General features: G+C 41.2%; 3 protein-coding genes across 7 annotated transcripts in view; 2 read left to right on the forward strand and 1 right to left on the reverse strand.

Moving 5' to 3' along the window:
- Positions 1-1543: 1543 nt before the first annotated feature.
- Positions 1544-30818, forward strand: ube3c (ubiquitin protein ligase E3C). Of its 4 annotated transcripts, none has more exons than XM_068582198.1 (25): positions 1544-1733; positions 2109-2340; positions 2965-3075; positions 3213-3266; positions 3460-3534; positions 4891-5037; positions 5158-5273; positions 5392-5549; positions 6065-6218; positions 7294-7514; positions 7909-8060; positions 8572-8759; positions 11720-11806; positions 11889-12046; positions 12672-12898; positions 15696-15800; positions 16120-16207; positions 18439-18536; positions 19501-19633; positions 20914-21161; positions 24070-24282; positions 26657-26845; positions 26947-27013; positions 27374-27504; positions 29172-30817. In XM_068582198.1, the coding sequence occupies exons 3-25, from the start codon at positions 3010-3012 to the stop codon at positions 29340-29342; spliced, it is 3246 nt and encodes a 1081-aa protein (XP_068438299.1). In that variant the 5' UTR covers positions 1544-1733; positions 2109-2340; positions 2965-3009; the 3' UTR covers positions 29343-30817. The 4 variants fall into 4 exon arrangements, with proteins under 4 accessions (XP_068438299.1, XP_068438300.1, XP_068438301.1 ...); XM_068582199.1 differs by having other exon boundaries at positions 2244-2340; XM_068582200.1 differs by lacking the exon at positions 2109-2340 and having other exon boundaries at positions 29172-30818.
- A 2974-nt stretch (positions 30819-33792) lies between these two features.
- Positions 33793-48044, forward strand: LOC137788701 (dnaJ homolog subfamily B member 6-like). 2 transcript variants are annotated; one of them, XM_068581719.1, is made up of 9 exons: positions 33793-33949; positions 39767-39892; positions 41854-41963; positions 42832-42894; positions 43215-43319; positions 46589-46726; positions 46813-46981; positions 47102-47172; positions 47330-48044. In XM_068581719.1, the coding sequence occupies exons 2-9, from the start codon at positions 39828-39830 to the stop codon at positions 47350-47352; spliced, it is 744 nt and encodes a 247-aa protein (XP_068437820.1). In that variant the 5' UTR covers positions 33793-33949; positions 39767-39827; the 3' UTR covers positions 47353-48044. The 2 variants fall into 2 exon arrangements, with proteins under 2 accessions (XP_068437820.1, XP_068437819.1); XM_068581718.1 differs by having other exon boundaries at positions 47102-48044.
- Positions 48045-66973: 18929 nt separating this feature from the next.
- Positions 66974-72089, reverse strand: part of ptprn2 (protein tyrosine phosphatase receptor type N2) — a 113306-nt gene continuing 108190 nt past the window's right edge. The window contains exons 21-22 of the mRNA XM_068581535.1: positions 70742-70815; positions 66974-68520 (exon numbers count right to left, since the gene is read on the reverse strand). Coding sequence (XP_068437636.1) covers positions 68449-68520; positions 70742-70815 — 146 coding nt within the window. The 3' untranslated portion in view covers positions 66974-68448. The remainder of the gene's footprint in view (positions 68521-70741; positions 70816-72089) is intronic.

Raw genomic sequence — 72089 nt, forward strand, 5'->3', positions numbered from 1 at the left:
GGGCCTTGTCCCAATCAGATCCTATTGATGAGATAATTTGCCTGTTTCTCGTGCTCATTCCTTTAAAACCTGTATTCGTTTAGCCAATAAAAAGCCCGATGATATAAAGCATCAGTTGGTTGACAAAAAGATTAAAGACTGCAATTTTACAACTATAAATACTTGCACTACTAATAATGATAATACTATTTGTATCCCATAAATACTTATATATGTCTACACAATGTGCACCATTATCAAACCTATTTTAAAGCACATAATATAGAGTAAATATAAAAAAAATGTAATGTATTGAAACACATTAATCTTGTTATATTGCAATTTTCTTTGAGATGTAGAAGCTTGTGGTTGACTTGTCCATTATATCCCAAAAATAATTAAGAATCGTTGATCCGTCTGCAGCTTACTTATCAAAAATCTCAACATGAAGGCAGGCATTATTGCACTTATTTTTGATTCTGCAGACGCTAATGCTGCAACATGGTAAAGTAACACTGTTAAGCATTTGTTAAACTTCAAGGGCATATTTAAGTTTTTACATTTCTTTGACTTGGTAGAAAGTTATTGATCCATGTTGGTGTTGGAATGTCCTGTTTGGAAGAATTTTGTTTTTAAATATTAGCCCATTTCATATGCATCAAGTTTTAAGCTTGCTTGTTGTGCAATTGTATTAGATTCAATTTTATTATGTGTAAACATATGTGTATATTTATATATATATGATACACAATTTAAAAAACATTGTCTCTGTTTTGAAGACTGACTTATGCATGATATCAGAAATAGATCTTCTACTACCGTTAATAAAAATCATCATGTATACCTTTTATCATCTTCCTGTGTAATATATTATGTTGATATGTGACAGAGTCTCCCAAAAAAATCATAAAAAGCATAGATTACCATCACAGATTACAACGTTATAATGTTAATTGTCATATGCACAAAACATAACATTACAAAAAAGGCCTTATAATAATGATACTGACTCTGCAGGATCCTTCCAAGACCTCCAGCTGTGTGCAGACTCTTAAGAGGTCAAAGGTTTATAAAAATAACATAATCAAGATGAACATATAACTAAGAAATGTAAAACAAGGGGTCCTTGCGGTAGAATTATATTGTCCGTATCAGTTTAAATATTCTAAATATAACTAAATGTAACTGTGATCAGTGTGCGTTGGCAGGAGATGTCTTCCCTCTCGTAGACTGTATTGGTTCAAGGGCTGACCCTTGTGGTATACCACATGTTGATGAACACATCCACATGAGGAATTTTATTAGTTAAATAAAACAACAAGTCCAGTACATTGAAAAAAATGCTAAAACTCATATAAACCATATGTGAATAAGGTCAGCAAACAGTAAAAAATAAATAAATAAATAAATTCAGTTAAACCCTGTAAACCATTGTTTACGTAAGATCACCTTTATTAGATTTTTCTTAGTTGTTTTTGCTGGCATGGCCACTGATGTTTGGGTTTGATTTGACTGGTTTAGTTATCACATTTCAAAAGGTAAATCAACACATCAGTGACCAAATCAAGGAATGGAACATTGATATTTTTTATGAGCACTAATAAGTAGTTTTTGTCCACATTGGCTATAGTTTAATAAGACATTTAAAAATGAAATGTTAGTAAGTCAACATGGAGAAGTCCTTGAAGTTCTCAAAGAAGTGGGAATGTGAACATTCAATTCTATGACAACCAAGCAAACCCCCTCTAGCCCTGGTAAGATTATTTTGTTCACTTCTTTTTATTTTTGTATTTAATTATGTTTTTTTTTTCCAGCTGTGTAACAATGGTCCTATGAAACAATGGATTGTGTCGTTAAACGATGATGGTGTCACAATTACTTCTGTGTAAAGAAGTAATTACCTACCTTTCGTCAAATATACCGGATTTGACCCCAGAATAGAAATGTCCAGGTTCACTAGTAAGCATCCGTCCACTCATGCTCTATAAAATATTACACCAACAAGCATCTATATGCTTATGTATACAATGGAAAAATATAATAAAATTGTAATTATGAAACCAGTGTAAGTATTTTAACGTGGTGTATCTCTTTAATCTTAAAAATGAGGCCGACGTTACCACTTACAGAACATTCTCCATGCATCTCGGTGAGAGGCGGGTTTATGTGGTATATTGGCATGAGTTTCGTCCAATCAAGTCCTCGGAATGGCCGGAACCGGAAACAGTTAAGTTATCTGTTCCCTGTGTTGTGTTGATTTCTAGAGAGAGAGCAGGAAAAGAAGACTTGACGTTTGGATTAACCTAAACTGCCTTTTCAGTGTTACTGTCCCCGTCTCACTCCATAAATCAAAAGTCAAAGGTAAACGCTTCTAATTCTCAGATGAGTCACCTGTAATATGACCCGATGTCAGAAAGAAAAGGGAGAGGAATACACCCCCGTAAAGTTAGCCTCTCCTCAGTGCTTAGCTCCTCTGGTAGCTAGCCGTAACGGCAACTAAATCAAGTTTTTCACAAATATATGAATCGGCACTACGACACATCATCAATAAATGGTTTGTTACGTGCTGTCCCCGTAGCTGCTTGGTGTCAGATCACATAAACGGCTGCGTTTAGCTCCTGACAGCTGCTGAGTCATTAGCTAGCTAGCTAAGTGAACCGGTTAGCTAACTATTGTTGCAACCAAACTGAAGCTGTCAGCCGGATAACGAGCTGAAGTTAACCTCCCGTCTTGTGGTTTTAACGTGGCCCATGTTTTCTCGTTCACGACTGTTTTTTATTTGTCATATAATTTACAAACAGCAAACGCAGGGCACTTTGCTCTCATGGTGGAAGAATCGATTAGCGTTAGCCCAATTTAATTGCTATTAAAATTGGAGCCAGATCACGAGTCGTCGGTTCATTTTTGTGTCATTTAATTTCAGTGTTTGCGTTGCCCTCAAGCATCAACGTTATATAATCACTGCCATTTCATTTTCTCTTTCAGCAATTCGTGGAAACCTCTGAATCAGTCAATGGGAAAAATCTAACAATGTTTAGCTTTGAGGGAGATTTCAAGACAAGACCCAAGGTGTCACTTGGAGGAGCAAGTAAAAAGGTAAACTGGAGTGAAATGAATCGGGGACAAAAGTGTCAAGACACGTGCTGTTCTCTCACAGACCTGTGCTTAAGTGACACTCATAGCGCATGCTATTGTTTTATAGTGTTTTAAGGTTTTCTTGTCTTGTTTTTCAGGAGGAGAAAGCTTCTCTGCTGCACCGCACTCAAGAAGAAAGACGAAAAAGAGAGGTGACTAACAAGCTGTTCTTTTGAAAGATGCCTTAATGCTGTGTGCACAATAACAAATCAGTTTTGCTACCATTTTGCAATATCAATTTAAAATAGTAATATTTAGTTAGGTTTCAAAATTGTCTGGTCTTAGTCTATTTTGGTTTCATGGTCAAAGATTGTGCATTCTAAGGTTTGTACTTTTATTACTTAGGATGAAAGAAAACGACTGAAGAATTCCATTATCATTCAGTCCTACATACGTGGCTACCAAGACTTGAAACGACAGGTAAGTCTGCAAGCACGAGACATACCTCTTTTATGAGGTTTATTTTATTACTGCAAGAATCAAATATTCAGTTTGGGAATCAGAAATTGTATCCGTATCATCAGAGAAAATGAAGGAACAAGGAATTTAGAACCGGTACAACAAATGATGTAGGTACTGGTTAGTGTAAGTAACTAACATAAGGGGTTTGGCTGTTAAACATTAAGTATTGTGAGCCTAATTTTACTTAACATGTCCTTACTGGATTCCAATGACATGTCCCTGCTTTCCAAATTGCAATCTTTATTTGTCTACTTTTAGTACATACTGCAGCTGCCCCTTCAAAGTGCGTGCTGTTGGATGCAGTATGCGGTCAATTGGGCCATACTACTTTGTCGTAACAGTGCACCTTGCACTTTGATCTCCCTGCACATACTGTATATGTGCTGTGAAGATGTTTGTGTGTCAAAATAGTCAGAAAAGCATGCTGGCTTACAAACTGTAAATTGTGACCAGATGCAGAAGGACAACCTGCTTTTTTTGCATTTGACATTTTTGGACATACTAAATCTTTTTCAAGCACACTAAATAGTTTGGTAGAATGGGTATTGAAACGCACAGTGTTTGTGTCAGCTCTCGCACATGAAACCCTTAAAATGCAGGTGGCTTGTGAAAGGTGCGCTGCCTGTCTCATGATCTTGAAGATGCTTTGGAGCCTGTGGTTGGGTCAGTGGGTCAGTCTATCTTTCTTCTATCTTTCGTTTTAATGCACATCTGTCAACCTGGCGCAGCTTGCCCAAACATCAAATCAGGAAGTCTGATGATAAACCATTACTTTGCCATGTGGTTGATTCTCTTTTTTTTGTATTGTCCATCAACAGTAAGGTTTTGCCAAATGTGTGTGCAACTAGTCATTTGCAGTCAGTGGCAAAAAGAAAAGAAGAGGTTGTCTTACTTTTAAAAAAAAAATAATTTGTTTTTCCTCAGTTCTTGCTTATTCATGGTCATATTACCCAAAGTTAAGTATTTAATTAGTTTATCGGAACTCCGATAGTTACCATAAACATAAATTCAATGCTCAAACCAAGACCGATTGCTGTCTTAGCTTAATAGATAAACATGGGAGCCGGACTTTTGACATGTTTCATAATCACAGTCCAAAAGAGACACTCATTTTTTTCTGCTTATTGTAAAAACATTTTGGTTTGTGATATCTTTTAAGACATGGTACTATTTTCTGACCTTTTGAGCCATTGAAAATATGAACTCTGGCTGATTATCCCAACCAGGCAAGTGTGTTATATGTGTGATATTATTCAAACAAGTCTGTGTGAACAAAGCATTTGCAGTATGTGACCTTTTAACTTTTTCTTCCAGTATGCCATCCAGAGGGCCAGATTTGACGAGTGCGCCGGCCAGACGCAGGGAGGGGGGGCTCCACGTGTCTTGGACGGTCCTGGTCTTTGCCTCTTATCTAGACAACTCATATTTTTCTATAGACAAAGTGTGGATGCACATAGATTGGTGAGGATTAAATATATCTCCTTTTTTTTAAAAGTATATTTATTATTTCACAGATTGCATTATAGTCAGAGAGGTTGAATGTACATCTTACAAATACTGTCTGTTTGTGTCTTCATAAAGATATGGTTGTGCCAGAACCTGGTGAAACACAACACTCAGTTTGTGAAACTGTTGGTCGGCCCACAAAGACAGACATGTATGTTTCAGATCAAGAGGATCTTAGGATTCTGCTGCAGGTACAGTACCCAAAGATGACAAGAATGGATTCCTATTTTTAGCTGCTGGATGCATAAACACGTCACACTAAAGCTGCAGTTGTCACTATCTCACCTGTCCCTCTTTTTTTCTCCCCAGACTCCTACAGAACTGCAGGGATGACAGTTTAAATGTGACGGTTCCCATGCGGATGCTAGAAATATTTTCTTCAGAGAAAACCTATTTTCCCGTTATTCCAGAGGCTAACTATGTAGCGTCATTACTCGAGCAGATTTTGCACTATATGGTACAAACAGGTATGTGAAATATAATCAGCATTGACATTTTGTTGTGGCTTTGATTGAGGAAATGCATAACTGATTGTTGTGTCAGTTTTGTGGAGGATTAAAACAAATGCAATATTGCAAACAATGACCTTATTCCAGCCTGTGTAGCACAGATACAAATAAACTGTTCATGGCCTGATTGTCAAACATTGAGGGTTGTAGAGATGAGGAATGTGTGTAAATATCACTTGGTCTGAAGTGTGTTTAACTACTTTTATCTGCACACGGGCAGTTCCTGCTCTTGCTGGCACTCGAGTTTATACAGTGCTGTGCACAGGTCAATGACTCATTTCAACAGTACTGTTTTGAAATGATTCATACTCGACAACATGAAACATCTTGTTTAATTTTCGGGCGCTATGTCAACTGTAATCAGATGTATGTTCATGTAAAGTCTGTAATTATGTCATAAGCAGGTTTTAAAAGTGAGCTTGTGTCTGGACATCCTTTGTGAAATTTTGTCTCAATCTGTGCTTTCTCTTCAGGATACTACAGGTCGCTGTATATTCTTGTGAATCACAGGCTCCCTTCCAGTCTGGAGTACAGTGACGCTCCTTCTATCCCTATGGCAAGCACACTGTTGGAGCACATCCTCAAACCTCTGCACTTTACCTACTCCTCCTGCACAACAGGCGCAAGGTACAGCACCAGACTGCAGTAACTGTCAGATCAGGGTGTGAACACGGATGGTGGCAGGAGCGTTTTGCAAAATTCAATACCAAAACTTACATCACAAGTTTTTCTTTTATAAAACAATACAAATAATTATGGGTCACCTGTACAAAGTTCTTCACCAAAAATCAATTTTACTGCTACTTAGTTATTGCTTATTAAGAGGTAACTCCAGAGGCTGCTGCTGGGAAGCGTCACAGTGCCATACTCAAAATCACAAAGAGAAGTTGCTCCAGAAAAATGCGACAATAATCAAATGAAACATTAACATAACTAGCAACAAAGACTGATGGATAACCTTCTACTCAAGTGTCTATTAGCAATGACCTTTTGGTTAGTTACTTGTACAGTGCCGCACTGCTGACCTTGTTGTGTGACCTTCCTCTGGAGGAGGCAAAAAAGCAATTTTATGCCTTTAACATTTAATAGAGTATTGCATAGTAGTATGGTAATAATTTAATGATGAACATAAATATGACTTTTGTCCCAAATAATTTCCTTTTGAGCTCAGAGAAAACACAATGGCGTCATGGCAAGAAAGGCAAGTCTTTGTCTCTTGTAAGTTCTTTAATAATCATCCATTAAACTGTTCAGACAAGCAGCAGTTTTTGTCCCCTCTAGTCAGTGGTTTCAGCAGTAATTGCTGCAGAGACCAATTTACAACAAGCCATAAAAGACCCCCAGACTCGCTCGCTCGCCAGAGTGCAGAATATCAAACTGTTTGCTCTCAGTTTCAGACATTCTTAATAACAAACGACAGGCGACTTCTTTTCTTCTTTGAAGAAAAGCAAGGCGGGAGTGAGAGAAACTTGTGTACACACTGACTCTCACAGCTAATTATCTGACTTGGCCCACCAGATGTGTGTGACTGGGCCACACAAAGCAGCTCTGTTTGGAGACACAATATTGGAGCACTCACACAGCAGAAAGAGCAGGGTGACGTTACACCACTCTCTCGTCTTAGCTAATTTATGTGTGACCATTCAGTATTATGATTCATGTAATTGATTTACTTATCTCGTGTCCGTTTGTCGTCCCGCAGGCAGTTTGTATTTGCAGCCTTTACTAAGGAGTTCATCTCTCCACCGTTCACCGAGCAGATCTTTCACTTCTTTATCCCGGCGCTGTCGGACGTCCGTCTCTCGTTCCCATTTGAGGCCTTCCTGAGCTCCCTCCAGGTCACCATCGGCTCCTCCTCAGCAGCACAGATTCAGGCGCCGTGGCTGTTTTACTTTGTCCTCTCTGCAGGGGAGAACTGTTTAGGTGGGTAATACAGTTTATGTGTGAAGGCCAATACATATGTATATAAATATATATATATGGCTCATGTGAAGTAGAAGCTCTGATTGATAGAGGTGGCTGCTGCTGTGACTTCATGTCACAATCATACCACTTTTTACACTCAGTGAAACTGTGCAATACTGTCATATTTGTGTGCCTTATTTTGTTTGTTTTATTATACTATAACATTTATAGCTATGTTTATTCCTAATTCGAATTTTTACCTTAAGTTTATTGTAATTCATTCTGTGTGGAAGGAGGACCGAGCAAAATAAGCTTTTCGTTGTACGAAGTAACTTTGTTATCTGTGTATATGACAATAAAAATATCTTGAATCTTGAATGAAGATAGGAAAAAATGATGTGTGTGTTGGCAGGCTCTCTATCAGAGGAGGGTCTCCTGCTTTACCTCCGGGCTCTGCAGACGCTACTGCCGCTGCTGCCCGTGTCAGAGAGCAGCAGCAGGCCGGAAGTTACCAGCGACTCAGAGGACGACGATGACGCCGGCATCCATCCAGCACCCAAGCAGGTACGTTGTATACTGTACACACAGACATATATGTACACACAACATGGTCCTGGAGTTCAAATATTAGAAGCCATATTAGTGTTGTTGATGAACTGGGCACATAATCAAAATGATTAATCATATTTCATTTTCCAGCGATTATGAAGATAAGCTAATTCCGTTTCCCAATGATGCTCTCCTTTTAGTTTTTTTTTCTCCTTATTTGTGTTTCAAATGTAGCGCTCCCCTTTTAATTTACAGCTGTTTTATATGGATATGAAAGTTGTCCCATTTTTATATGTTTGAGTACAAGAAGTAAGTGTTTAGGTAATTACAATTAAAGCACAGTACAATAGTCTGTATGTGTAAAGATATTCTTTGGGTGGACAATTTTAATTTATTGTTAAATCTTTTGTTAAAAGATGACCCAAAATAAATGAATGGATAAAAATGGCAAATATCTTTACTCTGTGGCAAATCATTTTCCGTTTTTCCCAGTCTTCCAACCCACATGTGTTTCCTTTTCCATCAGGATGACAGTAGAATCTCTGTGCAGCTGATCACAGAGGAGTGTGTCCACAAGCTGGACACGAAGCATCAGACTAACGCCCTGTTGAACCTGGTGTGGAGGGATTCGGCCAGCGAGGAGGTTTTCACCATGATGGCATCCATCTGTCACACACTCATGGTTCAGCATCGCCTCATGGTGCCAAAAGTCAGGTACAAATACAGAGACCCATTGTTACTTTATCGTGGCAAGGACAAGATTATCTAGTATATTCATCAAAAATAGCAGAGGCTGGAGGCATACTTCCCTAATTTGAATAAAATACATTTAGTGTTTTACATTTTGTAACTTTAACCACAGTGTGTCCCGCAGTGTTTCTGAATCCAAACATGGAAACAAAAGCGAGGCCCTTTTTTCCCATTTTTATTTAATATTCAAACATTTTACACGTCTCGTGGAAATCAGCATTGTGCTCAAAGAGCTTGTTTGCACACCTACCTGATTGAGAGGAAAACTGTGTCTTTATGTGTTTCCGCGCTGTAAGCAGTAATATAAATAACGGTGAAGTGAGGCAGGCAGTTATCAGTGGTCCACACCCACTGGCATTTACAACCGGCAAAGGAAGCCGGGATGTCAGGAAAGCTGTCAGTTCTGGATGAGGGCAATTACCCTTTCTCAGGTTGATTACATTAGAGCCAGGATGTCAGAGGTGGTGTGTGTGTGTGTGTGGGTGTGGGTGGGGTTGGGGGTGGGTTGATGCATTGACTGATGGGAGGTGATCTAGACTGAGCTTCGTGGAGGGTAAACCTGCTCTAGTTAATTATTAGTGTAGCCAGTTGCTGCTAGTTGATTTAAATGTGCGGTGTTGGGATGTTGAGGTATGGACATTCATAACACGATTGCAACTCCATCCTGCTTCTTTTGAAGCTCGAGCATACACAAAACAATGCGTAAAAAGACGAGCACATATGTGCTTCCTCAGTAATAAAAAAATGAACTGAACACTCAAGTCCAATGGTTAACTAGTCATTTTGGAATATTCCTTACAAACAGTTGAAGAGAATATAGAGCAATTTTAGTGTATATTCCCCCCCCCCCCATTCCCCTTATTTTATTTATTTTTACGGCTTCCTCCTTCTCTTCGCTTTTACCATAAATCCCGCCCTTCGTCTTCCATCATTATTGGATATCTGTACAAAATAATTAGCTCACTGAGAAAGATTAATCACTGCGGGAGTGGACGGGATAGCTTTACAAGAGGCTAAGGGGAGCAAATTGCATCCCTGCCTTGATTTACTGCTCTTACAGCAAAAAAAAAAGAGAAGCTGGCCGGTCGTCCAGCTAGCCCGGCACACTGCCTTTTTAATAAATATGTAAAATGTCTCATGAAGTTAATTTTCTTTAGAGGACAATTTAAAAAGCTGTACAATGATTCGCGAGCAAAATTGATTTTTGATTGGTTTGCAAATTGTACTTGCCGGGTTTGTGAGCATAGTGCAACTTCACTTTGTTTAGTGTTGGATATTTGGTGTAGTTTCCCTTTGATAGTCTGGTTTCGACTCACTGTAGCACTCTGTTGCTAACGGGGCTCGCTCTGATGGAAGTGAGCGCAGATGAGCTGCTATGGTCCTTCATTTACTTTTGAATGGTAGCTGTGATTTTTGTGTTGTCGTGAGATAATGCTGTTGATCATCTCAATACAGAAGTCTACTAAACAAATGTGTATTTAGGTGGAAACTCGCTTGTTGAGTCTTTACGGCATCAGATCTGACTCGAGCTGCGCTGCTATTTTTTTCTGCTGAATAGAGATTCTTTCATTACTGTAAAATGAAATGATCGGGATGTGATTCATCAAGCTGCTTTACACATGCACGTGCACACACACACATGCACAGGCAACCCCTTTTGATGTCTTGACTTTGTTTATTAGTGGTTCATTCCATGATTGAAATGGGGGTTTAGGTTCTCTCAGGCTGTAAATCAGCGTGTCAGCTGGCATTTAGTGCTTTGTTTCCCATTTCAATCAAACACCCGCATCACTTGTTATGAGCCCGCAGCACTACTCCTCGCTTCTCTCCCGAGCCTTGTAGTACTGACAGATGGTGTGTGCTCGGCACAAACCATTTTTCAAGCCGTATTGAGGGTTGTCTGACACTCGGCTACTAATGCTCATTTCCATTTTCAGGAGTTTTGAATGAGTTTTGGTAGATTGAATGGTGGAATGGGGATTTGAGCATTGACATTGAGATGAAAACGATCAGCAAATTTAGGATTGCCTTTTGCTCTCACTCTACTTTCTTCTCTCTTCTAGTCTCTTAGCTCTTTTTTTTCTTCACTGACCTTTACTCCTCTCCTTTCCTGAGGAAACATGATGCTGCCCTATTAAATGCAAGCGTCCTTATAGGTGTCAGCACTGTCACTCTTAAACAAGGGCCCATTATATGCAGGGGCACTTTATTTTGCCTTTTAGCTTACTTACCACATTATTGTCACCTGTACTTACCCTCTGTGTGAAGAGCCATGCAATTTAGGAGTACACACACACACACGCACGCACACACACTTGAACAAAGAGCAGCTTCACACCTTGGTGCCACAGCCCGTTGAGTGCAGAGCGACTATAGCAAGGTATGTGGGCCCTCCTTAGTGTTATCATGTAATTCACTGTGAGTGTGGAAGCATGCTGGCGCTGCGGGGTCACAGCGAGGGCCAGGCTTCCCCTCCTCCTCCATCCTCCATTGTCTTGCTCCCTTTGCCATTAAGTTAAATGGGGCTCCAGCAGGAAGCCAGAGGGCTGTTTATGACCCGAGCTGGGTATCCTCGCCAGCAACTAGTTTACTAATGGAAGGTGCCTCGCCTAAATAAAGCTTAATGGCTCATTTAATCTCTTTTCGGCCCTTACAAGGTATAAAACGGGAGAGAAGGACGAAGAACATTCTATGAGGGAAATGTTGGTTAACCTTACGGGCCCTTTGGTTAACAGGGCTAATTTAACAATCTCAACATAGCAGACAGATTGACGGGAAGGCATTTTACTGTTGTTCACACTAATTGTGTCATCTGATTTAAAAATAGCTCTATTACTCATGTTGCCTTGTTGATGAGCGCTGCATCCTTCATCAAAAAACATGTTTACATTGAATGTATGTCTCTGCTTCCCTGTTCTCTACAGACTTCTGTACAGTTTAGCTTTCAATGCACGTTTCTTGAGGCATCTCTGGCACCTGATCACTTCCATGACAACAAAGATGATCACTGGGTAAGCTAATTGGAAGCAGATTATTGGCAAATGAATCTTTATGTGACAGCATATGACTCATACGTTCTGCCTGCCCCATCAGCTCCATGGTGCCGCTGCTCCAGCTGATCTCCCGAGGGTCTCCCATGTCGTTTGAGGACTCCAACCGCATCATTCCCCTTTTCTATCTCTTCAGCTCCCTCTTCAGCCACTCGCTCATCTCCGTGCACGACAGCGAGTTTTTCGGTCACGAAATGGAAGGTTAGTTAACTTTGTCATCTGTTTAACCTCTTAAATGTTTTAAATACGATATTCAGAAATAACATTTTTTTTTTATTTTTTTTTTTTACAATCAACACTTGAAATGATGTAGGCACTTGCAAATGACACGGTAGTACAAAATGTAAACTTTCATGACACGCGTTATCAATGATAACTGTCATAAGTGCTGTGCAGAACAGTGGCTTTTAGCTAGCCAGTGGAGCACAATAGAGACTCGCATGCATCAGTGCGCACACGCAGCCAGAGAGGCTCGATTACAACACATAGAGGAAGCTCAGTATGCCATTACTCCACTATATGTTTTCATAGCTAATAGTTGTTTGTTGCTATTAATACTCTATGCTATTAATATCGTATTGCACTCTTCAGCTTTTTACTCAGTTTTGACAAATTGATCCATTGTTGGGGGATTGCTGCACGTTATGAATGTGGGACACATGCCGCTGGAGCTCCACTCGTCTTTTCCCTCCCATTTCCCTCATTTGTTGATTTTAGCAAAAATATTAATCGCTAGTTGCTTTCAGCAGTCACACGCTGTCTTGCCGCCATGTAAATGTGAAAATCAATATCTGTAAAAGACCGAGGACGTTCTCCCTCTCAACAGGTCAGACGCAGTCCTCCATGATGCCCTTCACGCTGACAGAGCTGGTGACTCTGTCTCGCTGTCTGAGGGACGCGTGCCTGGGAATCATCAAGCTGGCCTACCCCGAGACCAAAACGGAGCACTGCGAGGAGTACATGGCTGCCTTCCGCAGTGTGGGCGTCAAGACAAACACTGCGGTTCAGCAGCGGATCCAGGCCGAGCAGAAACGCTGGGTACAGCTCTTCAAGGTAACGTATAAAGCTGCCCACTTGTACCAGCTGAATGTGCATCTAGTCTTTTAACTATTTGTTAAGCAAATGATGTTTGGTAATAACGCATAGCACACAATTTGTTTTCTTTGGGGCCCATGCTGCCCTGAGGGATTCAACTCCCTGTTAATTACATTTCAAAGTTTGAGTGAGGCGGAAAGCTTTTGGGTGAGTTGAGAGTTAGTTGTCTATTTCCACTCTGAATGCAAATAATGGATCCAAAGACATTGAACTTGTAATAGCAAACATTTAAATTTGTGTGTGTGTGTGTCGCAGCTTGATGAGGCCTTAGTTGTGTGCCAAGATCGACCAAATGTACATGAAAGGAGATATTAACAGGCATTTTTTTTGGGAATTATGCAAAGAAATATATCTTCTTTGTAATCTAGAGTGTGTGTGTGTGTGTGTGTGTGTGTGTGTGTGTGTGTGTGTGTGTGAGTGTGTGTGTGTGTGTGTGTGTGTGTGTATATATATACTCACACACTTTTTCAATTCAAACACACAGACGCCTGAGTCATGGGAACAGTTTGCTTTTTTTCATGCTGTGCCAAACATGGGTGCAGCATTTACAAAAAAAAAACAGTTGGCAGATTGTGACACACGTACAGTCGGTCACACATGACAAACATATAAAACAATTTGACCTTTGTGGTAAAAGGACTACCTCAAGACTTCCAACTAAGCTACCAGCCACTACATCTTGTTAGTGTCATATTAACAGGACGATATTCCAAGATTTGGTTGATTCTGTTGATGCCTAAAAACACACACCATAGTATGTGACACATTAACATGAGGGATAATCCTTGTGTAGCCCCTCTGTGCTTTGAGTCATAGTGACCTAATGCCTTGCCTGTGTTAGTGGAAATCAAGCATTTTGCATGAGCAGGCAAAGACAAGATGGAGCGCTGCCACGGAGGTCATCCATTTGCTATTTACCCAGAAGTAATGAGGCAGAAAACAGCATTAACTTCATTCTCCTTGGCTCTTTCTCTCATTCCACACCTGCCTTTCATTTCACCCCTTTCCTCCCCTCCGTTCTCCATCAAGGAAACGATAATTAAGGAACTTAGTTCCTTGGCTGTTAGTGTTTGACAGAAGGATTTAAAAGTGAACACTGGTATTCTGTGAAAGGTGGCAAATACGTGAAGAGCATGTCAGAAAATTTCATAAAAAATCTGCTCAAAGGCCTTTTGTCAGCTAAAACGACCCATTAAAGAAGTGGGGAGCAGGGGAAATGCATTTTCCAAATTGAACGGTGGGATTTACAGTCTGTTTAACGCCGCTGACCCCTAACACGCTAATGTTTGGTTCGTGTCATCAGCCGTCCCTCCCCATCTTTTATCACCTCCATTGTCGAGCTATCTATTTAATTGAAAGAAGTTAATTGAATGAAAATGATCAACTAAGCTTGTATTAATATTGCTAATGGAACTTTCTTCTTGGCCATGTTTGGAGAACGATGTCACGCTGGAGTTTGGGAAAGGCCCATTAAGGCTTGCACTTAACCCGATGGGCTAATTAAGGAATGCTTATTCATTCCCAGAGTCAAGGGGTAGGCCTGCTCCAAACCCATCGCCACGCGCCTTTTACAGCATTTTGCACTCGCCATTATTGCGGACACTACCTTGCAGTGATTGGCCGTGATTCATTGTCGCTCTATGAAAATAGCGTGCTTTCGAAAAGCACATTTCGATTGAAAGAATGTATGCTGGGCATTGTATGGAAATAGACTCTCTGGAACTGTTATGGCAGACATAACATCTCCCTTAGCGAATCTTCAGGTGACGACATGCATGAGGTTATTTAGCGGATGTCGGACGTCGAACAACCATAGCAACCGTTATATCCAGTCCAAGGAGGCTCAAACTGTAAAGTTCGCCTAGTAAATGTGCCACTGTATCAAAATCATCCTGAGAAAAGTTGATATTCACATTCTTCAGTTTACCAAATAATGCTCTATTTTTGGAGATTGTATTTTCATCGATTTATATCACAGATTTGTAAAGCGCGTGCAAGTCAATAGAAGGCCAGACAAAAGCAAACTGACTACTTCAGAGTACAGAATTTTAACCAACGTTAGTGTTGTCTGCATGTGGACGTATCCTTGGGCGAGATACTGAACTCCAAATTGCTCGATGGCTGTGCCAACGGTGTATGAGCGTACGTAAATGTGCATTAGTTAAGTTTGGGCGACTGTAGCTCATGGGGAGAGTGGTCGTTCTGAAACCACAAGGTTCACAGAACGATCCTTTGTTTCCACATTGTTCGCATGGCGTAGTGTCTTTGAACAAGACGCTAAACCTCATAAGACCACAAAGCCGCTATATGAATGCTAGTCCATTTTCTATTTACCATGCAGCCAAAATGGCTCTGTGCTCTGGTACTCGCAGTGCCGTGAACCGATACCGCCTGATCTTTTGCATTCTCTGTCCGATGGCTGATGTCAGCAGCAGACCTCGCCAGTAATTAACAAGGCTGGACATTGAGGGACGGCACAGGTCGTTTTTTTCTTTTATACTCCCCATAAATGGCGCACTAATGGCTGATTTCTCAAATTGCTTTTTTTTTCCTTCTCTAAGCGAAGGGAACCTCGTCCTGTTGAACAGCCTGAACACAGAGAATCCTCTGCAGCATTGTTGTGCTCTCTACTCCGCAAAGTTTACTTAAAATGTACAATTCATCTTACAATGACGGGAATTGTGTGTGGATATGATGGCTTGAGTTCGAGCTGTTAATGTGATGTGTGGCTGTCTGTGTTTTATCTTGTACGCAGGTCATCACTAACTTGGTGAAGATGGTGAAAGCTCGCGACATCAGGCGACCCTTCTGTCCATCAGGTCACTGGCTCTCTGGGGAGGTCAACATCCGCGCAGATAGGGTAACTGACTGCCATCATAGTTGTTTAGATGTTGTATTCATTCATTGTTTGATGTGCTATTATGTCAGATCCAAGCCTTATTGGTGAATTAATTAAAAACCAGATCATTTAGAGCTGCATTCACAAAGCTTCTTGGTATGAGTTTAACACAGCGGTTAAAGTCAGTAAATATACAAAGAATTATGGCTTTTCTGTTGATTTTCCAAGTCCAGAAGCAACAACTGACAAGTAGAAAAGTTCATGAAACGAAGGCTTTTGGAGGATATTCAGAGCTCTGGACAGGAATTTTATGTAATTTATGATTTTCTTTTCTTTTCAGGTCACCCAGTTGTACGTCCCCTCTGCGAGACACGTGTGGAGAACGCGTCGGATGGGTCGCATTGGGCCACTTCAGTCAACGCTTGATGGTAGAGTAACCTGTAATTGTTTTGATCTGTGATCTTAAAAAGTAATTCCTGAAAAAAAACCTATATAATTTATGAAAATGTGGGTCTTTGAGGTGTCCACTACTATTTGAAGCCAAAAGTATATCATAGTATCTCATGTAAAACATTTGCAAACCGGTTGACATTTGTTCTGTCTTTTTAAAAGCAAGTAGAGGAAAATGATCTTAAAATAGACTGTTCTTGCCTTTTCAATCAATCAAACTTCAATGTATAGCACTTTTTATACAGGTAATTGGAATATAAAGTACTTCCTAAATGACTGCGAACCTAAACTAGACAGTGTGCACTGTGAAAACAACAGAAAAGGAAAAAAATATTTGACGCCAATGCATACACAAAATAAAAATATACAATAAAATTATAGTAATATAAAATAACAATACAATTGAATAAAAGTATACAATTTAAATAAGTGAAGAAAAATAATGTGTTAACCAAAATGCTATGCTGGTGTAGAGCACAGAGCTACTCCATTGCCAGTGAATTAAAATACTTTTAGAATAATATACAGTAATGCATGTGTCAGACTGATGTATAGTCCAGGAAATCATCCTAATTGGTGTCCAAAGTCACCTTCTCCATGCTTGCTTTTCATATTCTATGGAGTTGTGCATTGGTATTATTATTAGGCTCCCTTGTCTATCCATACTAGGAGGAATAAAGCTGTTAGGGTGCAAATTGAACTGTCCTTCAACGTAGGACTAGAAAACGATTCTCTCTTAATAAGTGATAATGTATTTTTTTCGCTTGAAAAAACCCTGACAATGTAAAGATTTCACAGGGATCGCAAAAAAACAAAAACCTCAGAAAAGTAATTAGCCTTCCCTGTTTCAACAAAGATAGATTACCACATTTTCTCTTCATTGCTTCAATTAGGCACTCAGAGGAAAATACACTGACGCAGGCAGGGCTTCATCCCAGGTTTCTGTGGAGCATGGTGTGAAAACAACCTGATAACAATGTGTGTATGATCTGCCTAATCCCACTCAGAGGCTGTATGGGATAAATTCAATTAGTGTGAAAGTACCTGATGAACTCAGCCACATCTGGTCCATGTGTTTGTCTGGCCTTTTCTCATTTCCTTAAATGGACAGGCCCGGGGCTGATGAATGAGCAACGTATTGACCACTGCGAGGCCATATTTCTCCTCAAAGATGGAAACCTAATGGGGAAAATGCAGATCAGATTGACTAATTGAGCAGAATAATTGAGCTGCAGTGGACGCAAAGTGACTAGGGTGAAGAGCGGTTTAGCTATTGTGGCTATTTTAGTTTTATGGGGCTAAACTGTCTACACTCAGAGTTTAATACAGAAACAAACATCAGCATAATGGATACAGTCCGGCAGGTGGATGGCAGCTGACTGTTGGGTTAATTAACGGGGTGTAGGAAGGAAATGTCTTGCCTGTAAACGGTGGATTGGGTCTTACTTACAGAGCTTAGCAGTGAGGAGGGTAATGATACTGTTAGAGGAGTGTTACACGCACACCTGATTTTGGGAAGTATCCTCTAGATAAAGTTACCCACCTGTTTATTCCTGTCCACTTGTAGTTGAACCTGACCTTTGAAACCTGTGGAGGAGGAGGACAAAGAATCTGTGTCAATGTCACTCAATTATGATGAAAGACAAGTATCCAATAGAAACTCGTTATTTTCCTATTAAATACAATTTTGTGTCTAGGATGGAACCATCATGTCCAAATGTTGTTTTTGGAAGAAGTTCTTACTAAGCGCAATAAAAAAAAAATCCTCAGATAATTGTTAAAACTGAAGTAAGTGCTGCAGGAATGACACATTTTTGGCCAACTAAATTATTTATATTTTGTTCAATCGCCAGAAGTAAAAAGCTAACGTTGACGCTATAAATTAAATACACTATGGTCACATTTAGCCGCTTTTTAGCAACCACGTACCAACATTCATGTGAGGGGTACTTAATGGCGTATTTTATATCATAGAACAAAATCCCCAAAACAAACAAAAAAACATTGACTTTGAGACGGAGAAACCAGTGTGCAAAAAAACCCACTTTTCTAATTTAGGAGGTTTTAGGACTCATTACTTCAGCACTCTGTAATCTCAGAGATTTTCATTTGAATAATTGAATGTTAAGTCACTTTCTATCACACGCTTGGGTAGTAAACACAAGTAGGCGAGAATGACGCTCTGATGTGTTGAATTGTTCTTCCGCAGTTGGTTTCGAGCCTCCACAGCTGTCTGTGTCTGAAGAGAGACATCTGGCCATCCTCACAGAGCTCCCTTTTGTGGTTCCCTTCGAGGAGCGAGTTAAGGTGATGCACCGCTGTCCCGCACTCAACCACAGAAACAACAAGTTTTGTTTGCTGCATTGGGAAACGAGTTATCGACATTATCTACATGCTTAAAAATGTATGCAATTGTACGTCTAATATCATATTTTGGAAGTGGAACAGTGCTAATGAAAAATTTTCATAAAAAAAATACACATTTTTCAAATGCATTGAATTATTATTAGTTATTCTGAGACGGTTAGCGCTGTTTGTTGTGTGTAGGGAGGCCGTGTGTGCAGGTGCGGCGCTCTCCCGGGTACTGAAACATAGCGAAGGAGCTCTACAGAAATACTGGTCTTTTATTTTATATGTTGACAGAGGCTACAGTCTATTTATTAATTAATTTGTTTACAGGCCAACACGTGAACAAATTAGTTTGATTGGCTATTTCTGTAATCAGTTTCATGTGATTATTGCACATATTACAGCCATTTACATCAGATTTTTGTCCCATTTTAGTCCTCATCACTAATTTTACAATTTAATAGCAAAGAAAAGATTGAAATAAAATAATGACTGAATGAAGTTTGATGATGCCATTAAATATCATATTGTGTATTATTGAGCTAACAATGGTTCATTTTGCCAGGAATATCCACATGATGTTGAGCAAACTTCCACCTAGTCAGGTGTGTTGGATAGTGGTACAGATAATGTCCTTATGATTTTGTTTTTCTTGCTGAATTGTGTCGCATACCCGCTTTGATTTTACTTGTCCTTGCTTAGTGGTGACGTTCTTTTAGGAAGACTTAGCTTGTTTCAAGTTTATTTCATCACCAATCTTTTCATACCCTTTTCTCACCTTATCCTTATTTTTGTCTGTTTTGCTCTAAACAAAGACAAAGGATGAATGATATATAGTACAATCCATACTGAGAATTCAACAATTTTACAACTCAAGGGATTTGTCATTGACCCGGCCACCGGGCTAACATCTGTCCTGTAGATCTTCCAGAGGTTAATCTATGCTGACAAACGGGACGTGCAGGGGGACGGGCCATTCCCCGACGGCATCAGTGTCACCATCAGACGCAACTACATCTATGAAGATGCCTACGATAAACTCTCTCCAGAAAACGGTACGGCTTGCATCACAATTTACAATACTTTTTGACGTGTGGCTTTTTTGTTGCTGTGTCAAAACACCTCACGTATTTGACACCACGAATAATGCACACGTCATGGCCAACACCCTTGACATTGTGTCGCGGTGGCTTTGGTGTTTCCTCCGTTTATTTTCAAGATGACCTGTACGAGAGGAGAGAAGGCACGGAGCAGCAGATGTTGACTCTGTCGCTGATCTGCACCTTATGCTTTATACAATCTTAAAGGTTCCTGTTAGCATTAAGGATGAAGGTTAGCTCTCTCCTTGTGCGGTATTGAATTTCGGTAAAGCATAATTGTGATTCCGATTATTATAATGGACCACATAAAAGCAGAATCAATTATTTTAAGTCACCTCTTTTGTGTTTGAATTTGAAAGGGCACTTCTGTGGGGGCAATCTGATTAAAAAGAGTAGTAGGAGACCTGGGCTGAAGACATGATCTATATCATTTATGTGTCTATAAGTTATAGCTGCCTTGATTTATCACTGTACATTAATTATTCTGAAAGATGACCTTATAGAATTTGATTTAAATATTCTGCAGGTCAAGAAAGAGCTTTCTTGCTCATTGTTTGTTTTGCAAAAAAATGATTCACTAGATTTATATCGTATTGGAATTCTGTTTTTTACATTTTTGATCAAATCTCTGTATTCACAGAACACCAAAGCAAAAGTTTAAAATGAAAAAGTCTCATTGGCCAGATTTAATTTAAATAATTAGACAGCTGTAACTTGTGGATGGCATTTTTGACATGCAATGTAATTTTTAATAAAGGGTTAAACCTGAGGTTTTATTTTACAGGGATTTACACAAGATGCGGCATCCAAAACACAAAAATGACCTTTAGGTTAAGCTCTAGTAACAACTATATACTCTTTCCTAAATATAATAATGTCAGAAACACATTTAAGTGAGTAGCTTTAAGATTTCAGGTGGATTTGATTTATTTTTAAAAAGTAAAATGAACCTGAGGTCGTGTCTAAGCCTGTAAAATGTAAGGATGGGATTAGAACCACACGACAGACTGGGGAGGTAAACGAACAACTATTAGAAGTGAAAGGCTCAACTGTTTGACTTGATCCTCTTGCTGGAAATTGTTGAACAATGAATGTGAAGTAAAGAATGGAAATCCCAAAGGTCTTAGTCGTAAAGTTGCATTTCATTGTGACCATTAACTCGATTGGATGATGTTTATTTTGTCTCTCTTTTTTTTACACCTTCATAAATCCCTCGTCATGCTCTGTGTCGTTAGAACCCGACCTGAAGAAAAGGATTCGAGTCCATCTGCTCAACGCTCACGGTCTGGACGAGGCCGGCATTGACGGCGGCGGCATCTTCCGTGAGTTCCTCAACGAGCTCCTGAAGTCGGGCTTCAATCCCAACCAGGGCTTCTTCAAGACGACCAACGAGAGCCTGCTGTACCCCAACCCCGCGGCAGAGATGCTGATCGGAGAATCCTTTACGAGGCATCACTACTTCCTGGGCAGGATCCTCGGAAAGGTGAGCCTCCAAAACATGATTTAGTTTAGTTTTTCCCATTTTCTTTTTTAACAACCTTACAATCCCCGAAACAAGGAAGACTATCCAAAGATATTATAGCTGTTGGGAAAGAATACCGAAAAATTGTGAGATTTAGTCATAGACTGTCTGGATTTCATGGCCAATACGTCATTTAAAATCATTAGCCGTGTCAAGGTTGCACTCGCTGCATGTATAAATTTAGAGGTTGTTTTGGTGTTTGCTCTAGAAACTGACAATGTTTAGAGAAATTGTCGTCATTTGTTTCTTGGGGTAAGAACTTTTAACCTGGCACTCATGGAAGCTTTAGTTTCATCAATTAGTCCTGTGCATAATCTGTTGACGGCATTGTTTTTCTGTCTCCTCCTTCATCCGATGGCACTATTTATTAGGGCCTAATGTTTCTAAATCATCCTTAATGCATGTGGTAGCGATTGTTTATCATGATGCCTCCCTCATGTGGGTGCGGAGGGTGGAGAGGGAGAGGGGGGGGTTGCTATCATCGAAACCCGGAGAAGAATTGCCTCATGACAAGCGGTCGCCTCTCAATTAGGGCTTCCATTAGCCAATGATTCCTACCTCTTGTTTGTGTAGTGATTGCATTTGGCTGGCACTAAATCAGCGAGCCCACACAGACAGGACATAAATAAGCGTTCAAAGCATGTGGTAATAGCATTTTGATCTGTTTTACAGTCGGGAACATCCAGGTCTCTTCACTGTTGCTCGGTCCGAAATGGTCTGGTCTTATCAGTGAATCGTAACTCCTCCTCCTCCTCATCTTCTTCTTCGTCTTCTGTGTATTCTTTACAAGTGATAAATGACCAATCAGCAGCTAGAAGCTCTCCGCCCCCCCACTCCCTAGATATTGTGCTCTCAATAGCTAATGGTTCAGGCAATTAGGCGAAGGGAAATTAATTTGAATTTGACTTTCAATTAACCCTACCTTAAGTTCCTCTTTCACCATAAAAATGGACGTTTGAATGGCCATCTGAGAGGCGTATTGATATTTGTTTAGTGCCGTTATTGCCTGGATAAAAGGCACCCGTTTATATAGATTGTGATTGCATCACCGCTGCTGCAGTGTGCACAGTGCACAGTGCGGCTCAAAGGACACGGGAGATTAATATTGTTAATTAATGTCCGAGGCGTGCCATTGTTGTGGAGGTGATGTATTACAGCCAGGAGTGGCTTGTCTAGGGTACTCACTGAAATGGGATTGAACATCAGAATAGAGGCCGGCCATCATCCTTCTTCCTCACTTGTCCACCCAGCTGTCAAGCAGCAAGATTTAAGTCACAAATGGTGAAACGTGAAAACAGGTTTCTTTGCTTCTGCGGTTCTATCCCTCCAGACTTCAGACTGAAGAGTTAATTTATCCTTGATTGGAGTGTTTGCTGACATGGTCGTTGTCAAAATCGCATTTCTCATTATGTATTATGACCTGCAGGAGGTTCTCTTTGTGCCTCATTTGTCTCTCATTAGTACAAAACCTCCAACCTCATCAGCAGTGGCCTCTCCACTCTGTATACTGTGAGGGTGAGGAAAGTTTCCTCCTCCTCCTCCTCCTCTTCCTCCTCTTCTTCCTCCTCCTCCTCCTCCTCCTTCTCCTCCTCCTCCTCGTCCTTCTCCTCCTCCTCCTTGTCTTTCTCCCCCTCCTGTCTTACTCTGCATACTTCTGCACTCATGTCTCCTCGCAGTGATCTCCAGCGGCTGATAGTTTCCTTTAGAGGTGCGTGAGGTTGGCACCCCATATTAATTGAGATGCGTTTGAAAGGCATTATAATTTTATTGATTCTTAATGCTGTAAATAAAGGAATGTATTTGGCAGCTAACAGAATGCACCTGCAATATTGTTGGCATTTATTCCACCTGATGGTGCCGTGATCCGCTTTAATTGCGTTGCCACTGCACTCACTTATATTAAAAGGCCCGGGCTATAATAATTAATTCTTTACAGCCCAAGTCATTTTGGCACAATTTCTGGCAATAAACACTCATAAATAAAGTGTGTGGCGTTGAAAAAATAAGGCTACAGGTTTTTTCCTCCATATACTTATTGCTGCCTCTTCCCGGCATAAGTGTTATTGATAGGTTTCAAGGGGCCACGCTGAGCATATGGTCTGAAACGAGCAGCGGCCACGAGAGAAATACTAAGTGGATTATTTTGCATAAAAAATAGACAATGTTTGAAGTTGGGCAATTAACCTGTGTTTAGAAAATAGCTGTGATTTATGCGTGCGTGTGTGTTTAAGATGCATGCATTATGGAAATCCTCTAGATTTATAATCCATTTAGCTGATGTGGTCAGGGTTTTTAGCGCTATCATTTATAAAGACCTGTATATTTTAATGCCTCCAGCGGGCTCTTTTTCTGACTATTCCAGTACATTAGCTTTGGGTTTTATGAGTCACCTGCCCAGCTGTGCTTCTTAATGGCATTTGAGGTCAAGGTGAGAATTGGCATTTATAAAGTTTGAAGCGGGTGAAACCGAAGCCTGTGAGTTTCAGATATATTGTGTTTTCTTGTTTTGCTCCCAGACACTCTGATGTGACCAGATTTACTTATCTTATCACTTGATTATTTATATATGATATTATGAGGCAAATACAATGTTCTATAATGTATGTTGTAATGAGATTTTTGAATATGTAGTTAATAATGTAATGCTTGCCACTTGATGCGAGTTGCAGTCCACTTAGTTATCTCGGTTATTTAATCATCATGTTTTATTCAGTGACACCCATGCAATAAACAAGTGCTGTGGTTAATGCTCCCAGCATTTCCTCATTTGCACTGATTGACTGATGATCGTGGGGAAATTCACAAGAATGAAGCGTATCCTTGTCCCGCCTGCAGTTGTCCTCCAGTTGACGGCCACACTTTTCTACAGGCTCTGTACGAGAACATGCTGGTGGAGTTGCCTTTCGCCAGTTTCTTCCTGTCCAAGCTGTTGGGAACCAGTGCCGAGGTGGACATCCACCACCTGGCATCGTTGGACCCGGAGATGTACCGCAACCTCCTCTTCCTCAAGAGCTACGAGGGCGATGTGGAGGAGCTGGGCCTCAACTTCACGGTGGTCAACAACGATCTGGGAGAGGCTCAGGTGACTAGTGTTGGGGAGGTGGCGGGGGGCAGGGTGGGATGAAGTTGGATAAATGATTCACATGTTCTTTTCTATTTTTTTCCATCTCTATTTCTACCCCGAGTCAGTACACCTCATTCAGCCATCTTTCCTTCCTCCTGTTTAGTTCCTCTTTGTTGCGTTAATAATTCATTTCCCTCACGATGAACCACTTTTCAGCTCTAAGAGAGATAAAGCACGTCGCTGCGGTCGCTCTCAGCTTTGCTGCGGCGCAGGGAACACAGCAGCTCTGTTGACCTTGCCACCTGCCATCCACCGCAACCCCCGCCCCCCCTGAAATGATCTCAGAACACGCCTGACAGAAGCAACGAGCTGCTCTTAAGCACGTCCCCTCCAAAGCTCAAGGCTGCGGAGACGAGCCGCCGGCAGCACTCTGAGTCGCCTGGGCCCAGACCTGCACTCTACCCGGAGCCCCTGTTTGCTCAGGGCCGTGTTAGCTCTTCTCAAACAACACCTGAAATGGCCGAGTTACAATGTAGCCCTCCTGCTCGCAAGTAGGGCATCGCAAACACGATAGGGAAAACAATTTGTGAAAGATTAGGCACACACCCGGGAGCAGTCTGCCCTGCATTTGCCCTCGTGAGATAGCCAAAGCAAGCAAGATAAGGACGGTAATTCTCTTACATTAGCACATAATCAGAATCCACTGTGGGGGAGTAAAAAAAGGCTGAAATTGGTTACTTGTCAGTGGACAGCGTGCTGTATGTAGCGTTCAGGGGATGGACAAAATACAGAACACCTTACTTTATAATGCAATCAGATTTAATATCGCTGGATTAAACACCTTTGTGAGGCTTATCAATCAGTTATTGTCAAGACTGTGTCAGAGAGGTTGTTGCCATCGCTGTTGTGAATTTTCACTGCAGTTTGTTCTGTTGTTGAACAAACATCGTGTTCAGTATCTGTGACACTCGACGTGCTGTAGTCTCGAGAGTTCTTTAAAAACTGTTCGCCTTTCAGAAGTGTAAGGAAAGTTAATTGCAATCATGAGTATCTGCATCCTGGAGAAATCCTCCCAAAGTATTATTGGACTGAAAAAAGGCAACGTTTTGTTCTTATTTCCATTGTGCTCCATGCTGTAATTTGACGTTGTAGAGGTGTGTGTATATAAAAGCACAAGAACAACATTTAAATACTGAATACATTGACATAAGACAGCTAGCCATTATTCTGACAATAGGCTAAAGTACACACTACCTATTATCCTAAAAGTGGTCCATTAAATGAGCTACATCCAACCCTGCCTAAACAACTGTCTTTACAGAGCGTTGTTATCTAAAACCTAGTGTTTATTTTGCCTTTAACAGTAACTGGCAATAACTATTTAGTCTGTTAGCCCTGTAGCTTGCTTTATGCTGCTTTGAAAACATTTAAACATGGTGATGTTACATTTTCACCTTTTTTGCATTCGGATTTATGGGAGGTAGAATAAAAGAAACGGGACATAAATGTGTATTTGTCCCTAAGTTACTAACTCCTAGTTGCATAAGCAAGTAGTTTAGTTCTTAAAGCACAATATCACATATGATGCAGGGACATTTTCTCTGTCCCTTGTGGCCGTGATGATGTCGTCACACACCCAGCTTTATGAACAGAGATGAGCACATCATATCAAGTGCTAACTGCTCTATAGCTAATGAAAGGAGAACTCGAGGCCAAATTGTATTGGACCAGATGTTCATTGGATGTGCTATATTTAGACACAGTGAAATGCACTTAACCACACACACACACACGCTCACATTGAGCCATACCTTTAATCAGAGTGCTGTTGGAAAACATTTTAATTGCCTTTCTTTGATTAAATTAAATCCACCTGGCACAATTAAAGCACTTTGTTTGTTGGTCGTCTGGCACCCTCGGCAGACACAATGATCAACGTACTATGATCTGCATAATAAAGGATGCAGCATGACTTACTTACAGTAACATTACTCGGGTACGATCAGTCATGTTATATTAAACCTTAACTAAGGCAAGTTGAGGTTCATTTGTTTAGCACATTTCAACAACAAGTCAATTCAAAGTGCTTCACATGAAACCATGAAAAGCATCAAAACATAATGCAAAAGAAAACAACATTTAAGAAGTTTCATTAAAAAATAAATAGAAAATGGTCAAAAAGCTACAAATTGAATAAAAGTTGCAATTTAAAAAATAAAGTAGTGCGATGCAGAAATGTATTAATATCCTTGAATCTGGTGAATCTAAAGGAGCTGGGGGTCTCAGCAGACCTGCAGCTTTCATGCACCCTGTTCCAGATATGTGAAGCAGAAAAGCTGTGGACACACTGTGGAATACTGAAACTAAACTGTGGGGAAACTTTTGGACGCAGGTGGTTGAGCTGAAGCAGGGAGGCAAAGACATTCCTGTGACCACTGCGAACCGGATAGCCTACATCCATTTGGTGGCTGACTACCGACTGAACAAGCAGATCAGGCCTCACTGCCTGGCCTTCAGGCAGGGCATTGCCAACGTGGTCAACCTGGAGTGGCTGCGCATGTTTGACCAGCAGGAGATCCAGGTACACTGCCCATGATGAGCAAAACTTTCAATCACCATCAAGTTTCTGGGATTTTTGAGTGTTTGTCTACCTGTTTCTTTTAAATACATTTTTCTATGTAGGTGCTGTTATCTGGGGCTCTTGTGCCAATTTGTCTTGATGACCTGAAGAATTTCACAAACTACTCAGGTAGGAGCTGATGTAAAAAGTAGTTATGTTGTCGTTTCAACTTCCTGAAGTCCCCTATAGGGACACACCAGCAGAGGCGGAGACAGCATCACTTTTATGCCCTGTATTCTCAAGCTCCAAGAACACTAAATCCTTCACGGCCCACATAACTGAACTCAATAGTGTCTCTTTTTTTAGACCCTCCATGCTTTCCAAATACCCATGTCCTTATAACCCGACACCTCCAGTACAACAGAGACATGTAACAAAGAGCTTGCAGACCAAGCTGGAGTCCCTTCACTTTACTAATAAATAAAGGGCAATGTATGTATGAGTCTGGGTAGACTAATATCAGTTTTTCTTCACTGTAATCTCCTCTAGGCGGGTACTCTGCCACACACCCAGTCATCCTGATCTTTTGGGAGGTGGTCGAAGGCTTCACAGACGAGGAAAAGCGTAAGCTGCTGAGGTTTGTCACCAGCTGCTCCAGACCTCCCCTGCTTGGATTTAAGGTGAAGTTTTGCCAGATTTGAACTCTTCCCCTTGCTCAATCTTTTCTTACACTGCAGATTTTTATACTCCCTGTATCCTTCATTGTTGGCAGGTTTTTCCAAGCTCAACAGAAGAGAGTGTTACTTCTTAATGGGCTTGTAGTGAAAAAACCTGGACTGATAACAGCCCTTATAATGATCATTTTCAAATTAGGCGGCGATAAGAACAAGCCACTGTGGTCTACTGTGGCAAGGTCTTATCTCCACTTCCACTGTTGTTTTATAGTTCATGACCTTCCTCTGTTGAAGAACTCCTTCTGCAGCCCTGTATGTGTGGGCTTGGTCAGATATCCCGGCTTAGCAAATATTACCGCTCAGAACTCGGTAGCACGTTGAACTTTTGAACTTTTGCCTAATGTGTGACACGGCAGAAAGCAGCATTTCCTATCAGACGACTAGACAAGGGAACGATATCCCCGTACTTCTAAACATTGTTTCAGCAGTGCTGAATCATTATTGCGCCTATTTCTGAAATGATTTCCTAATTGGAAGCCGTTTCACTTTCTCACTGACTTGATTTGTGGTACACTTAGGTAGTTTGAGACAGGCGGGGAGAGGGGGACAGAAAGTGTTGCTCGAGGCCATTAAGGAGTTTTTATGTGTCTTATTCCATCTAACCAGAAGCTGTAATCATCATATGATTGGTTTTAGTACTCTTTATGACTGTCATTAGTTAAGAAAACATAATTGCAGTTCTGCAGTAGACTAAGGGAACAAAACTCTCCTTAAAATCCTTTACAGTACCTTCTCTCACGGTTTGAGAGTTGCCTTCCCTCCTCATTTAATCAATTTGTCTTTGGCCCGTGTGTGGATATCCCCCTCCGCCCCCATTCCTCGTCTCTTCTCCGAGCAAGCTAGGGCTGTAACTCGTGGGGGAGCGGCCCCTGACCCGGCCCTCAGCCTGAGCCAGCTAAGCCTTAATTAGCTGTCGTGGAACGGCCCAGGATTCATTAGAGGAGAAATAGCTCTGTCAGGAGAAGCCATTTAAAAAAGATGATGGAAACTCTCTTTTTTTCCAAAATGATAGCTGCGGTAATGGCGCTTTCTCAATAAGCAACGATAGTTTAATACGGTAATTGTCAGAGAAATGGGGTCATTACAGCTAAGCCCCTGAAGAGCCATTTAATCGGGGCGAGTATGGCCGCTGAACCGCATACGCTAACTTTAAATAGCAGGATGGAATCGGGGTGGAGGAGTTTATTTCGTCAGCCCGGCGTGTGATGGAAACGTCCGGTGTCACAGTCTACAGATGAGGTGGCCTCATCGCATGGAGGCTTGATTTAAAAAATGCCAGATAGACAACATGAAACGACCATTCTTTCAGTGGCTCATCCAAGGGTCAAACTGTGGGCCAGTTTCCCGCTCGGTACCCTTCAAGCGCTAACCTGATTTCCTAAATTTATACTTGCACTGTATTAGCTGAACGCTGAATGTCTCTCTTTTAACATTTATCCCCTTGTGGAAGTTGACATTTATTGCCTAATCTGGATTGCTTTGGACATTGCGATCGTCACGCGGACACGAGTTGATTCTCGCCCCATTATTTGTCTCTAAATGCCTCCTAGATTTCTCTGCGGCTGCAGCTCCATTTGTCAGCTGCTCAATTAACGGCTTACGCTTGCACACAGGAGCTTTATCCGGCCTTCTGCATCCACAACGGCGGCGACGACCTGGAGCGCCTGCCCACCGCCAGCACCTGCATGAACCTGCTCAAGCTCCCGGAGTTCTGCGACCAGCACCTGATGAGGAACAAGCTGCTGTACGCCATCGAGTCCTCTGCCGGGTTCGAGCTCAGCTGAGGAGGGGCCGCGGCTTCTCTGCCCCTGTATCCCACGGACTCGCCGCCACAGAAATGGCTTTGGGAGAAAAAGACTCCGTTCAGAGTCCCACGAAAAGAAAAAAGAAAAAAAAGGAAAAAAAAGGAGAGTTGGGAAACAAACGATGCACTGACCTGCCTGATTTACTGTGTTTGTGTGAGTGTTTGTGTGAGTGTGTGTGTGTGTGTGTGTGCGTGCCAAGCCGAGGAAATGATCACACGCAGACTCAAGCAAAAGGGGTGCAAGGATGAAGCGGGGTAGGAAGCCTTTTTTTTTTTTTTTTTTTTTAAATCCTTGTTGCTTTTAAGTAATTTAAATGTTTAATCACTTGTCAGAACACTTTAGAAGAACAGCGTTGGGGGTTGAATCTAGCAGGACATGCGCTGACACAGAAACAAGAGTAGCAGCTGCTCTCTTGTGTAATGGAACATGAACGGGCAGTTATTTTTCACCAAAGATTAAGTGGCATCGTATTAAAAAGGCAATATAACGACAGAGGGACTCTATAGCCACCTTGTGGTGTGCCAAGGGCTGCAGGGGTGGAGGAGCTTTTGTTTATAGCCGTCATGTATACATGTAGAGGTCATCGAAAACTCCAGTTTTTGCGATTTCTCCTACGATTATTATCACGAGTATTAACCGCCGTGTTCGATAACCGTACCACGCCATCTGAAGTGTTGAAATGGCTCATATTGCTGGACTAAATTTGAGGAAAGTATTATATAATTATGGATTTGTGAATATGTATATGTTTACAACTGCTCTTGTATTATTCATTTATTCAGTATTTGTACAGGTTTGTTTTTCTTTCCTTGGTTTTTCTTTCCCCTGAAATGGAGGCCTCGTGTTTTCACACATGCTCGCTAAGGTGAACAATCTCTTCCCCGGTCAGCGTCCTGAGGTTTGCTCTTAGAGAGCAACGACCATAAAGTGCACAAAATGATCAGTGTACTAACGGGGTGAAAAAGGAGTGTATGGAAATAAACCCACTTTTCTTTTTGCATTTTCCTTCCATAAGTATCGTTTCTTGTTGCTTGTAATTTACAGTAATGACCAAGACATAAAACAGTGCTTTGTGGGAAAATCTCCTCCTGAGTTTTATGGCCTCTGACATATAATTAAAGAAACATCCAGTTAAGAAACACTGAGCAGAAGTATTCTGGCCTTGAGATGCATTATCGGGCTGAGCACAAATTAAGATTGTGTGCGTTTGCCATAAATCTACCTGCCCTCTGATGCAGTACAGCCCAGTAAGATATCCATCCCTCTTTGGACCGAGTCCATCCCTCCATCCTCTCCTCCTTGCTGAAACAGCCAACTTTACTGCCCCCTCTTCTCCTCTCAGAGCCCGAACCCCTCGCATCCTCTGGGCCAGGGAACTCAAAGTGATAATTGGGTCTTAAAAACCAGACTTGTCATTGAAATGAGGGATTCATCTCAATTACTATGAGATTTATTTCGGACTATTACCGTGTGATGGATTATAACTGACAAAGTTAATGCAGGGTGTTATGAATCATCCTCAGTGCGTAATAAACTTTAGCTTTCTCATAGGCCTTTTAAGAGCTAATTGAAGCTTTTAGGCTTGTTTATCTTGCTGCACAGCAAGGAAACATCAAACATCACTTGAGTGTGATTGTGGATTGTAGCCTACTTTGCACAAGATTATTCCAAAAGTGCACCATCAACTGTGCATGCTTGAAATGTGAGCATTAAACCAGAAGAGTGTGTTCCCAACATGGAAGCATATCTGACAAGTTATTCATACCCGATTCAGTCTTAAATGACCAAGTAACAAATCACAAAGCAGAAAGACAGTCATAGCTGCTAGTGCATATGACCCTTTCAGGTTATTTGTTATATCACAGCACCATCTGCTGGTCAACCAGTGATACTGCACAAAGAACATTTTCACCATTTATATTGTCGTACATCTGTGGAACACCTAATGTAAAATCAGGCACATTCGTCTGCCTTTATAATAAATGAAAAGGGGCAAACCACAGTGCATTGGGCCGGCGACCCCCTGGGAACATTTCAAAGACGCATCATTAATAATCTTTGGCTGCCTGGTTGCAGCAGAAAGGACAATAAATTCCTATTGCCTTAAACCTCTTTGGGCATGTTTCCATATTCATAAAGCACAAGCGTGGGTTCATTCATTTGGCATATAGCAGCACATTAGGACAGCTTTGTGTGACAGTGCAGCGGTGTGAGTGCACACTCTGCCTGTCCAGACATGAACAGGGAGTGGGCCAACCTTATTTCTGGGTTTCAACAATTTGCATGCAAGCAGCAGCCTCGTCTTCATTAGTTGTGCTGTTTTACAGCTTACATTTAATAATTATCATAGTTTGTCTTTTAACCTTCTGCATTTATCAATGTATGAGGTAAATTGCAGCCTGCAGTCTTAATTATCAAAGAAAAGCATATAAAAGTCTATTTGAATATGTTTGGAGAAAGCTATCGACTGCATGATAAAAAATGACCCGTGCATGTTATCTATTGCTGTGATTCCTCCTGCTCAATGAGTCTAATTAGATACTGACTGGCCATAATGTCTAGTATAATTAATAGCCATCTGTCATTTTCATTGGGTCTTCCTTTGCTGGCAAGAGCTCCAGTCGGCTTTAACGGCAAGAACGACCTTCCTTTTCCATTTAAAATCAATGCCAGTCTGTATAATTTCAGCCTCAATTTGGTTCAAAACTGCAATAACCTGCACTGCTGCATTTTGTTCCTTTGGGTTATGATAAGTTCATCCAACAGATTGTATTTATTGGTATATTTTAGCCAGATCTTCTGTGTTCTGCCCAGTTATTTTAGCTGTAAGCTAAAAATATGGAAACCCATGAAGCCAACTCGTATGTTGACTTCAAAGCTTGCTTCCAAATGTAGCTTTGGTTACAGCCAACAGGTTCCTGCCTGGGGATATCCGACTGCTCTCATGTATAGCGTGCAATTAGAGAGCTATAATCTGGGGCCAAGCCATAAATGTTATAAAAGTAATAAGTAGGAACACCTGTGCAGGAGTACAGAACATTTTAAATGTGCACATAAGCCCTCTGGAACTGCAGTCGGTGTTGCATCTTAGTATCTCAAAGTTTTAATCTTCAGTCAAAACTATGAGCTCTGATTATGAGAGAGAATTTCTCAGCAGACATTTTATGATTTCAGAGTGTGAAAATCTCAAGCGTAATATTTTATTAATGGCAACTATTCTTCATTCAAGTGTCCCAGTGAGCCAGCATATATAACATTAGGGCCATTGGAGCTGTAAGCCTTAATGAAAATAAGCCATTGTTAGTTTTAGTAATGGCTACATGTGCTTTTTCATACTTAAATGTGTCAAAGTGGTGAATAAAAGGTAAGTTGAGTACTAAATATTTTTTTTAAAGATATATATATAAACAAACAAACCTTTTTCTTAGCTATTCATATTGTTCCCTCTTTTATAGGCAGGGATGGTCTACCACAGTGTTTCCAAGCCAGTTATTATAATCGTCATAGGTCACCTGTTTCTCACGCGCTACACGACAGATGGCGCAGGAAGCCGGGTTTTGGCTCCTGCACCTGCACGAGCAGAAGCTCTGATAATTACTATGAAAATATGTTTGGGGACTTTTTAAGAATATCCGAGTTGCAGGGCAGGCCCCTCTCAGTTTGTGCAATGCACACGTGAACAGTAAAGACAGTCATCTGTTCGCTGGGCCTGTTGAGTGTCATCATGGACGCGTGAGCAGGGTCAGCGAGGCGGCGCTGCTGTCGACAGTCGACACTCAAAGGCGTGGTGCTTTCAAGTGCCCTTTGGGCAAAAAGAAAAAAAAAATCTCTGTCGTGACTTACTTGTATTACAAATGCGTTTAATTAATAAGATCACGTGCTTTCCTCATTTGTTCATTATAAAATAAAATAAAAACATCGACTTAAGAATAAAGTTAATGAGACCATTTCCCTTTGATGTTGCTCTACAACAGCAGCAACATGAAGGAAATATCATCTTAAAGTAGATCATTTGTGTATGCAATTAAATTATCATTCCAATGACATTAACTTATTCAAATATAAGTATACTATTTGCAGATGTATCTTTCTTGATGCACAGAGGTATCAAAACAAAAATTTCCCTCTGAACCTCATTCACTGTGGCCCCAGCCTCGCCAGCTATTGGACAAGAGAATAGTTCAGTCAGAAGAGTTCTAGATTACTAGATTATTTATTCTTTGCTGTAATAGTTATTCTAATACTGTTAGTTAGATATCCAAGCAACGTGATTGTATGTTTATTTTTCTTGCATTTTTTACTTTATTTCTCATTGGTTATTATAAACGACTTACAGTATCTCCCAAGTAAGCTTCACAGTTTTGAACATAACCTGACTTTGCGCGTACTAGTGTGTGGCAATTCCGATATCCGACAGCACTTGAAAGCAGCAGTACCATAGGGGGCTAGTCGGTAACAGTTCCTGACGCTACACCACCAGCAACCAGCGGCTGCAGTTACGGAGCCGTACCCCAGAGAAGACGAGGGGAATAGCGACAAAAGAGAGGCCCCCCTCTCCCCCGAGCTGAGACGTCCTTTCTAAACAGGTATGCCTTCCTTCGACAGATGTAAACGATGTAAGTTGAGCGTCGACGCGGCTCGACTTTGCTGAGATATCCGTAACGTTACCCGTCTCCTGTCGCAGAGAGACCCCGTAACGCTAAATGTAACGCTACATGTGGGGATGCTGTGGTGTCGCAACCTGATGCCCCCCTGCCCCCCTCCTGCTGTCATCGGCATCATGAATTATATATACATATACACACACATATGTGATTATTATAACATTGCTGCAGTGATCAGTTTGAGGAGAGACTGGAGGAAAGCCCGTTCATGTTAAGTTAAGGTCGCCTAAAACATAACAAATGAGTGCAGCTCGTTGCTTTCCTCGGCTTTAGCCATACGGACACATGTGATAACTCGGCAACAGATAACTGTCACATTATGATAATTATGAGAACATGTGCATCTGTTGGAAAGGATAATATATATATAAAGATAGGGCTGTCTTTCTGTCTCCTGTCGGTTAAAACGTAGCGCTAGCTACTTGAGGAAGAAGGTCTGGCAATATGAGACTAACGTTACCAGGCTAATATTAAAGTTCCAACTATTTTTAGAGGTGTTTTCAGATGTTATGCAACGTATTTGGTATTCTGTCAATATCGTCATGCTTTCAGTCAATACATCTCAAAACCTGTCATTCGGCGGAGAGTGTTTCTTTTAATCTGGTCAGTGTTTCCACACAGTGGCGTCTGATTTCCTTGTTGATAGTTGCTTTGAATATGAAGAACAGCCTAACTTCTGGAAGCTTCCAGAAGTTTGCCTGTTCCTCAAAAGAAGCTAGAGTTACTAGTTCATCACATGAAATACTATATTTGTAAGTGTAATAAAATACAGACAAATAACAGTTGTGACTGCATCATTTGAGATTGTTTCATCTAAAGGCTGATTAACTGCAAACAACATTAAAATGATCTGGTATGACATGTACAACCTCCTATATATGAGGCCATCAGGCCAAAACAACAGATCAATTGATCGATTAGTGGATTGGCACAGAATTGATTGTCATTATTTTTAAGTAAACATAAGTGAGCAAAAAATGACAAACGTGTTGGTTCCAGGTACTAAAATGGACCTGTATCATTGTAAATTTCATATTTTGGACAAAACAAGACATTTGAAAACATCATATTGGGATTATTATTTTCTGACATTTGACAACACAATGTATGAGGATTGTAACAAGCGAAGTTTCATGTTTTCACTTGACGAATGACTGAAACGGTAAATTATTCATTTTGAGTTTATTTCTATTATCTATTCGATAACTAGACTTAACTACAATTCAGTGTCATGAAAACAGGAAAAGTAGTACATGAATAAAAACATTAAGCAAAACCTTTTTAAAGGTATTAGATTATGTCATACAACACGTTCTAGTGAATACGACTATACAATTGTTGGCACTTCTACAAGGGTTTTTCATGCAGTCATTTTATCATTTGAAGGACGTTTAAGTGACAAAGAAGCTTTTTGTTGTGCCTCTTAAGGTTTCTTGACCAGTTTACCACTTTTGACAAATACCGTCGTCTAGCCCAACATGCGTGAGCCCCTCTTTATGAGCAACAGGTAAAGCAGAATGTAGTAAACTACTCTTTTGCCATATGGTGGTTAATGACTTCCAGTTGGTGGCTGGAGCAGATCAATTCTAACAGGTTTCCTTCCTGATTTCCCACACATTCAAATCTGTGAATGGATTCCCTGTCTAAGAGGACAACGCTCACTGCTGTTCTCTTGATGATAACCTCTTGGAAAATGTTTACACTGATAGAAAAAGTCAAGGGAAAACTCAGATGAGCAACTGCATCATGCGTAACTCCACGAATCACAAACATTCCAGTCCTTGTTATGAATCTTTTCAGTTAAAGTACACGCTTGTTAGTGTGCTGGTTAAGCCGTCATGTGTCTCTGTTCTGTCCGCTGTGATTTGTGTTCAGAGCCGTTCGCTGGATGCACACAGTCTGTTTTGTCCGTTGCTCTTATCTTGTTAATGCCAGATTTGTAGTGGTGTGAGAGAGTTCTTGGACACTGAGGGACCTGCTCCAGCTGCCTTTTTGTTGATTGCAATCACAGTCAGGGGCGACTCTGGACTCAGCGAGAGATTTGTAACAGTATGAAAAAATGAAAATACTGAAGTCTAATCAGAGATTTTGATCAAGAGATAACATCTAGAGTTTCTTTGCCAGTATTTACCTATGGAGTTGCGGTGCCGACAGAAATCGTAAAAATATTCACAACAATGATGTGCCCTTTGACATGATGATGGTCGTCACTGTTATGGAATTGTTGTTGGCCTCCAATCCTGATCTGTATCCTATTATATTGAGTTTCTGGTTACTGAGTCTGATCCAATATTGGTTTTAATTATATATTTCTTAATATTCTCTTGAGTAATACAGACAGGCACACTTGAACCTCATTCAAATTAATGAAGCATCTTGTATATAAAGACTTGATAGCTGCTGGATAGAAACATCACATCTCTCCTTTAACGGTATAATATACTTTATATTTCCGTCTGTATATTTAATATTGCTACGGTATTCTTCTTTACTGGTTGTGTTACTGTTTCACTGTTTATTTATATTACTTGATTTTTTTTTTAAATTTGCCATGTGTCTCTTGTGTGTACTGCTGCTGTAATCCTGCAATTTCCCCTCTTGCGGAACTAATAAAGGAGTATCTTATCTCATCTTATCTTATATATTGCTCACTAAAGATTAGTGTTTTGTATGATATATGTGGTGTGTCAGTTCAGATCTATTGTGACAGGGAGGTTTGGACAACCTCTAAATACTGAAATTCAAATGGAGATACTACTTCACTTCAAAGCCAGCTGGGGGATGTAGTCCCTCCTGGAAGTCCTGAGGGCCGTCGTCCTCATAAACCACAAACAGAAGGGTGTGGGTTTGAGATCCTCACAAGTTACCCAACCCTGACGCTGTCATGGTCTCTCTTACCTTCACTGTGAGCTCCAAATGATACTTTAAGCTGAGGCTTTTATTTCAACCAGCTCTAAAACTACAACAGACAAAGGCTCTTGTAAACAACCATTACAGTGATGGATAATCACTGGAACTCCCTCTTGAAATTGACTTTAATGAGAAAATCTCATGATATTAAAATATTAATGGGAACAGCTTTTCCCCACAAGTCAATTTACAGCAAAAACAAATATGAAATAATTTTCTTATGGACTGACACAGTACAAAATCATTGCCAAATTAATGGCAAAAGAGGCAAATGCTGCTTTTCCATCTTTTTAACTTTGATTACCCTCTCATTAACCATCATTTAGAAGGCCTTAACTTTATAATTAATTTGCCTCCTACTAGAGCTTTTTATTCATTAAGAAATAACATCATAATGGACTGCTTCTGCTGTGATTTGATTAAGTTTTATAAGCACCCCCTCTGGTTCCCTGAGTCACCATGGGATTGACTGACCCACATCTGTTGCTCACGCTGAGGCATAGTTCACGCTGAATGGAGCAGGAATCCATCAGATCTGGGTTAGCAGCTGTAGTGCTACCACAAGGCATTAATCTGCACGTACATGCATGGATACTCTCACTGCACAGAACCGTGAGTAACCACATCTCTAGCAGGCACTGGTGTCCATTAACTCTCCACTGCTGCAGGGGGAACTGGTGGCAGGTGAGTGGGTCAGTAATGGCTGAAGTGAGGGGGAGAAAAGAACATCCATTTAATATGATGAGTCAGGGCGTTCGGTCTGTTTTTAAAGGAAAACCTGGAGGAAAACAATCACTTTCTGGGTCATATCGCTTCATATTTAGATTCTGTTCTACACTATGGTGTGGAGATGAAAAGGAGGTCATTCTAACAGTTAGGATTGGATGGGTTTTAAATCAGTAGACGCAGGGATTCAACAGAGAAAGTGTCGGAGGGGGATTTGGTGTTGCGAAAGAGAGGAGTGAAGTGCCTGTGCCATGTCTCAACCGGGTGTCCCATACTGGCACTGCCAAGTGCCCCCAACCCCCCTCATGCTCACAACACACACAAACACAATCTAACTGCAAAGGCCACAGGTTATAAATAGCAAACAAACAGGACACAGTGGACTCCCTGTGTAAGTGCTCCTAACTGGTTTGTTTACCATTTTTAGTGCGATGGCACAGATATCCCATGATGATCAATGGTCGACTGTGGTTTTTCTTGGCATTTACCCTCATTGTTTTAGTCAGACTGCCCTTTTGTTTAAGTGAAATAAGATTTTGCAGGCAAAAACACACAGAGATAAACTGTGAATCCATGTAGCTTTAAGCTGGGAGAAGAACCAGATCTGGCAGAAAACCAGAGCCTGCCCTGTTTGGATAGGCGTTAACAGAAAACTTTGACAGGCTGTGTTTGGGTCCCACCCACAACAAAAAATATGGCATATTAACAAACGATTATGAAAACCTGCTCCTCATGCGTGTGAAAGACAATTTGTTTAACCCTTTTTGAATTGGAGCATGGATAACGCATATGATTTTTCTTAAGTCAAGATAATGGCAGTTTATTGTAGTAACATTTAGTTTTTTGTCAGTGAACTGCATTTCTCGTCTTACTGTTAACACACATATTTTTTCTTGAAATAAGGTCCCTTGGTGGTCAGCTCGAATGGGATACTTTGCCCCTCTATTTTGGCGTTATTTTTGGCCCAATGTGTTGTACAATTATAGTGGGAAGACTGCACCGTGAATGACCATAGGTTGACACAGATGGTCAAGCCCATAAAAGGGGTCTTAGTGATTCATGTGATGGTTACAAGAAGGATAATGTGGGGTTGCTGTGCTGTAAACTCCTCCAGATACAATACAGGGCAGGAGAAAACCGCTAACGTAACCCTGATATCCAATTGTGAAATACTTACAAAGTAAAAATGAAGCTAAGAGCACATTTGTATCCCCAGAAACTAGTCTGCTGATCATGTGCTCTCTCGCCTCGGGTGTGACGCTAAGTCGAGAGCTGGCTGGCTGGACATCCGAGTGGTTGCAGCTTACGTTGTCGGAGGCGGTTTAGGCGGCATCTGACATTTTGGCAACTGTATTGGTCATGTGATCCTTATCATCGTTGTCTCGGTGGGCTCTTTTTCTACATCAGAGACAGATTTCTGCGGAAATGTTTTACACCGGGGTCAAATATCTGCTTATTTTAGTAGTCTGATATCTTTTTGTATCTACCTCTAGATCAAGAACTCCTGCGTACATTGGCAGCAATTGTTATTATAGTCCGAGCCAACTATGTACAAAGAGCAGAAGAGATTGTGAGCGAGCGACTTTGATGACGATGTGTTGGTGCAGGTTTCCCTCTCTGTGTTGTAGAGTTACCAAAAAATTTGAAATCTGGGGCTAAAACAAGAAGACCTGATTATCTTTGACATTTCTTCATCAGACATGTTCGGTCTTGTTTTTTAGAGGCTATGCTTCATAACTTCAACATTAGGTCACGTATTAAGAAATGCTTCATGTTCTTCTTAATGGGTATATCCAAATTTCCAAAGTAAAAGTAAAAGACCCACAGCCTGAGGGATGATCACCTGCTTATTATGTAATTTTTCTGGGCTTGTATTGGCTAAGCTGTCCTCTCTGCAGCTCTATTTCAGTGCACTTGATTACATTGTTGGGTATTGCCACCCTGTTTAATGCTGTTGCCCCATCCGCCCCTTTTACAAATTGACCCCTCGTGTCTGGAAGGGAGATATCTCGTCTTCACACATGGCCACGCTCAGTCTCAGTTTGTTGGGCTTTATCTGTCCGAGCAAACATGTCTTAACAGAACGAAACTTTCTTTCCACAGAGGCCGCCAAAAAGAGGACCCTCACATAGGACCGGAACTAGAAACCCGCACAGACGGCGCCATGCTGGAATACTACCAGACATTAGGAGTCCAGAAAAATGCATCGCAAGAGGACATCAAAAAAGCGTAAGTGCTCCCGAGTGTTTTTCTGCTCCATTCTCCCCTAGTATTGTTGGTTAATTATATCCCCCTCTGGCTGTATGAACTGACACGAGGAGAGGGAGCAGAGAGGCTGCAATGCAGAAAGTTTCCACTCTTCTTCCTGTAACCTTGCCACTGTCAAATACCTTCCCCCTACACTCACCCACCACACGCAGCAGGCCCACTCAACAGGCCCGTTTCTGTTAATCACACTTCCTCACAGGTTTCTCACAAACACCTTTTTTTGTTTTGACTAGTGAAGGGTTTCCGATGAATTTGATTTAAATGTTTAAATAAGCCTGTTTGAAGTTAGCCACGTGCTCCACGGGGGAAATAATCTGTTATTTTATGTAATGCAGCAAATCAAGAAGTGGCATAAAATCATGTGAGAAAGGATGAAGCTATTAAACATCAAATCCACCGGTGCATCCAATTTGCCAAGCATAGAAGATTGCGAACATTTAGCGCAATGCTATCTCTATGCACTCCATTGTTGGCTTCCAAAGTCAAACGTTATCTCCACTGACGCCAATCAATAAGTCATATCTTTAGCCTATGCCCCCGGCTCTCTCCCCATGATCTTCGATTGAAGTATTTGGTTCTCGGGGACGTCAATGTCGGTCCACCGCTTCTCTCCAGACTGAATACAATACAGCCACAGCTCTTGGATTGATCACCATGAAATTTGGTACAGAAATTCGTGGTGCCCAGAGGACAAATCCAGATTAAATTGGTAATCCTTTTGACATTTCCTCTAGCGCCACCGGCAGGTTTGACTCCATTGGTTTTAAGTGACAACTATTGGATGGCTTGTCATGAAGTTTGGTACCGGCGTTAATGTCCGCCTCAGAATGAATCATAATACATTCGGTGATCTCTTAACGTTTGGTCTTTTCATTCCGCTCAGAGCCCCGCTGCGCCTTCTTCATGTCATATTTGAGTTATCGTAATTATTAGAATTTTTCTACTTGAGAATAGTGTTCACGTCGTCAACTACTAATTGCAAATGGGGAAACGTTTCACTTACTAATACGGAAGTGCTCGGAAAAAAAAAAGATAATAGTGAGAGACCTCATATTGGTTGACGGCTTGATCGACGATTGACTTTCTGTCAGATGTTCCAACACAAATCTCTGGTATCTGCGCCCTACTGTGCATCGTGAAGCGACATGTCTGCCCGTCGAGCCCCGGCAATCGGCACACGGAACGAGTGAATTTAAAATAAATTGGTCGACGTGAAAAATGGAAATGACCACCCAGTAATACAGCTTTCAGAACAAGAAAACGTCTGTCGCTTTTAAGAGTGAACACACAGGCTTCTGACCGACAAAGACCGACACCACATTGTTCAACTTGGTCTGCCCGGCTGCCCTATTGACCAAGCTTTCAAACAGCTCGATGATGTCACAGATTACAACAAAGACGTAGACTACAAAAAGGATTCACGATGGACCCATAAGGGAGGCAATGCCTGGATTGTGTGCAGCCCTTTTTTCCGTCCGGAGTCTTCTCCACGTCATCCGTGTGTCCGCTCGCTGCCGGGCTTAGAAACAAACAGCTGATGCAGCGTAAGCCTCTGTGCGAACCTCACGTCAGTGGACTGCAGGCTGTCTTTGTTGTTTCTGCTTGAACTGGGGACGTGGGTTGGGGGGGGGGGGGGGCAGTGTGTGCATGTATGTATTTGGGATGTGTGTGCGCATACAGGAGAGTCTGTATGTTTGCTGTAGGCATGGTTGCCACCCTAAAAAAAGACTTGAATGTGGATATGTGTTTCTGATAGGGGGATGTCCGTTGTATACATGCATACACATATTCCACATCCCATAATTAGGAACTGACTCTCTCTTCTTGGAATATCTACAGTATGTGGCATACAGTACATGGTGTGTTTATCCCCGTGTTGATGTAAATGTTACTGACTTAACTGTCTGGCGTTTGTGCCTCAGTTACAGAAAATTGGCGTTGAAGTGGCATCCAGACAAGAACCCGGACCACAAGGAGGAAGCGGAGAAACGGTTCAAAGAGCTGTCAGAGGCATATGAAGTGCTCTCAGATGGTAAGGTTTTGTTCTGTAGAGGGAGAAAGTAGATCATGTAGCCATGTTAAGGGAAAACGTATGAACCTGATGACTGATGTGTCTAAACGGACATCTTGATTCATTGGCACCTCAAACGTTAAAGTTGACATTTGTTGTCATATCTGCTGTTGGAGAAAAGTAAGTTTGGAGTTTCGTGTCTGATTACTAAAGCAAGATGTTGCTGTAAAAAGTCATCAATCGTGTTTCCTACAAGAACAAACCTAAAATATCTTAATGGGGTTATATAATATGTAAAGAAAGCTTCATTTTTACTTTGTGTTTGTCACATGATATCATATGCAGTTATCAGTTTGGGCTGTAAATGTGTTCAGACACAGACAGTTACGCCTTTCTGACTGCTGAAAGGCAGCTTTGTAATCTTTGTACACAATACTCAATACAAAGAACCCACATGCAGATAATCAGACGGATGGATAAGGATGTCTATTGTCATCGTAAAAATATGCAACACAATTTAGTTGTTCAGCAGCAACAAGGTATACTGATTTAAGACATCAATAACTATATAAGATTATATATTATATGATTTATAAAATGAATGGACTCAAGGATGCACTGATGAGAATTTGCAGTGCAAAGCACAACGGTCCAGATCATTGTAACACAATAACATTTCCACAAACGAGGGTCAAATGACGACGTGATGCATCTTTGGACAGACATGGATGTTTGGCGGAGGCCTTCAGCCATGAGGCGCTAGTTCCAGTTGAAAGGGGGCACTTCATTCGATGCTAACTTCCAGGACCCATGGAGTTTAAAATGAAACAGGATGGGATTTGTCTGTTTTTATCTGTTTTCATGAAAAGTCTTTCTCTTCCCTCCACAGAAAACAAGAGGAATACTTACGACAGATACGGAAAAGAAGGTCTTTCAGCAGGAGGAGGAGGAGGTAAGGAGACGACGTTCGCAATAACAACATATGAATTGCAGTGCCATGGAGATGAAAAGATTTCAGTCGTCAATATGGATGTGGAGAAATCTGATGAGGATTAAAAATATGCTATATTTTGAGTCTATGTAGACTTTTTTTTAGTGGCCTACTTCCTGCACTATCTAACCATCAGCATGTATCAGTTATTCATTCAAAGTACAAACAGCTTGGTATTGTGTTGGTATTTCGTATCACTTGCAATGATAGTACCAGCTCTAATCCTGCTTCTGATGAAGTCATTGTGTGTTTAAGAGCCTTCACTGTTTTATGTTTTACAGGGGGCCATTACGATCACTTTGGCGGCGGCGGCTTCACATTCCGTAATCCCGACGACGTTTTCAGGGAATTCTTCGGCGGCAGAGATCCTTTCGCAGAATTTTTCGGTAGGTCTCCTTCAATTCTGGCGAGGGGAGATGATGTGATTTCAAGTCTTCAAAGAGGAGGAAGAAAGAGCGGCTGAAGAGAGACAGAGAGAGTAGGCAAAGGCTTTTATTGGCTGCATCATTTTATCTGGTCAAAAATATACACAGATGACCTGAGACTGCTCAAGAGAGACATCCTGTCAGTCTGAGTTGTTTGTTGTGTTGAACATTGATATTGATATTTCTCACTTGTTTGACTGTTTGCTAGCAGCCCCGGCTGTGTGTAAGGGTGAAAGATGGAGCATTGGACCGAGGAAACGTTCTGTGAAGCCGTGTGCTGATCCCCCACAGCGCTGCAATGTGCAGCTCCAATACTCACAGCAGTGTTCTGCCACTAAATGTCACATGTTGGCCAACACGGAGCGCCTGCTGGATGTTGACCCTTCATTACGTAGCCTTCATCTCTCTGCGAGCCAAGCTTTAGACCTCTTAATTCACTCCGGCTTCTCTTGTAGAAAATAGTCTTTCCGATCAGGAAACAAGCTCCATGAAAGCAAAAGAAAATAACGCTCATATAAATAGATTAAACGCATAAAGGCGTCTGAAGTTACAGCTATAAATAAACAAAGCAAGCTTAGTTTAGGGTGGATGGATTTACATGTTGCTTTACCATAGATTAGCCGTTTCATTACAAAGATTATCTGAGCATAGCTGAAGCAATTCATCAATCAGTCTCGGGCAACTCATTTTATCATCGATTAGAGTTATTTATACTTTGCCAAGCATTTATCGATTCCACCTTCCAAGTTGAGAGGATGTAGTGCTTTTACGAACAGCAAACTGATTTATAATTAGTTTTTTGACTGTTGCTTGGATACAATGTTACCACAGGCTGTGTTTCTTTTCCTACTTTGTTTCTCACATTTTTGGGGTTAAACAACAACAATATATAATTGACTAAGATTCATTTATAGTAAAAAAAAAAAAACTGTTTGTGGTAACCCTACATCTTTAGTTTGTATGTTGTTGGCTCCGTGTAAAATGAGTTAACTTATTATTTCTACCATTTTTAGAGTTTATGTTTCCGCAGCCACTTCTTTCTGATTAGTTTTAAAACTCAACAAATCTCTTTTATTTCTTTGTCCACCACTTCTCTGAGCATTTCCCCTCCCAGAAGTGCAAAAATGATGGCAGCTCTTTAGTTTTATACCCATGTATGCTGCTGCCTGAGGTAATCTACTGTTGGCGAGTGGCTGTTCATGTGGTACGATGACGGCTTCTCGTAGTGCCGGACTGCTGATTGTATCAGAGGTGTCAGTCGTTGTATAATGTCGTTATAGGAGTTTAACGTCTGGCCCGGGTTGTCTGGGTTCAGCAAAAGGCTGATTGGGAGGCATGCGTAGTTCACCCAGTGTAGCTCTAAATATGGAGTTCAGACGCAGGCGGAGGATGGATTTGAACGTCTACATCACTCAACTGGAATGCTTTCAAAAATAGCTTCCGTATTAAAACAAAAGCAGATGTAATAACGCTGAGTGTGTGTGTGTGTGTGTGTGTGTGTGTGTGTGTGTGTGCGCGCGCGCTGTGTGTCGAAGCACATGTAGCGAGTGCAATGCGAGCACTCGAGCGTGGGTGTAGAACATACAGTTATTGAAAGAACTGTAATCTAATATGTGAGTTCTTGGAAATGTGCTTAAAACAATTTGTGTGTGTGTGTCTGTGTGTGAGGGGGAAAGTAGGGGTTAGAAGTTGTAGGGAAAGTCAAGTCATTTGTATCGGAGTGTTTTTATAAACTGACAACATGTTTTTATTCCATTTATTAACATCGATACGATGGAGTGGAGCTCAGCTGTTGCTGTTTATGCTCTGCGCACATCGCGTCAGGGTTTGGCTTTTGTGAAGTGGTCCTTGTGTACCGGAGAGAGTAAAGTTCAAGTTCTATTTTGACCGGGGACGAGCTTTATTATGCTTAATTGGTATGCAACAGGATATGTCCAAACATCCGTCCTGTCAAGTTTATTTCACCTCTATATTTAGCGATTTTTCCTCGGATAGATCTATATATAAAGAAGCGTTTTGGTTTGACTTTCCTTAAGATGGCAGCCGCGGAAAAAGAAGTTTCAAATGTGTCTTTTTTAAATCCCATCCAGCCTCCAGTCCTGTCTGTCTAGCAGCTCGTCTCAGTGAGCAGCAGCTGGTCTTGTAGATCTGTCATCTTCCCACCTCAGTGTGTGTGTGTGTCCGTGCGTGTGTGCGTGTGTGTGTATGTGTGTTACGGATTCACACGAGGATAAGGGCTTAGTTGTTTGCCAAGAACGACCGCTCTCAAATTAACGTGTGAAGGAAGTAGTGAGGTGAGGGAGATATTAACTTTTTATTAAATATATCTTCTATGTAACCTATTGACACCGTCGGTTCAATTGTTCCTCTGCTTGTACTTCCTGTAAAGGTGTGGCACATTCCTCGCCGATTCAAACCTTTAAGCTTGGAGGTTTTTTTTCTTCTGTCAGAGTACATACGTGGCAGAGTGACAAAGCCTTGACCTTTTATCTCTTTGTGTACACTGACGATGTACAACAGCAATAAACAGGATTTCTTACAGTACATGTACGCAGCCTCCTTCTTGCCTCCTCTCTCTGCCGTCGTACTGACTGAGCTGTCCCCTCTAATGTCTTCTTCGAGGTAAATGGACGGTAATGCGGTTACAACAGGGGTCAGGGGATACTTTTATTTAAAGCTTTCTTTCAGAGGGAACAAGAAAAGCTTTATTGTCGCTCCTTCGGTACATTGAAGGTTGAAGGAGGAGTCTTCTTTCAGCGAACGGTGCCAGTGCGCCAGCCTTATCCTGCTGGGGCGACCCAGATTGGCTGCACGCAATTAGAAGCATGTCCACAGGGCTTTAGGATGAGAATTAGTGGTGGGCACTTCGACGGTTGAGATTGTTCCAGAAATTGCAAACTCATGCTACTAAATCCACCACTTTTAGAAGTTGTGCCTCAAAGCTGCTCTAATTAATGTGTCTCTAGTAACAATGGATACAATGGCTGTCAAGTGAAAGGGGTTGCTGGTCGTGACAAACGCATCCTCTTTCAGCCACATCTGAGTTGTGTTTTACATTGATATCCTTGCAAATCTTTTCTAATGCATATATGATAAGGCAACAAAGTGATGTATTCAAAGTGAATACATCGGTGTTCAAAAAACGCACAAACTACCATGATCTTGTATCAGGCTGAAAGTCTTAAAAAGGCTCCTCAATCTGTCATTTCTGCTATGTCCCGCCCCCACAGCTGATGACCCCTTTGACAATTTCTTCGGCGGCAGTCAAAGTCGCCAGAGGGGCGCGAGCCGAGGCAGGATGGGCGGGTCGCTCTTTGGTTTCGGGAGCTTCCCGGCGTTTGGGCCGGCCATCTCAGGGTTCAATTCAGGTCCATACATCCCGACAAAATGACTCCACATCATAAATTTATGATTTTTTTTTCCCCATTTTTACTGAAAGGGTGCTCTTTTACAGATTTTAGCCCGTTTGGAGACATGGGTGGAGGAGGATTCACATCCTTCTCTTCTTCATCTTTCGGCGGCGGTGGAGGAATGGGAGGAGGGATGGGTGGAGGGATGGGTAACTTCAAATCTGTGTCGACCTCCACCAAGTTCATCAATGGCAGAAAAATTACTACAAAACGGTAATTTTTAAACGAAAACTTCATCTTCTCGTCTATCTCTCGGCAAGAACGGGAAAAGGCATATCTCCCAAATATCCTCTTTACCAGTCTGACTTTGTGATGTTTTTGTGTGTTCTCCAGGATTGTGGAGAACGGCCAGGAGCGGGTAGAAGTGGAGGAGGATGGTCAGATAAAGTCCCTAACAGTTAATGGTAAGGAGCAGCTCCTAAGACTGGGTAACAAGTAATTATCTCGCCACAACACTTGACCAACATACAGTTTTCACACTTGGATAAAAGTCGCCCAGTGACTATGTTTGGTACCAACAGTTGGTCTCTCCTCTCTCTCTCCTCCTGCATCTCATTCCAGAAGAACAATTTTTCTCATTTTAGCTCAGCTGCAAGGGAGGTGAGAGAGATGTCATAGTATTTGTATATTTGTATTTATTCCATTATTATGGGAGGGGAGGGACCATCTTGTTGGGATTTTTGTTTTTGTTTACTACATTTAAATTGTACTTTTTTTTTTATTTCTGCCATAAGCACAACGCTCGAGGACGTGCTTGATATATATATTTCCTTTTGCGGTGAATGTTGTCTTTGTTTTTGTCGCTGGAAAACAAGATGCTGTACAATTAGATTCAAGCATGTCATTTTTGCTCTTTTCAATTGACGAACTTAACAAGTGAATGATCAAAGCTTAACCACTTCACCCTAATGTCTTGAACTTGAACTTCACCCTGCTAACCTGTTAGCTGTTACCATGTTCACGCGTGTGTACTATGAATGACATACATCATTAATAAATTAATTAGAATAATACGCATTTTTCTTACTTTAACATTTGTTTGTGTATTTGGAAATACCACAGTATGTTTGTTGGGTTTTTGCATGATTGCTGAGTCCAGGAGGCTGCTTTTTGTAGTTTCACTGTAACAATGTCAGCAACTTCAACCATGAACGTAGACCGCACAACACCTTACACTGTTACCGGACAGACAGGGGAATTTTCATTCTTTGTAAAAAGAGAAACCAAAATAAAGAGTTCAGGTTTGATCAATAAACTTCAGTTTTCGTGGAAAGTCTGCTGCAGTCACCTGGTGTCTTTGTCATGTTTCCTTTGGCTTGAGTGGCTTCTTTTCATTGCACTCTTCCTGGATGTATACTATGAGATGTGTGTGTGTGTGTGTGTGCTTGTGCCTGATCACATTTCAAACCTGCTTCACACAACCGCAATAAAGGAAACCACAGCGGCTGCTTCTTGTGGTACACTCACCCATACAGCTCACAGTGTGGACTACGTTAACCTACTAATGCCTGGTGACTCACATGAGGGCTCGGCCACTGAGTCCACTGTGTGTGCTTCCACTGAAATATTTCTATTCCTCATTTAATAAAATGAAAACTATCATCAACATTTTCTGCAAAAACACATCCTCCTCGAACCCTGAGGTGTATTTTGTATCTTTTAATGTGCGGTAGGTATGCTTTACCTTTTACTTCCCAGGTGAGAAGGTAACGACGTGATTCAAGTGTCCTTCATCATGTTTCTTCATCTCTCTCTCCGCCCCTCCCGTCAGGACATTTATATGGGCGGTTTGTAAAAGTGCTGATGGTGCACCTCTATTGAATTCGCCCTCAAACCCAACTTGAGCTCTGCAGAGACTTTAAGCCAAACGAGGGACTTAAAATGTAACTCATTGTTTAGCTACACAAGAAGTCATCGCCTAGCTGGGAAAATCCCTTTTTAAAAAAAATATATTTTGTCTAATTTGGAGACAATAAAAACGCAGGTCTGCTATCTTTTAAATACACGGCCTGATGTGCTCGGATTCAGGGTGAGCTTTAGTGCTAGGTTTGATTACAGTCGAGGCAGAGGTGTGTGTGTGTGTGTGTGTGTGTGTGTGTGTGTGTGTGTGTGTGTGTTTTACTTGAGGAATGTGCTCGGGGCTAGTTTATTTACACAAGCCTCACTGCATATTTTTGTAAGAGACAAGTCTGGAGTGAGAGAAACTGAGGAGAAGGGAAAGGCAGGGTGAGGTCATGAGCTGAGTCAAGCTGCAGCGTTAAGGACCGGTTTACTTTATTGGTCTGACATTTAGCATCAAAGAGTGTATTGTGTTTGTGTGTTTTAACGGCGTGCATGCCATTTCTACTACTTTTTAACTTTTTGTATTTTTCTCGCTCAATTTCTGTATCATCAGTGCTGATTGAAGGGGCTTTGCGCATGCGCAGTCCTGTTGCTAAGTGACACTGCAGCCCAGCGCCCGTCCCTATTGCTTATCTAGCCTGTATTCCCCCCTCTCCTCTGTAAATGTGGTGAGTAAGTGAAGGACGTGTGTTGTATATAAGGATTACCACACGAACTAGCAATAAACCGCTCAATCTAATCACTAATAATATGATCATCTTCGGATCGATACAAATGCGTCGGCGGCGTTAGATGTTCATGTCGTCAGTGGGGAGCAGTTGAATAGGTGTTGCGTTAGCAGTAATTACATTTTTGGTGCAACAGCGCCCTCTCCTGGTTCCCGGGATGGTGTGCAGGAACTACAACCACAAGGCATAACGTTGGTGCATTTTGAACTACAGCTCCCATAATTTGGGAAACTTGAAGTCGGCCAAAAAGTTGCATGGACCTGAATCCCCTTTTGGACAATAAGTATGCAGACTATTATCAGTTTCTGACTGCAATGTGCAGATGTGTGCAGACCTGTGCACTACTTTGAACTTGAAGGCAACTTGAAAAAAAAGATTGTTCTTTGACTTGTTCCTTTTAGTTATGAGGAGCGTCCTTTTTGTGAATTCTTGAAGCGGATTGGATGTTTATTCTCGATGGAGATGATGACATTCACGGATAGTTTAAATCAATCTGAAATCAAGCATGTCATTTATGCATGTAAGTAAAATTATTAGATTAGTAGTTTTATTCAGGCCTTTTCCGATATGTCCTTAAAAGGGAGAGAGCAAAACTCCTGCTCTTAACCAGACATTGTAATGTAAAGCTGGACCCTCATGTGGCCACAAGGGGGCACTGTTTGTGTACAAAAGACAGCATGACATCATCTGGCCAAATGATATTTTTTATAAAGAGCACTCACATCCTGAAGAAAGCCCACAGTGACGGATGGGTAGGATAACTAGAGCAGCTTGTTCCAAGTTACATTCATAGAAACTTTTTATTATTTCATTTTTAATGATGAAACTTAAATTTCTTCAATATCAATAGAACATTGTCAGTATGAGTTTTATTATTTAGGATGTTATCAAACTAGCTCTGTATTCCTTGTGAGAAATAAAGTATTGTATCGTCTTCTCCTGCATCCATCCGTTCCAATATGACAGTCAATACTGTGATTTCCTGTCCCAGAGTTTCCTCATCTTATGAAAGATGACTTCCTGTCGGCAGAGAGACGCATCCGGTGTTACCCCCTCCTCCTCTTCTCCTCCCACTCCTCCCACTCCTCGTCTCTTGACAGCTTAGTGTGAAGCATCGAAAAGGAACCGGAGCCGCTGGCCACTTTTATGAACGATGGCAGAGATAAGCTGCCAGCTTCTCTCGGGCCGTGTCTGAACGAGGACACGGCCTGTATCTCAGTCGTGCAGTCGCATCAGCGCGACACCAGATGTCTTGAACCAAGCGAATGTGGACTGTTGAAAATAATCTGGTCCACAGTTAAAGTTGTCATGTAGGGTTAACCTCCCCCCCTGAGCAGTGATTTATTTTCGGCTTTAGCTTCCAGCCGGCTGCTTTTGTCTGTCGCACAAAGAGTTTGTGTGTGTTTAGGTGTTAACCCGGGTGTTTGTGCATGTGTACACGCTCCTGTACTGCAGTCCAGACGGTGTGTATCAAGCAACTTTCACAGACCCACACTGCATTGCACAGCCGGGAGACAAATGACAGGCACTCTGGAGACAATAGCTGCAAATGAGACCATCCAGAACCGTGTTCACTCTGCTTTTCAAATTAAGTCCTTGATCCAGAAAAGAAAAGGACGCCTTTTTATGAGCATTAAAAGATCTCATTATCATCAGTGCACTTGGATATTGTCTTTGTGGAAATTAATTGACTGATGATGGATTATGTGACTTGATAGCGGAAGGAATCTTATCACCCAGGTAACCCGGCCCATAATTGCCCAAAATATTGATCCTTTAGAACAAAGCGCACATGCATGTTGGCTTAATCCGGCTGAGTGGATCACCAGTTGAATGCAAGTTGGGATTAGTTGTTTTTCCAGAAGCTGGATAGAGAAGGAGTAGCTGTAAGAGCCTTGAGAGTAAAGCCACCGATTGTCCTGTTTCTGTTGGGTCCTCTGGGTGCTTGTCTCTAAAAGTGTATTCAATTTAAAAAAGCTGATTTGAAAAGTAACATAAAGAAGTGTGGGACTAAAAGAACATGAATGACTTGTTTTTCAGCATGAAAATAAACTCCATATCGCGAGAAGACTCAGCCAATTTCGACCTTGACACAATGGAAAAAGCTTTTGAGACAAAGAAATCGACTCGGGGCATGATTGAGGTCCGCAGTAATACGATGCCTATTCAAAGAGAATTGAAATCTAGTGATGTCTTTATCTCTGTTTAGACCTGAGCACATGCAGCCGTCCTTGATTGCATAAAAACCCTTTAGCTCCTTCAGAAACCATCTCCTTCTCAAACGTCACATAAAACCAAGTGCTACACTATAGCCACACTCTTTCCTTGTACTAGAAAATACATTAATGAATAAAATCACTATGTTTATGTTGAGGTTCTCCCACAGGTGTACGGCAATATGTCAAACAAAGCTGTCACGTCTCTAATGACTTTTGATGTGTTTAAGGCCGGGCTGTTACACGCCACGCAGGGGGATTTTTAAATGCTGGTGCCGATCGTCCTCTAAATGGGACCAGGTTCAGCACGGCAAGCATCTGGCCCCCTTTCTTCTCCTCTCCACTGCCTTAATTACACAACACAATGGCGATGAGATCTGCTGTAATCTCGCAGCATAATAAGTCCCCCCCCCCCCTCCCCTCCTCTATACCCTGCCTGCCACTAATTCAATATAAATGTAAATTACCTAGAGAGAAGAATAACCAAATCTCATTTTATTTACATGACTAATCACAATAAAGTCAGACAGATGAAATATGAATGAAATATACGGTTGGCGTTTGAAAGGATGGAGGGCTCTATGTCGCCTTAGGGACTCTTTCAACTTCTTGTTTTATACCATCTTTGTTGTTTCATGTTGGTAACATCAATAGGCCGATTCATTTTTTTTCCACTTGTGCTCAACTTGCTGTAATAGATGTTTTCTTGTCTGATTGTATTCACACTGCCAAGGGCACCACAAGGTAATATGTTTTCCTTTCAGCTGACGTTTTTTTTTTGTTGCAGCACACCTCTCTTGTCAGAAGGCTGAAATCCAAAGACGTTACACAAAAGAAGAAAAACACAATATATATATATATATATATATATATATATATATATATATATATATATATATATATATATATATATATATATATATATATAAACATTTTATTTATATATGTAATGTTGCTTTGAACACCTCAGGCCGTCCATCCAGACGGGTATAGGTGTGATTCATTCCCACTCTGCTCTGCCCACAGACGTGGCAGCCGAAGATCCCTTGGAGGAAGACTTTCGCCGCCGCAGACAGATAGCGCTACCCGGCCTCGGCCTGCACCAGCGCTACCTGAGGAACTCTACCCAGAACCCCTCGGAGGAAGAGGAGGAACACGGCCTACAGAGCCTGGGACTAACGAGGGGTACGCCCACCCGCCACCGCAGAGCTGATTAATTACCAGCACACGGGCCTCTCCTTTTAAAGAGTAGGGTCTTAATAAGCGCAGCTAATTGTCTGCTTTTGTGTCTGCCGTCCACACAAAGGGCCGATGACGGAGAGTGCCGCGTTTGATTGGCAGGTGTAAACACCCAGGACGAGGTGTTGATTAGGCAGCTCTGTTCTGCGGCGCAGTAACGACCAGAGGTCAGAGGTCGCCCTCTGTTTTCCTTCATAGGGTCAAAAAGTCCCACACAAAAGCTGAGCAATTATCTGCGACACACAGTCGCGGTCACGGAGGGTTTTATAATAGAAGCTTCGTTAGTTAAGGAGGGAACCTTTAATTTAACTGTGTATACTTCCTGCTGTGATGCAAACAAAGGCCCTAATACTCTGTCTGAGATAATGACACAAGCTACTCAAATACGGGTCCTTGGAGAGTGTGTTTTTAGCTACTTCAGCCGGCTGAAAGTCTTAAAAAGTCTGTTTCACTGTCTAATAATTCACTTTTTCTAGAGTGTTCACAAGCTGGACTAATGGATTTATTTATAGGTCATTTAATATGTTACTAATGTGTTATAGATTAGTTATAAATCATTGATAAGCACAAAATTTTGGCTACTGGCGTTTATTATGTTAATCCTCTCGCCTCACACTTGTTTGTGTTGTTTAGCTCCTAAATTAACATCGAAGGCCATTTAGTCTTCGGCCTTAAAGGCCGACAGTCAACACATGAACATTTGTTAGCTTAAAATATGGATTTGTTACACATTTTCCTTTCAAAACGATTGCATTTAAGATTGATTGACGTAAAGGGGAATATGTAATGTGCCTGGCCAAGCACACTTTGTGATATTAGAGAGTACTATTTGGTTGTTAAACAACCCACAAGTTTTATTTAAGTTTTAATAGCTACCACCTATCAGGTTTAGTGCTGGGATTTTCCCTGGACAGAGCCATGTATCCTCTCGTATCCGGGGTGTAGGTTCAGCTAATTGGCAGCTGGTTTTCGTGTCCTGTTTAGCAGACAGACAGGAGAGCAGTGTCAATCTCCTCATCAGCAAAGAAGTTTTGTTCAGTGACTCAACAGCTCGAGAGTTTTTTCACAACTTGGAAACCGCCAATTCTAATAAATAACTGATCTATTAGTCATTCCTACATTTGCATATTTAACGAAAATGTTCTTTTTTTTTTGTAGGACACACGGACACGAAGAGGAAGAAACTGTGGTTAAAGGACGCAGAGTCCAAAAAGAAAAGGGCTCCTCGACTCTTCCCTCGATTTGGTGGACTTGGTGCCTTTTATTAAACACCCTCAAACAAACACACGCACACACCAACATGTATCTGCTGGCAGAAGTGCCATCAATCATATGGGGCACGAGTCCATCTTTGCTATGTATCAGCGGCCCGGCTGCGCTGTCTCCCCCCTCGTATATCAGCAGCAGTGCATAGCGTAACTTCTGCCTGCGTTCACGAGCGGCAGCCTGCAGAGACTACGCTTCAATGTTTGGTTTTTATCTTGAATACATTTTTAGTAGTTAAGCTTTTGCTATTGCTGTATTTATTGTGGGTGGGCCCTGTGGATGGCTCATCACTTTAATTAATCTCCTAGGATTGGACTTTTCCACTTTTTGCAGCACACTTTTTGCAGAAATTGTGTTCGAAAGAGTTCGTGTGGAAGGAGAATTACACATGCAGCCTTGTTTATGATGAGCGTGAAGAATTGCTGCATTAATAGCGTGTAGCATTTGAGAATATGTGAAGGGCAAGATATTTAGTGGATCCTCTCAACAGGCGACAAGGAGGGGGAGGGATACCTCAGGAATGTGAGAGTGAAGGTGAATAAAAGCATTGAAGAGTGAGTTTTATTACACAAAAAAATGCTCAGTCCATCACACATGAAAGCTGACAATCAACACTCTGGAAGCAACGGTGTTCACTCTTTTGCTCACCACAACAGGGTGAAAAATAGCTACGCTCTCGAAGATATTATTTTCTTTTTTGTAGGATTCTTTGTACTGAGTAGATCGAGCAACATGTTAACCTTCCATGGGTGTTTTTGTAAGAAGATTTCCAAAGCAGAATAAGGTTTCTCTCATCTGATTTGCTCTCGACATTACTGTAAGCTGAAATGTAGAAATGTTCATTTTTTTATGGACGCCTACCAATAAATGCTTCGAGAAACACACACCCTCACGGGGACTCGACTTGTCATTGTTTCATATAGTATCTTTCAGATTACTTTATTAGTCCTGAGAGAGAGTTCTAGTTTTGTCACCGATGAATAAATAACAAGAGATGCAACCAGACACTTCATAGCCGATCACATAACATAAGCCACAGCACATTAAGCTGTAAACACAACGATGCTGTCACCATATAAAGCTGATTTAGCTTATATGTTGGCAAAAATGTACGCAACCAGCAGCCGCTGAGCAACATTAGCTTTCATTTAAAGTCTAATATTCACACTCATTTACCTCAGTTACGAACTTTGACGGTACTTTTTGGTGCTGAAACGGGAGAATCCAAGACAAGAAAAGTTGCTAAAAGACATTGAAATGCCTCCAGGAGTCTTGTGATGATTCTGCATTGATTCTTCACTGTTGCCAACCTCTCTCAGATTACACATAGTCATCGTTAATATAAAACTATGGATACTGCTTTAATCACATTTCTTTCCGGCTACATCACCAGCAATACCTCACACACACAACAACAACATAATATTGGTAATTAAGTGGAGAAACACATAATCATCAAACACTGTGCAACACTGCCAACTCCTAATCAACTTGTATTTATTCTTTGTTTCTGTTGCCAAGTCACCTGAGCTGCAGTGTCTCTTTCCTATAGTAAATGTTCTGTACCAAATGCTCTCCCACAGTAATTGAATTGAAGCAGGGACAAAACACCCTGGATTTCCCTGTCACAAGGGCAGAGCCCTGCAAGGAGCAGTTTTCCCAGATTATTTTGAATGAGCCTGCAGTGTTTTGTATTATTCATGTGGCAGAATGAATGCATATGACACAGCTAGTCTCCAAGGGTTTAATTAAACAGTGTCGAGGTAGTGGCCCATCTCCATCCATTGCCTTACTTTTGCAGCCTTCTGCCTCCTTAAGTCATTACACAACTGTTTCTCACTGCGTAAAAAAAAAAAACCCTGTGAAATCCTCCTATTGACTTCCACTCTGAGGACATATACCTCCCGAGGAGCGAAGAGCACATCGACAGCTCACTGTCAAGCTCCCCCGTCAACCCCTGTCTGCCTCCTTTTAAAAGAAAAATAACCCACTTACACGCGAATGAAGCCGAGAACCTATCGACAGCCATCAGCACATGGAGAGAAGTCATTAAGTACGTACACGCAGTGGAGTGAGAATGAAATGAGAGTAACAACCCAGTCTGTTTATATATATATATTAATGTTAAAAAAAATCTTTCAAAGGACAAAAGAGGTTTTGTAATCAAAAAGAAGTATAACAAACAAGTAAATACACTATTGGAATACATCATTACAATTCTACACAATGAGCTGAAAGCAACAATACACCATTGTCCCAGCATGACTAATACAAATGGGTTTTGTGTCCTGAAAAACAGCATAAAACCCAAGTAAATAGACAATGTAAGCTGTTATGAGGCAACGCTTTGATGGCACAAAGTGTCATCTAGGGTGTCACAAATTGCATCATACATGTTTTATTCGACGTGCAGAGAAGCGTCTTATCGTTCAGCCGGATCAACGTGGATTACCTCTTTATTGATATAGTTATATAAAAAAAAAAAGTACTGCGGCCATTGAAACAGGACTTCATGACCGTAAGACATGTATCGATCATCATACCAAATGTTGAAATCAATGAAGACATTTGTGATGTTTTTAAATCAAACAGGCCCTGAGACACAGATGTGTTTAGTTCCCCGGCATCTAATTGGTTCAGTGCAGAAATTGTCAATCAAATAAGCTTGAAACAGAAATTATTCGCTCCTCGTCCCGTTGGTTAGAGAGCTGCTGTATGCTCAAGGACTTTACACTTTCAGTGAATAAAAGAAACATGCTCGGGTTAAAGAAGCTAGATGAAACAATTTGAAGAATTATTTGGCTACCTAACAGCATTGAAATTATGTAAAAACAAGACATACAAAAAAAAAAAAAAACACCTGGGTGTGCTTTATTTTGGAACAGCTGTCAGACGGGGATTTAGGTGCGGCTAAATGGGACTGTGATTTATTCAAGAGTGCACTCAGCAGATTAGGAGAGAGGAAACATCGTAGCAAGTGTTCTTTAGTCAACTAGTGAAGGGAGCTGAGATATGTGCACTCTCGACTACAATAATGGCTTTTTACACAGTCGTATGAGGCATATTTTCTAAATGTCAAATAAGTAAATCATATTTTAACACAGAGTCTTCAAAAAGCCTGAGCTATGCTATTCTGTGCCTGGAGAATTTTGTATGTATATAATATTTTTTCTCCATAATATTCTACAAGCACACAATAGTTGGATCTGAGTACTTTTTCCTCCACATGTTGATGATTATCAGGATGTTTACCACGCTCACTACCTTAGTTTAGCCTAGCATGCTAAGAGCTGCTGAGTAGCCCTGAACACAAAGCACGGGTTGGGTGGGAAGTGCAATAGTTTTGCTAGAAATCAACCTCCTGGTGGCGCTATACAGTTAAAGTCAGTGGCTCAGCAATGTCCGTCGCCTTTAACCACGAAGTACCATGAATATCTGCACTAACGTAAATGTATATATTCGTAAATAGACAAACAAACAAACTATACCTTTTCTATTCTCTGCAGAGGACCTCCTTTCTCCATCTCAGTTGTCTTTGGCGTATCTGTCTTTTTGTGTCCCCTGGGACTTTGTGAAAGCATCTGTTTGGTGATGACATTCTTCTGTCACTTCCCTGTATGTGACCCCCCCCCAGCCATCGCTATACCTTCTCCTCCTCTTTAGCTTCACTTCTATCAGTCCTCGTTTGATGGATTCCCACACGTTTCACTCAAGGCCATTGTATGAGGAATTACAATCAAAATCTCACCGGCTTCGTTTTGCTTTTATACTTTGGAAGCCGAGCGAAGACGAGAAAGTCCCTTTTCTCAAATGTCGGGTGTTATTTCGGAAGGATGTGTTTCACTGCAGACAATCTACAAGTGAAACAACAGTCTGCTGATTGAGCCGAGCCCGCCGCCGCCGCCAAAAAAAAAAGAGCGTGGAATCAAACTGTGAGACAAAAATATAGATGAATAATCTACAGACCACTTCAATGATAAAAATGGCCCTCTCCTGCTGTGCAATCAGCACACTCTTGTAAGAAAACATACATTCAGGGAGATTACGAAATGAGAAGGGAAACAATGTTTGAGTTAATTTGAATTGCCGCTGAAATGTACCTCATAATACAGTATACACGTTGATTTTAGTTGTATTTGAATGAAAGGAAGCAAAACTGTCTCTTTCGATATTTTCATAATTGCTTTGTGAACCGAGCCGATGCTAGAAGGTGGAGTCAAGACAGTGCGGAGCACTGATTGGTCGGAGAGAAGTGTCACTCATGCAACACAAGCAAGACACCCTGCACAAACCCGCGATTTTGAACGAGCCAAGCTGCTGTCGTTTCTTTATTGAATTGATTTTAATAAAAGGTGGCGTGCGAAAACTACACCGAGCCGTACATGACAAGTGCAAATGTTGCTCTGCTTGGTTGCCAATGAAAGGATTCAGCGAGTGTCGTCACAGCGCTTTCACGTTTTCACAAAAAGCTCAGCGTGTGGAAGACGAACAGAAAACATAACATGGTACAAAAATAATGACGTCGTTGCACCATGAAGTGGAGTCACGAAAAAAATGTTCCTCCCTCTCTCAGTGGCGAGCCTTTTTGTTCCAACTGAAGAGGCAACTCTTTAAAAATGTGTCAACAACTGGGCTTTGTAGTTTTTAGCGAACACAACTCAAATAAGAGGAAGTGTGCATTTGTTGGGGACTATTTTCTGCTTCGGATTAAAACACATTTGGTCGTCTGGTCAGTATTTATGTCAAAACCTACAGTGCATATGTTCATCATTATGAACAAACATGTCACCCGGTGCAACATCGTGGATCACTGGAGTGTTTTTACTGGTTTTTGGACAGAATGGAGGTCCAAGGCACAGACAAATGAAATATAATGGTCTCTGGAGTCATAGGCGTTGATTTATTGTCGGCCTTTTAAAAAAAAATAGGAAAGATAGACAATGATACGTATTTAAAATATCACAGAACAGTATTTCTGTCTAGAACAAGTAATATTTGATCCTCTCGAACGCAGGATTTCTGCAACTGCTGCCATTAAAATGAAGCACGCTGTCGCTATTTGCAAATTAAATGAATACGCTGTGAGGTTTGAAGTTTTACTTTGAATACTCCACCAACTTCATGTTAATGTTCACGTTGAATATCCGTCTGAAAATGTTGGCAAAAGAGTGAAAAAATACATCTTGACTGATTGACTGTAGATTAAGTGGTTGATAATTGTATTTTAGGGGAGAGTCTGTCATCTGCGTCTGACGCGTATGAACTATCACAGAATAAAAAGTTACTCAGTTCAGCGACATTCATCTTGACGTTTGTGTCACTCTTCGCTCGTCCCATCCAGGCCAGAGTGACATGTTCTCTTTACTGTATCGACGTTTCGAACAGTGTGTGTGTGTGTGTGTGTGTGTGTGTGTGTGTGTGTGTGTGTGTAGCTTTCTTCATTGTCTGGGTGTGCAGGGAGAGGGAGACCCCGCACAGTGGAAGGAACAAGATGAGTCCTAAGTGGGGAGGGACATCAGTGTGATGTATTATCACACTGAATATTATCAGAGCACTGTGGACCAGCACGGCACATCCCTTTGAAAGTGAAGAACAGGCCTGTCTGACATACAGTGATGGTCAAAGTGCTCCTTGAATAATGAAGTCTGATTGCAGAGAAGCAGACAAACAAACATTCACACTTTTGTGAGAGAAGCAGATGCTATAGATCAACACTGTAATCGTATTGTAGTATTTAGGTATACGTTTACAATGAAGTGCAACATGACAGAAAGTGTTTCTTGAGAAAAAGTGAGAAGTTCAGTGACACAATGTGTAAGTATTAATATCGGTTAAGAGGATATAAAAGAGACGCGTCGTCGGACTACAGTTAAATAAAACGTAATCCAATGATGTTTCAAACCAAATCCAATTACTTTCATAAAGAAGCGCGTTACATTTATAAAATGAAATCCTGCTTTTCTTGCAATGACAAGAAAAAAAAGTCTCATGATTATGAGAAAAGAGCTCATATTCTTTTCTTTTCGTTCCTTCTGTGAAAAAACAACGTTTTTTTCCCGAATGTGAGAATGTAAAGAGTGTAAATAGTCCAAGTTGAGATGGTATTTCTTTACATGAATGAAAAAAAAACAAGAAATTCACCTTGACTTTTCTTCTTCAAAGCAAAAGTGTTTATAAAACACATACATCTATAAATCCATAAAGTGAATGCACAGATGGATATTAGAGGACCTGCAGAGGGACAGAGTTCAGAGCCCTAAAAACAACACGAGGAAACGCGTCATCCCATTTTTTCCGCGCCTCTTCATTGGCTAAATTTTGATCAGGCATCAAAGTTGCTGATAGGCTGAGAGTTGTTGCTGTTGCTAGGATCCTGTTGCTAGGACGGTTGCCATCTAAGAGGCTCAGCAGGAAACATGTAATGAATCATGGATGGTTGATTTTTCTCTAAGCACCCTAATCTGTGATGCAGATGAGCCCAAACCCCCCCCCCCCTCCCCGCGTCTCCACCCTCCTCCTCCCAAAGAGAAACACACCCACCCCCCACCTCTGGAAGGGTTCATTAAAAAAAAAAAAAAAGAAACAAAAAAAATGAAGTTTAGATTTCGAGGGCTGGCATTTCAAATGATCCTGAGGTTTGCTATAGAGGGTGTGGGGGGGGGGGGGGGATACTAGCAATTCTCATGCTAAAACAGCGAGGTCAAAGGTCATTATCAGTTATTTGTTGAGGGAGAGCCAGAGGGAGACCGGCAACGACCTCGCCTGACCCCAGAGATTATTCTCACTGCTGTGACTTGTGAAATTCGGACAGTCTCACACCTCCTGAAAGGGGAGATACGTGCAGCTGAAATTCAAACGACAATTCACACAATACCACCTCAGTGATTTCAGGATCAACTTAATCATTTGGATTGTAGTCAGAAAAGGGAAAAATAATAAGCTAATAGCCGTCTATGATTTCATTTTCCGCTCCGCACAAAGGCCCCCAAAACCATCGTGACTTCTCCAAAGCTGTAATTATGCGACAGTATGTTTTGCTTTTGTGAAACTCATGAAAAAAGCCTCATTATCATTCACAAAAGGTCATCCATCCTCGTGCAAATGTGGCGCCGTGACTTAACAATCGCTGTGGGCATTTTTAATATCATGCCATTATACTGTGTGGAATACAGGCCTGTGTTTAGCAGAGGATACGGGGAGGGCATTTCAACCCCCGATTGAACCGGAGTGTGTTGGACTTATTTATTCCTGTCCTGTAAAAAAAAAAAGAGTGCAGCTGTTTCATATAAAGCGGTAAACAGTTAAACTATTCATATGAAACACTTCTGGTGTAGACGCTGAACATTATCCACAGAGGGTAAGACGGTGTAAAAAGTGGTAATTACAGACAACAGATGACGGACAATAAGGGTCTGCTGCTTTAATGGCACACAGCAGAAACGCTGCGTATGAAAACACGCTGTTTGTCACTGTGGGCTTCCCTTCTACTGGGGCAATATTGTCTTTGACGTGATTATATGTTATATGTTAGGCTGTTCCATCCTTCGTCCTCCATCCTGCTCCTCTGCTCCTGGACTTGAGTCCTTTGATCGCTGTTGTGATTTTTTTTGTTTCATCCTTTATTTCACATTTTCCTCTGCTACTTTTTCAGCTTTAATCATTTTCAACGGACCCCCTTAATCCCAACAGTGCTTCCTGGGCAAACAATGATTTAAAAACTCTCTGTATGTTGCCTCTCTGGCCTTTTGATTAACCCTCTTCCCTGCATGCAAACATGCATCCCTTAACAGTCTCCTTCTCCTCCCCTTTGCCCTCCTCTTCCCTTCCCGGCACGTGACTAAACGGATCCTTTAGAATCTAGTTGTATACGTGACGCTAATACCTTCTGACACATTTGTTCACCGTCTCTTTATCATTAATAATTATGCAAAGAAGGCGCGTTCTCAGTCGAGCAAAAGAAACCAATCTTAGTATGCAAATGGTTAAGGTCCCTGTGGAGTGTGGCGATTAGATGTGTGTTGATAAACTCACTTATGATGAGTGACAGTGAGCAGGATTGAAGTTGCGCTGGTCAGCAACCACCGCAGACACTGATGAAAACACCCCACCTCCTCCCCCCCCGCCAAATGCCAGGGTATCCCCAGATGCATGATGGGACAGGGATGAAACGGTGTAAAATGTCATTGTGGCTGCTGTGAGCCCATTAATAACCAGAGGGGAGGAAGCAAAGGGGGCAATGAGAGGAGATTCGCTTCCTGATTGAAGGCTTTGCCTTTTTCTGTTCAGCCAGATGTTTTTATACGAGCTGCAACGCGTCCCCTTCTAACATCCCAAAACCTTTTACCGAACCAATCAACTATCAAGACCGGACCATGAATGCCATTAAGGATCCAACATCCAATTTTGCGTTTGACCCTGAAGTTTTACACCTGGATCAGCTTCTTAAATCTTACTTTAAGTTTGTGTGGGCTTAGTAACACATAAGTATTTATTAATACGAGCTAGTTTCACAACTTATCCATGTTATTTAAAGTGACTAATCTTGTATAGACTCGCTGGAAACATCTGGTTTTGAATGAGCTCACAGAGCTAACAGGCAGTGTTGTGGGTGTAATATTTAGTAACAACTAATCTCTGCATAAGAAGTTATGAATTGCAACCCATTTAACTCTATTTAGTAAACACTTATATGGAAGTAAAGTTCTCAAAATCAACAGGCATTTGGTGCAACTAGCTTCTGAGGAGGAATCATTTTACTCAAAAATAAGACCTGGAATCTCTTTTCTTAAGATTGTTTCAGGAGAGGCAAGATTGGATGCTTGAAATAGCGGACAAAAAGTGTTTTAGTTGTTTGTTCAAAGATAAGAAGTCAAAAAACACACTTTTGCAAAGATTTATCCCAAAACTACACATTGTTAGTTCGTGGTTTCATCGTAGCTACGCTTGCTTTCGACGACGTGGTGGGAGTCCACATTTTCAACCACAAATCATTGAATGTGTACGTAACTATTCAGGCGAGATCAATTTTCTCAGGATCAGTGTTTTGACAAACAAGAGACAGAAGAAGAAGAGCGACGCCAGCCGCGAATGCCAAGTTTAAAAGCTTGCTTGTTTCTTCAGAAGATCAAAGGTATCAAGGCCTTGGACGGACATGAGAGGCACAGCCTCTGCAATCTGCTCTCCATTCACTCCCAACAACACCAGCAAAGAAAAACAAGGCTTTTCTTTTTGGGGAAATCCTGGATTGCATCCCAGACAGTTTTTCCAACAAGCAAACACTCTGGGATCTCCCCGTCCCTCCACGGGGAAACGACATGTTTGTCAGCATGTTGTGTGTTATCCTTCAAACGTTGAATGATCCGCAGGTGTTTTTTCTTCTTCTTCTTCTTCTTCTTCTTCTTCTTGATTGCAAAAAGCTCAAAGAACCCCTCGGACTTGGCTCTAAAACAAAACAAACAAAAAAAAAAACGACTTTTAAAGTTAAGTAGCTGCATTTTTTTTATGGACTCAGCAATTATTTTTCAAGCAATCACGTGGATCTCAATAAAACAGCAGTCAGGTTCTCCCTGATAATTCGATGGGACGTGGTTTAATGAGAAAAAATCGATTGTTTTTGTTGACTTATCCACAGGGGGATATTTCAGCTACGAGGCTATTAGACCAAATATTAATAACAGCATCCCGCTGTAAGTCGGCTTTTGCTGCAACCAGCTGAAGTATATCTAATGCAGGTCCTATGAGCTGATCTGAGATCAGTCTACTGGCTCATTGTAGCCATATGTAATACTTGTAGCGTGAAATATATGGCTATTATGATCACACTACATATGATCAACTTTTATGGCAAACTTGTGAGTAAATGACTAAACATCCAGAAGATAGATCTGCAGTTTATATACTGCAGTTATTCTATAGTGCAGATGTAAACTGCAATCCGGTCATTACTTTAATCATAGTTCATCATCATAGTTAGGATTGTTTATCTTAAATATATAATAACATATCGATTGTAGACCTATGAACCTCTTTCTGCAGGCGGAAAGGTGAGCAATGGGTTGAGCACGAAGTCCTGATGTGATCTTTTCTTTAAAATGCAGAATATTATTAAATGAAGATCAGATGTTTTAAGTTTTAAGCGCTCAGAGTCTGACTGAACTAAGCCGTGCGGAGGACTTTGTTCCCAACAGTCTAAACATAAATACTATATTGTAATACTTTTTATATATTAATTTTCCTCCTGAACTTGAATCATCATCTCTAAATATATTTTTTGAAGTTAGCGTGGTACAAGCACCCCGGGTTTTGAATCCCAGCTCTGATGAAAGAAAGAGTTATCCGGCAAATTTCCTGATAAGACTGCATGAATTTTCAAGTGTGTTCGCAGGACTGAGAGCCAACAGTCGTTACAATAAACCACAGAGACACCATCAAAGGGTGGGCAGGAGCTGTGAGGCCCACCGAGGTCCACGGCTGAAAAGGCCCACTTGACGGTCTTGGCGGTGCGGAGGCCCGACTGAGAGACCTGAGAGCACTTTGTGCTTTAATCTGCTTGTTTCAGGACCGAAAGGATTCGTGGGCTTTGAGATGGCTTTACTTCCAAACTTCTCCCTCATAAGATGTGTTTCCTCATTTCACGCCTGTGACTTTTTCACTTTTGTGTCTCCCCCCCCCTCTGATTTTACAGCTCCTCTCGTCGGCGGTAGACATTTTGTCTCCAGAGGTTCTGGGCAGCTTTGTGAGTATTTTCTCGTGGCATCAAGGTGAGAAAGGCATCTGCCTGCTTTACAGTCATTTATATCCCTGGGATACGCCAGCACTCCTTCACAACACGAGCGAGATATGCTGATTTCGACGGATCTCACCCCAAAGACTTATCCGAGCTTAAGCTGTAATTTAGAAATCCCTAAATTAAAAATCACTTTGAGTTAAACCAAGCAACCAAAGAGGCAATACACAGTATCTAATTTTGTGACTTTTTCAGAACGCATTAATCCTCCCAAATGGGAGCTGACAGGATATCACATGGTATTGTAGCACACCAGATACCTCAGGAAGCAATTACCATGAATACATTTTCTAATAAACTTGTACCCATCAGATGATAAGCAATTAAACATGCGTAATTATGGTTTCCATACAGTCATTTCTAAGCTGATTAGGTTTGTGTGCTTTACAACCTGAATGGGTGAATATTAATAGGGCTTTGGTTTGGTGTTGCTGGTTAGCGGTGGCAGCTCATCAGCAGATCAGATGCAAATGAGGCCTCAGGAAGTGCATGAAGCCTCATTCCTCGCTATTAGAACTGTCAGGGGAGGGAGGGACGCGTCAACGGGTAGCGCGCACACACACACACACACACACACACACGCACACACATATGAATATGCATTCACACACATTACATGACGCACACATACACATTGTTGAAAGGTAGGAAATGATATATTCTTTCTATAAACTAATATACCTTCAGTTACAGATTCTCAATAAACTCCAATTATTATGTTATACTTTCTAATAAGGCACCCTTTATGAAGAGAGAGTATTGACTTTATGAATGGCTAATAAATCATGTAATAATGTTCTATAGATCAGTTATAAACCATCAATAAGGACATTCAGATCTTCATCTCAAGCGTCACATTTGATCTTTGGATCATCGCTCGATGGATTATTGTGAAGAGAATGTATGAATGATATTTTGGCATGTATTATTTGATGATCAATTAGTATAACGTGAGAGCCATTGCTCTTTATTAATGACTAACTTATGTGTGTTGGTGATGGGAAGTGTCACAACAGTCAAACACTTGTCAACGCTGGTTCATGACTCATCATCAGTGACCGATCACAAAGAAGTTGAGCGCACATTATCAAAACGTCACGTGACTACAAGCTCAATAAATCCTGACTCTGTTATCATGATATAAAGTAACTGAGCGTATTCATCATAAATATACTCATAGTGCATTATAATACCTTTAAAGCACTGTATAATTATATTTGAAGCACTCATAAGTAAGCATAATGCTATATAACAATAATTATAACACACTGTAAAGGCTGTCATAACACCCAATAAGGTTGAGTATCCCAATAATTCATAATTGCTGATCACTCACTGAGATATTTTGCAAGCAATGCCGATGATGCATTATCAAGATACAAAAGAAAAGAAGTCTTGTGATATTTGACCTTATGAGTCATTACAAAATACTGTATAATATGTAATATACACTATATGTATATATGTTAGTACACATGTTTACAGTATTACACTGTGTTGATTGTTGTTGTTTGTCTAAACACCACCCGCCAATAGAAATTCCTCGTATCCGTAACATACCTGGCAAATAAATGGTTGTTATTCTGATTCTGATTGTTGTTATAAACCATTATGAATATGGATGAGTGCTTATATATGAGTATACAGTGCTATGAGCAGATTATAATGTAAGTTTATATCATATAAGTCTGCTGATAATGCATTAAAATTCTGCTGATAATGCCCAATAGACATAGAGAGTGATATTAAAGTTACATCTTTCTGTAAAAATCTATGAAATTTGACTCTTTGACTCGCTGGGCTCTCTCTTTCTCTGCAATACTACAATAGGACCTCAGTGGATGAAATACATGACTGATTTCATTTCAAATCCCGGTCACTTCCTCCTCTGCTGGTGAACCAAACATTTAATCTGTACAAACCTGCGAGTCTCCCAGATACGAACCCTCAGGGAGCGCGATACATCTTCTCTTTGTGACTTCACTAAGGCGACCATTCGATCAAATGCCACTCACTGTGAGAGCAGCCGTCTCCCTCCTGTGTGTGTGTGTGTGTGTGTGTGTGTGTGTGTGTGTGTGTGTGTGTGAGAGAGTTTATCAGAAATAATATGAAATACAAACGCAGCAAATCAGTATAATCTGTTCTGATTTATTATCAATCTGATTGTTACTTTTCACACAAAATATATAGTTCTCATTGAGGCTCTCAGTGTACATTTCAGATAGCACTATATAGGTATTCATAGAGTCATTCATTGACTATACATAGAGGGAATAATCTGTCATGTTGCACAAAATATTACAATAAACCAGTGATGGAGAAACAAAAGAATTAGCAACAATCCCAATATAAGTTCTGCTTACATATATATCCTATTATGACTATCTCTACTCTATAGGGACTCAGTTGGTATATTTGTATTACATTTAATATTAACAGAGATGTTAATGTAACACTGTCTAAAATGTATGCGATGAGGAATAAAAAACACCTGATATGTTCAGAATATATCAAGAATCATGATCCGTGAGGCTTTTTAAGAATCTGAGCAGATGTCTGGACCCAAAATACAACAATACACACACACACACACTTCAACATCTGTACACATGATGCTGAGTATATATAGTGGGTTGATTCAGATCACAGAGGAGAAGAGACAATGTTATTTTCAAAACGCTATATGCGTCTAATACAGCGATTCATTTAGGGGATATAATCTGTACAATATGAGGCAGGAACTTCTTTTACTTTACATATTACTCAACTAGAGTTGAGCGCTGCAATGACTCGTCTATTTACTGGCAACCATTATGATAAATCAATTCATCTTTTCGGCAAAAATGCCAAACATTCCTTTGTTTCCGCTTCTCAAGAAGGTTTTTTTTTTGGATGTCCTGTATGACAGTAAAATGACTCTAAGTCAGACATGATAAGCAAATTGAAGACATAAAAAATGCCATTTTTTTCTTCACTTACACTCTAACAATTTCTCAAATGCATCGAAAGAATCTTAAATGGATCATTTAAATGATGGTTAGTTGCACCTCTATTACAGTTGCTTTTAAACGTGCCAATAGTCATTTTCTAAGCGCCTGTGTTAGTTCCCCCAATGGCAGGTAGCTTATTTTGGAACAAAAAAATCTTCACTTGACATCACGTAGACAGCTCGTCAGTGGCACTAGAACGGTATGTTCAGGAACAACATCACTGTTATGGAGGACCGGGCTTCATATCCACCACGAGCCTCACAGCAAGAGAGCGGATCTGAGCTCCCGCGTCAGATCAGGCCTCGCTGGTCTGACGCGGATCCCAGATCGACGGTCGTACTCTGAGGCGAGATTCCGCGAATATGGATCCAGGTGAGATATCTGGCACGACATTCATAAGCATACAGTATATATAGAGGTGAAGAGGAGGCAGAAGAGAGAAACAGAGCGAGGGGAAGGGAGGGCAGAGAGAGAGAGAGAGAGAGAGAGAGAGAGAGAGAGAGAGAGAGAGAGAGAGAGAGAGAGAGAGAGAGAGAGAGAGAGATGTCAGTCTTGAGTGGGCAGAGGAAACCGGTGCTCGGCAAGCGAGAAGAAGGTGGGGGATGCGATGCCTTCACTGAGGAAGCGCTTTCAGGATGGCGTTCACCTCCTCTGCCACGGCTGTCAGCGCAAACTCAAACTGCTCCTGAGGAGGAGGAGGAGGAGGAGGAGGAGGAAGAGGGAAGGATGCAAGGGAGAGAAGGAAGGGAGGAAAGTTTTAGTGTGCGGACAAGTGTGTAACATCTCAGGAATGCCGGTTCAGGATGATTGGCACCTCCCCCCCTCTCCGCTGACCCTCCCCTGGATGAGTTTGGCCACAGACTCGAGGTGAAGGTGAGCCGCTCCCAGAGCTTTCAACTCGGAGAGCACGCGCACCCGGCATCGATCCAGCCAGGTGTGTCTTAAAAATAAAGCTTTTGAGTCATGCTGCCTCTCAGCTTTGTGTGTGTGTGTGTGTGCGTATGTGCATTTGTTTGTGAATCCCACTCATGGCTTTCCCCAAGGAGCGCAAAAGGGGGCCGATTGATGTTTGCCCCATGGACCTGGTGTTTTTATATTCCTCTCCTCTCCCCAGGCTGCAGGCCACGGGGTCCTCTCACAGAGAAAAGGTACGTAGGAGTTTGGAAGGAGCAGTCTTTAGATGTGTCAACACACAGCCTGCCACAGTCTGGCCCGAGGAGAGGCTAAATCAATACAGAGGAGTCACTGGTGGTCGTGCCTCTCGCTTTGCAGAGGAGATTATCTGGAGTGATTAGGTTTTCTATTTTTATGTGTCTTCTGATGTTGTGATAGGGCCAGAAAATGTGAAACTACATCCATATATATATATATATATATATATATATATATATATATATATATATATATATATATATATATATATATATATATATATATATATATATATATATATATATATATAAATATATATATATATATACAGTATACACCACAGTTCCATGTCCCTGTCTAATCCCAAGTTGACTTTAAAGTTCTGTGTGTAGGAAAAAAAAGATTTGTTATAAGTTATAAGTGAGTTCTGTGCCTGCTGTTCCCATTTACACCACTGGGGGGAGATCAACCTCTGCTCGACAGATCAGAGATGGATGGTTAGTGAGGAAGAAAAACGGGCATGCACGCTGTAATTACTGCATGTTGATGTCTGTCAAGAGCGCTAACCAGAAAAAGAAGAGAAATAAATGTTCTCTCTTTTATTGTTGCAGAGGTTTATCCAAAAATAAAGTGGCAACATCTTGAAGCAGAAAAAAAAAAGATAATTGCCTGTCCAATTCTTGAAACCTAACTCTACATTTCATACCTCATTACAATCTAATTTCTGTGTAGACCCAGCATGAAGCCACAAAGTGGAATCAACAATATTCCAATACAATTTCATTTAGAGTTGTCAGAAAAGAGAACGAGAGAGTGCTGGAAATGCTTTTCTGAGTGCAGACGGCTGTAAAAGCAGCATTTATGAACCATCGAGGAACACTGGAGTCTGTTAGCAAGCTGCTTTCATGAATATGATCACCCACTACAGCATGAGCGTCGCCCTTTATTATTATAGTTATTATTAGTATGATTAGTATTAGTATATTCCTTCCAATTACAAGAGAAACAGAAGAGACTTGCTAACTATTAGGTGCATTAGTGGATGAGAGGAAATGCTTTGTACACACGCCCCAAACTATTCCCACAATGTTGTGAGGTGGACGGCCCGCTGTGATGAAAACTGTTGAGACTAATGAAGTATTTTATTAGATGAGATATTTACTAAACTGCTAAATATATGAAGGTGAAATGAAAAGATAAAGTTAAACAGTGTATCTTTTGATGTTTGATTCGTAGTCTCAGTACATTTCCAAGCAAACATGAGTTTGTAGGATTTGCATTTTCTCTCTTTTATATATTACGTATATACGAATTCATTAATATCTTTTGGTTTTGTACTTTGGATTAAATACATGAAACATTTGACGACATCGCGTTGAGACCTGAAAAAGGGCGGTGGATATTTTAAAGATGTATTTAAAAGATTTCAATTATCCTGCCTACTTAATCACAATTTACATGCTATTGCACACAACTGGCGACGTGCTCCTGCAACAGCAGATCTCGGTCAGTCTCTTTGTGTCGTGTGATAAATGTGAAACAGTGAGTTATTATCCTCCAAGACAATGTTTGTCTAATCCTGCAGCAGTTATCAATTACCACATCATTTCCCCTGATCCATGAGCACATGAAGTAGAAAACCGTCTGTTTGAATGACTGCGACCCCTCCTCCCTCCCTGCTCCCCGTCCACCCGCCTCCCCTCCTCCCTCCCACATCTCCCCCCATCTCTCTAACTCAAAGCCGGGGACCTTACCTTTGTCTGGACCATGCCAGCTCTCTGGTCTCTCAAGTGCTCCAGGGTAGCGGCAATATCAATCTCTTTAGCACCTGCAACAGACCGAAAATTGGACTGAGTTCAAAGCAGCCGAGTAATCCAGCTCACATCTGTCAATCTCTCTTTATGCCGGGCTCCCTTTGGAACAGCGCAGCGATTGAAAATTATTACATTCATCCCTCGAAAGACTTGGATGAGAGCCACACACTGTTTCTCAATAAAATATGCAAGAAGATATTTTGGGGTTCTGGGAAATGCACAATAATGCGTTCAGAAACGTTGAGCGCCGGCTTCTCTGTGAGAATCTTGTTCAATTTTTTTTATTTTTTATTATGTACAACTATAAAGTCTGCGAAGCCCTTTTTGCTACAACAATATATAAGTGTGTGTTTGTGTGCGTGTGTGCGTGTGTGTGTGTGTGCATGCTCACTATGTGTGAGTCTGAAAGTCTAAATTAAAATGATGTATTGCCTTTGCGGCAGCAATACTGATGATTGACTTATGCAACAGTTGCTCTCCTTCCACAGTGATCAGTTGCTGTTGAGCAAAGTCTGGCTTTGAAAGTGCGTGAAATCTGAAATCTGGAATCTGGAATCTGACATTTATGGATTTTAAGCAAAACACCAGAACTCGTTTGAGAAAATCGAAAAAGGGAAGGAGGGAGAAAACCGCAGAGAGCCGGCGAACTCTTAAGATGTTTTTGAAGGTGAGGCAGAGAAAGGAAGCGAAAGAGATAGAGTGCAAGGGAAAATGTACGTGTGAGTGTGGGTGAGTCAGAGGGAGGAAAGAAAGAGGGATATAATGCAGCTGGACTTAGTGCTCAAAGTACTCCAGTGCTCCAACAAGACTTTCATGTCTCAGAAGGGCTGGATTCCAAAGTTAAGCTTAAGAGAGGCTCTTCCACCAAAAGAAAAAAAAAGCTTTGGAGAGTGAGATTATGTTCATTTTATACATTCGATGCTGCAGCAGGAAACAAAAGGTTAAAAAGAGACCGGGTGGCACCTTTGATCACCCCGGACAACAGCGCGTTCGTCGCTGAACCATATGAACTGCATCAGGACGAGTCGGTCTCATTACTGTTTTCCTGAAAGTGAAGGGAAAGTCCGCGCCCCAGACACAGCCGCCCTGCTAACCTGCTCTGACGGGCCGATAACAGGAGGAGGGCATGCACGGGGTGGGGGTAAAGGGCAGAGGTCAAAGGGCAAAGGGCAGAGGGCAGGCTTAACTATGGAGGGCTTTGGAAGGAGCCGGCTTCTGTGCAACAATAGATGTCCACATCCAAATGTGTTTGGAAACGTTAAAGAATATGTATATTCATGCAAACTGG

The sequence above is a fragment of the Clinocottus analis genome, unplaced genomic scaffold (assembly GCF_023055335.1).
Source record: "Clinocottus analis isolate CAN_PGR_092001 unplaced genomic scaffold, fCliAna1.0.p SCAF_18, whole genome shotgun sequence".
In the NCBI taxonomy this organism is placed as follows: domain Eukaryota; kingdom Metazoa; phylum Chordata; class Actinopteri; order Perciformes; family Cottidae; genus Clinocottus; species Clinocottus analis.

Excerpts from the sequence above, each read along its gene's own strand:
- ube3c (XM_068582200.1), top strand. The coding sequence starts at position 3,010 with ATGTTTAGCTTTGAGGGAGATTTCAAGACAAGACCCAAGGTGTCACTT. Across the intron at positions 5,274-5,391 it reads ATCTTAGGATTCTGCTGCAG|ACTCCTACAGAACTGCAGGG; the intron begins GTACAGTACCCA and ends TTTTCTCCCCAG. Across the intron at positions 8,061-8,571 it reads TCCATCCAGCACCCAAGCAG|GATGACAGTAGAATCTCTGT; the intron begins GTACGTTGTATA and ends CTTTTCCATCAG.
- LOC137788701 (XM_068581718.1), top strand. The coding sequence starts at position 39,828 with ATGCTGGAATACTACCAGACATTAGGAGTCCAGAAAAATGCATCGCAA. Across the intron at positions 46,727-46,812 it reads CATCTCAGGGTTCAATTCAG|ATTTTAGCCCGTTTGGAGAC; the intron begins GTCCATACATCC and ends GCTCTTTTACAG. Across the intron at positions 46,982-47,101 it reads AGAAAAATTACTACAAAACG|GATTGTGGAGAACGGCCAGG; the intron begins GTAATTTTTAAA and ends TGTGTTCTCCAG.